Source organism: Hordeum vulgare, chromosome 2H (assembly GCF_904849725.1).
Source record: "Hordeum vulgare subsp. vulgare chromosome 2H, MorexV3_pseudomolecules_assembly, whole genome shotgun sequence".
Lineage (NCBI taxonomy): Eukaryota > Viridiplantae > Streptophyta > Magnoliopsida > Poales > Poaceae > Hordeum > Hordeum vulgare.
This window is the reverse complement of record NC_058519.1, coordinates 537849015-537921103: the sequence shown is the minus strand read 5'-3', so window position 1 is coordinate 537921103 and position 72089 is coordinate 537849015. Positions and strand designations below refer to the sequence as shown.

At 45.4% G+C, this 72089-nt stretch overlaps 2 protein-coding genes and 1 non-coding gene across 3 annotated transcripts; 1 reads left to right on the top strand and 2 right to left on the bottom strand.

Annotated features, from left to right (window-relative positions):
- Nucleotides 1-44498: 44498 nt before the first annotated feature.
- On the top strand, nt 44499-48126 carry LOC123427085 (ribosome-recycling factor). The gene is made up of 8 exons (XM_045111038.1): nt 44499-44823; nt 45038-45181; nt 45273-45388; nt 45908-45999; nt 46350-46371; nt 46445-46513; nt 47587-47655; nt 47790-48126. The coding sequence occupies exons 1-8, from the start codon at nt 44634-44636 to the stop codon at nt 47868-47870; spliced, it is 783 nt and encodes a 260-aa protein (XP_044966973.1). The 5' UTR covers nt 44499-44633; the 3' UTR covers nt 47871-48126.
- Nucleotides 48127-49049: 923 nt separating this feature from the next.
- Nucleotides 49050-56141, bottom strand: LOC123427084 (ankyrin-3). The gene is made up of 4 exons (XM_045111037.1): nt 55714-56141; nt 51582-51857; nt 50893-51030; nt 49050-50809 (listed from the first exon to the last, which is right to left on the bottom strand). Exons 1-4 carry the CDS (start codon nt 56050-56052, stop codon nt 49247-49249), a joined length of 2316 nt encoding a protein of 771 aa, XP_044966972.1. The 5' UTR covers nt 56053-56141; the 3' UTR covers nt 49050-49246.
- Nucleotides 51166-51289, bottom strand: LOC123433822. The gene has a single exon (XR_006625127.1). It is a non-coding gene; the product is annotated as a U6atac minor spliceosomal RNA (small nuclear RNA).
- Nucleotides 56142-72089: the final 15948 nt, after the last annotated feature.

Sequence of the window (72089 nt, the reverse complement as noted above, 5' to 3'; positions counted from 1 at the left end):
AACGTCGCATGGGAAACAAAAAATTTCCTACGCGCTCGAAGACCTGTCATGGTGATGTCCATCTACGAGAGGGGATTTCCGATCTACGTACCCTTGTAGATCGCACAGCAGAAGCATTAAGAAATGCGGTTGATGTAGTGGAACGTCCTCACGTCCCTCGATCCGCCCCGCGAACCGTCCCACGAACCGTCCCGCGATCCGTCCCACGATCCGCTCCGATCTAGTGCCGAACGGACGGCACCTCCGCGTTCAGCACACGTACAGCTCGACGATGATCTCGGCCTTCTTGATCCAGCAAGAGAGATGGAGAGGTAGATGAGTTCTCCGGCAGCGTGATGACGCTCCGGAGGTTGGTGGTGATCCAATCTCAGCAGGGCTCCGCCCTAGCTCCGCAGAAACGCGATCTAGAGGTAAAAGTGTGGAGGTATGTGGTCGGGCTGCCGTGGCAAAACTTTTCTCAAATCAGCCCTAAAACCCCACTATATATAGGAGGGAGGGAGGGGAGGAGGCAGCCTCAAAACCTAAAGGTTTGGCCGAAATTGGAGGTGGAGGAGTCCTACTCCAATCCTACTTGGAGTAGGATTCCACCTTCCCACTTGGAAATTCTTTCCACCTTGTGTTTTTTCCTTCTCAAACCTTATGGGCCTTAGTGGGAACTTATTCCATCCCACTAGGGGCTGGTTTATCTCTTACCATAGCCCATGAGACCCATTGGGGCGTGACACCCCTCCTGATGGTCCCCGGCACCCCTCCCGGCACTCCCAGTACACTACCGATGAGCCCGAAACTTTTCCGGTAATGCACGAAAACCTTCCGGTAACCAAATGAGGCCATCCTATATATCAATCTTCATTTCCGGACCATTCTGGAAACCCTCGTGACGTCCGTGATCTCATCCGGGACTCCGAACAACATTCGGTAACCAACCATATAACTCAAATACGCATAAAACAACGTCGAACCTTAAGTGTGCAGACCCTGCGGGTTCGAGAACTATGTAGACATGACCCGAGAGACTCCTCGGTCAATATCCAATAGGGGGACCTGGATGCCCATATTGGATCCTACATATTCTACGAAGATCTTACCATTTGAACCTCAGTGCCAAGGATTCATATAATCTCGTATGTCATTCCCTTTGTCCTTCGGTATGTTACTTACCTGAGATTCGATCGTCAGTATCCGCATACCTATTTCAATCTCGTTTACCGGCAAGTCTCTTTACTCGTTCCATAATACAAGATCCCGCAACTTACACTAAGTCACATTGCTTGCAAGGCTTGTGTGTGATGTTGTATTACCGAGTGGGCCCCGAGATACCTCTCTGTCACACGGACTGACAAATCCCAGTCTCGATCCATACTAACTCAACGAACACCTTCGGAGATACCTGTAGAGCATGTAGCGACCCGACTCAAGACGAGTCAAGCCTCTGTGTTTCTGTGCCATCCCTGGATCAGTATGCTGGCACACACAGTACATCAATGTATATATCAAAGTGCAATCACATGTAAATAGCGTAAAACTGATATATACCTTAAATATTTCAGCGGAAGCAGTCAAGGGAGTGGAGTCCCAATAAACACCAACGGCAAGTTGAGTGTAGACCGTAACCTTGAATCGTACTCTTACTCGTCGAAGAAGAATATCTGCAACATAAGACGTTGCAGCCGTGTAGGTCAGCATATTGAATATGCCGGCAAGTCACATAAGAGAGGGGTGAAAAGTAATCATCTATACTATATGCATATATGGCAGGTGGGGCTATAAGTTTTTAGCGAAAAGCAAGTTTTCTCCTACATCAAGAGATGGCTAAAAGCAAAATGTTACTACATTGTTGGTTGTTAACAAGATGGTTCCACCAACCAATTCTCGTACCCATGTTGTCAATAATTCCCACATCAATATTATTATTTGTGTTGAGAATTTCAGATAACTTCAGTTCCTTTGGCTCAAGTTGTCCATAACCGTGGACACGGCTAATCGATTAGGTTTGAGTACTCTGCGGAGTTTTGCACACGTTCCCCACAAGATTTGATCGCCTCCGTGTATGTCCTCGCACTTCAGGATGTTTGAAGACCGGATGACCAAAACATGGTCTTTCAACGGGTCCCTCTGAATCCCTGTCGGTGCCCATCCATTCCTACTGTTCTTCTACATCTGCTAGCACCGCCTGTCCAGAGTCGCCGCGTTGTCCAACCATGCCAGAGCGCATAATGACTTGTGGCTGTGCAGGTAAGCCTTGGGTCTTGAAAATATCCGTCCGTCTCTTTGAGCCTGGGTGAAGCTTTCCGCAGGATGTCATGGCCTCTCCAGCATCCCGGGTCATCCACTGGGTTCTCCAGGGAGCCGATCAACCGTCCTTCACCCAGAGTTGCATTGCGTCCGAGGTCTTGAAAATCTTGTCTTAACCGGTCTTGATTATTTAATCAACCTCGCATCACTCGTGTTATGCACTCAACCGAAATCCCGTCTACTCAAGCATAGCAATATGAAATTTGTCATCCCGGGGCCAAGTATCGAGGTTGTTGTGTGCCTACCACATGATACTACAATCTATACTACAATTTCCAAGTACCTAAGCAGCATGCAATTGGGCATAGGATGGTAGAACTACGATGCATAAAACATAGGTGATAGTATGATCAAAGTGACTTGCCTGGTATTACTTGATGAAGATAGTCGCTCTCATAATCCTGATAATTCTACTCACCACACCACGAGCAATCTATCGTAAACAAATATCATTCAATAAACATTCATGCCAAAAAGGAAGAACCAAGAGAACATAAGAACAAAGCATGTCTTGGTACAAAATAACAACGTACTAAGGTTTAACAAAAAGGTCGTAAGTGTGTTGTAAAAGGAACGGTGCATGAATGAGATCAAAAGAGGTAATGGACGATGAACTATTGCTATATAAGCTCGACTTGCATACACTATGGGAGATGATCAAAAATATTGGGAGAACAACATGAATGTTGTTTGACAAATAGTATAAGACATAAGAATTTATTTGTAGAAAGAATTTCTTGAAATGGAGCACTACAACGCAAGTTATAGTGAATTGAAGTATGAATTGAATTTGCATTCAAAAGGTCAAGAGAAGTTGAACTGAAGTACGATGATTACGTACAAAAATATATGACATGAGTGTTTAGGGGTAAAAGGAATCAATTGAAAAGGTGGTACGATTTGCAAGATAAGATCAAATGAATGTTCGAATACAAATTTGAATCGCTCAAATTTGTCAGGTTCAAAGGTCGAAACTAATGATGCTACTGGATATAGGAGATCAATATGAGCGTGTAGAAAAAAGAATTACTAGATTTGAACTAGCGGATCAAAAGATACAAATACGTCAATATAACATTGAATCGGCTTAGAACGATGTGAACACTTTTGGGCACTAATAGATAAATCTGATTTGATCAAAATTATAAGTTGAAAAGTTAAAACTAATGATACAAACGGGAAGATTACTTTGATACGAATCTGACGCAATTGAATTCATCTAAAACGGAGCTACGGATAAAAAGATATGATCAAAAGAAGTTTGAATATGAATATGAACAAATTTCGAAATTTGAAAATTTCAAAAAGTTGATATGATAGGTTCGCACGATAGGTGGGATCAAGACGAAACTCTAGGCGTTGGTTTCATCTAATTCGGATAAACGAGTAAAAAGTTATGGCTATTTGAAAAATCAGGAACAAGCTATTTTACGGAAGAAAAGTGCTATGTCTAAAGGAATTCTAGTACTAATGTGTAAATACGAAGACTAAATAATATATCTAATTACTCTACCGTATACTAGTGTAGGAATACTAGTCTAGAAATAATAAACTACGGGAGTATAAAAAATACGAAGAGAAATACCTTTAGAATGGAGAGTAAGAATTAATTCCAATGAAGAGACGACTTCGAGAAATCCCGCCGAAGAGAAGAAAAAAATATTTTTATTTAATAAATCTAGTTAAATCAAAAGATTGATTTAACCCGAAATAGATGATTTTTGGATGCTCCTATGGATCTATATTTATAGATGGAAGGGAGGTCTAATGGTCCATAGATAGGCAATGTGGGACTAAACATATACGTAAAGAGGAGAAAATAGAAAAAAAAAGAGAAGAAGGGCCGCATGGGCAAAAAAAACTTTGGCCAGCCGCATGAGCAGCCGTGGCCTTTGTTTTTTTTTCCGAACGAACAAATTTTTTTTAAACAAAGAAGAAAAACGTATAAATGAAAAAGAGAGAACATTTTATAAAGACATATTATATATCAAAATTTTCAGAATAAAATTTTCTAAAACATGAACATATTTTCAAAACCAAAAAAATACTTTTAAAAAAAATTTATTTTTTTTGCAATAACTTTAAAATGAAAAGGAATTTGAATTTCAAATAAATTGCAAATACTTAAAATTTGAATCAAGACATTGTCTCTGATTTTGGAGGGTCATTTTCCTCCTCTCGTTTGATTTTTTTAATCAAAGGGTTTTGAAAATATTCAAACTCCAAATTGAAAAGGGATTCAAAATAGAAAATTTTGGGAAAGTCATTTTATTCCCTCTCATTTTTTTGAAAAGTTTCAAATTCCACTCAAGTTTAAATCACTCAAACAAACAAACAATCAATCTAATAATTATATTAACATTCCAAAATTTATAATTTTGGGATGTTACAGAGCATCTTTATAGTCACCCAGTTATGTTGCAACGTTTGATACACACAAAGCATTCCTCCGGTGTCAGTGAGTTATATGATCTCATGGTCATAGGAACAAATACTTGACACGCAGAAAACAGTAGCAACAAAATGACATGATCAACATGCTATGTCTATTAGTTTGGGTCTAGTCCATCACATGATTCCCCTAATGATGTGATCCCGTTATCAAGTGACAACACTTGCCTATGGTCAGGAAACCTTGACCATCTCTGTTCAACGAGCTAGTCAACTAGAGGCTTACTAGGGACAGTGTTTTGTCTATGTATCCACACATGCACTGTGTTTCCAATCAATACAATTATAGCATGGATAATAAACGATTATCATGAACAAAGAAATATAATAATAAATAATTTATTATTGCCTCTAGGGCATATTTCCAACAGTCTCCCACTTGCACTAGAGTCAATAATCTAGTTCACATCACCATGTGATTCCAACGAATCCAACACCCATATAGTTATGGGGTCTGATCACGTCTTGCTCGTGAGAGAGGTTTTAGTCAACGGTTCTGAAACTTTCAGATCCGTGTGTTCTTTACAAATCTTTATGTCATCTTATAGATGCTGCTACTATGTGCTATTCGGAAATACTCCAAATATCTACTCTACTATACGAATTCGTTTCACTACTCATAGTTATTCGGATTAGTGTCAAAGCTTGCATCGACATAACCCTTTACGACGAACTCTTTAACCACCTCCATAATCGAGAAAAATTCCTTAGTCCATCAGTTACTAAGGATAAATTTTGACCGCTACTAGTGACTCAATCATGGATCACTCTCTGTACCTCTCAACAGACTTTGAGTCAAGGCACACATCAGGTGCGGTACCCAGCATGGCATACTTCAGATTCTACGGCCATGGCATAGTAGACGACCTTCGTCTATTCTCTTTATTATGCCGGGGTCGGGTTTTGAGTCTTACTCAAATTCACACCTCACAACGCGACCAAGAACTCCTTCTTTGTTGATCTATTTTGAACTCCTTCAAAAACTTGTCAAGGCATGCATCTTGTTGAAACTTCCATTAAGCGCTTTCGATCTATCTCTATAGATCTTTGATGCTCAACGTTCAAGTAGCGCAATCCAGGTACTCCTTTGAAAACTTCTTTCAAACAACCTTGTATGCTTTACAGAAATTCTACATTACTTCTGATCCACAATATGTCAACCACATATACTTATCAGAAATTCTATAGTGCTCCCACTCACTTCTTTGGAAATACAAGTTTCTCATAAACCTTGTACAAACCCAAAATCTTTGATCATCTCATCAAAGTGTATATTCCAACTCCGAGATGCTTGCACCAGTCCATTGAAGGATCGCTGGAGCTTGCATACTTGCTAGTATCTTTAGGATCGACAAAACCTCCAGGTTGTATCACATACAATGTTTGCTCAAGGAAACCGTCGAGGAAACAATGTTTTGACATCCTATGTGCAATATTTCATAAATAATGCAGCAACTACTAACATAATTCTAACAGACTTTTAGCATCGCTACGAGTGAGAAAGTCTCATCATAGTCAACTGTTTGATCTTGTCGAAAACATCTTTGCGACAAGTCGAGCTTTTCTTAATAGTGACTTATCACCATCATCGTCTGTCTTCCTTTTAAAGATCCATCTTTACTCAATAGTCCTATGACCATCAAGTAGTTCTGCCAAAGTCTACACTTTGTTTTTATACATGGATCCTCTCTCGGATTTCATGGCTTCCAGCCATTTGTCGGAATCCGGGCCCACCATTGCTTTCTCCATAACTCGTAGGTTCACTGTTGCTCAACAACATGACCTCCAAGACACGGTTACCGTACCACTCTGCAGTAGTACGCGACCTTCTCAATCTACGAGGTTTGTAGTAACTTGATCCGCTGCTCGATGATCACCATCATCAGCCTTCACTTCAATTGGTGTAGGCGCCACATGAATAACTTCATGCGCCCTGCTACACACTGGTTGAAGTGATGGTTCAATAACCTCATTAAGTTCTACCACCCTCCCACTCAATTCTTTCGAGAGAAACCTTTCCTCGAGAAAGGATCCGTTTCTAGAAACAAACACTTTGCTTTCGGATCTGAGATAGGAGATGTACCCAACTGTTTTGGATATCCTATGAAGATGCATTTATCCGCTTTGGGTTTGAGCTTATTCGACTGAAACTTTTTCACACAAGTGTCGAAGCCCCAAACTTTCAAGAAACGACAGTTTAGATTTCTCTAAACCTCAGTCTATACTGTGTCATCTCAACGGAAATACGCGGTGCCCTATTTAAAGTGAATGCGGTTGTCTCTAATGCATAACCCATAAACGATAGTGGTAATTCGATAAGAGACATCATAGCATGCACCATACCAAATAGTGCATGGCTATGACGTTCACACACATCATCACACTATGATGTTCCAGGTGGCATGAACTGCGAAACAATTTCCACATTGTCTTAACTCCGTACCAAAACTCGTAACTCAGATATTCATTTCTATGATCATATCGTAGACAGTTTATCCTCTTGTTACAACGAACTTCACTCCTGAAATAGAACTGAACTTTTCAATATTTCAAACTTGTGATTCATTAAATAAATACTCTTGTATCTACTCAAATCGTCATTGAAGTAAGAACATAATGATATCCACTGCGTGCCTCAGCACCCATTGGACTGCATACATCAAAATGTATCACTTCCAACAAGTTACTATCTTGTTTCATCTCAATGAAAACAAGGCCTTGCTCATGTGGTATGATTTGCATGTCACTAGTGATTCAAAGTCAAGTGAGTATAAAGATCCATCAGCACGGATCCTCTTCATGCAATTTATACCAACATGACTCAAGAGGCAGTGCCACAAGCAAGTGGTACTATCATCATTACCTCGTATCTTTTGGCACCAATATCATGAACATGTGTAACACTACGATCGAGATTCAATAAACCATTGAAGGTTATTATTCAAGCAAATAGAGTAACCATTATTCTCTTTAAATGAATAATCGTATTGCAATAAACACGATCCAATCATGTTCATGCTTAACGCAAGCACCAAATAATAATTATTTAGGTTTAACACCAATCCCGATGGTAGAGGGAGTGTGCGACGTTTGATCATATCAACCTTGGAAACACTTCCAACACGTATCGTCACCTCGCCTTTTAGCTAGTCTCTGTTTATGCCGTAGCTTTCATTTCGTGTTACTAATCACTTAGCAACCGAACTGGTATCCAATACCCTCGTGCTACTAGGAGTACTAGTAAAGTACACATCAACATCATCTATATCAAATATACTTCTTTCGACTTTTGCCAGCCTTCTTATCTACCAAGTATCTAGAGTTGCTCCGCCTCAGTGACCATTCCCCTCATAACAGAAGCACTTAGTCCCGGGCTTGGGTTTAATCTGGGGTCTCTTCATTAGTGCAGCAACTGCTTTGCCGTTTCACGAAGTATCCCTTCTAGCCCTTGCCTTTATCGAAACTTAGTGGTTTTACTAACCATCAACTATTGATGCTCCTTCTTGATTTCTACTTTCGCAGTGTCAAACATCGCGAATCGCTCAAGGATCATTGTATCTATCCATGATATGTTATAGTTCATCATGAAGCTCTCACAGCTTGGTGGCAGTGACTTTGGAGAACCATCACTATCTTATCCGGAAGATCAACTCCCACTTGATTCAAGCGATTGTCGTACTTAGATAATCTGAGCACACGCTCAACGATTGAGATTTTCTCCTTTACTTCGTGGACAAAGAATCTTGTCGGAGGTATCATACCTCTTAACAAGGGCACAAGCATGAAATCACAATTTCATCTCTTTAGAACATCTCTTATGTTCCGTGACGTTTCAAAACGTCTTCGGCGCCTTGCTTCTAAGCCATTAAGTATTTTGCACTGAACTATCGTGTAGTCATCAGAAACGTGTATGTTGGATGTTCACAACATCTACAGACGGCGCTCGAGGTGCAGCACACCGAGTGGTGAATTAAGGACATAAGCCTTCTGCGCAGCAACGAGGACAATCCTCGGTTTTACAGACTCAATCTGCAAAGTTTGCTACTATCAACTTTCAACTAAATTTTCTCTAGGAACATATAAAAACAGTAGGGCTATAGCGCAAGCTACATCGTAATTCGCAAAGACCATTAGACTATGTTCATGACAATTAGTTCAATTAATCATATTACTTAAGAACTCCCACTCAAAAAGTACATCTCTCTAGTCATTTGAGTGGTACATGATCCAAATCCACTATCTCAAGTCCGATCATCACGTGGGTTGAGAATAGTTTCAGTGGTAAGCATCTCTATGCTAATCATATCAACTATATGATTCATGCTCGACCTTTCGGTCTCATGTGTTCCGAGGCCATGTCTGCACATGCTAGGCTCGTCAAGCTTAACCCGAGTGTTCCGCGTGTGCAACTGTTTTGCACCCGTTGTATGTGAACGTTGAGTCTATCACACCCGATCATCATGTGGTGTCTCGAAACGAAGAACTGTCGCAACGGTGCACAGTCGGGGAGAACACAATTTCGTCCTGAAATTTTAGTGAGAGATCACCTCATAATGCTACCGTCGTTCTAAGCAAGATAAGGTGCATAAAGGATTAACATCACATGCAATTCATAAGTGACATGATATGGCCATCATCATGCGCTTCTTCATCTCCATCACCAAAGCACCGGCGTCACACCATGATCTCCATCATCATGATCTCCATCAACGTGTCGCCATCGGGGTTGTCGTGCTACTCATGCTATTACTACTAAAGCTACGTCCTAGCAATATACTAAACGCATCTGCAAGCCCAAACGTTAGTTTAAAGACAACCCTATGGCTCCTGCCGGTTGCCGTACCATCGAAGTGCAAGTCGATATTAACAATTACAACATGATCATCTCATACATCCAATATATCACATCACATCGTTGGCCATATCACATCACAAGCATACCCTGCAAAAACAAGTTAGACGTCCTCTAATTGTTGTTGCATGTTTTACGTGGTGACCATGGGTATCTAGTAGGATCGCATCTTACTTACGCAAACACCACAACGGAGATATATGAATTGCTACTTGACCTCATCCAAGGACCTCCTCGGTCAAATCCGATTCAACTAAAGTTGGAGAAACCGACACTCGCCAGTCATCTTTGAGCAACGGAGTTACTCATAGCGATGAAACCAGTCTCTCGTAAGCGTACGAGTAATGTCGGTCCTAGCCGCTTTAATCCAACAATACCGCGGAATCAAGAAAAGACTAAGGAGGGAAGCAAAACGCACATCACCGCCCACAAAAACTTTTGTGTTCTACTCGAGATTACATCTACGCATGAACCTAGCTCATCATGCCACTGTTGGGGAACGTCGCATGGGAAACAAAAAATTTCCTACGCGCACGAAGACCTATCATGGTGATGTCCATCTACGAGAGGGGATTTCTGATCTACGTACCCTTGTAGATCGCACAGCAGAAGCGTTAAGAAACGCGGTTGATGTAGTGGAACGTCCTCACGTCCCTCGATCCGCCCCGCGAACCGTCCTGCGATCCATCCCACGATCCGCTCCGATCTAGTGCCGAGCGGACGGCACCTCCGCGTTCAGCACACGTACAGCTCGACGATGATCTCGGCCTTCTTGATCCAGCAAGAGAGACGAAGAGGTAGATGAGTTCTCCGGCAGCATGACGGCGCTCCGGAGGTTGGTGGTGATCTAATCTCAGCAGGGCTCCGCCCGAGCTCCAAAGAAACGCGATCTAGAGGTAAAACCGTGGAGGTATGTGGTCAGGCTGCCGTGGCAAAAGTTTTCTCAAATCAGCCCTAAAACCCCACTATATATAGGAGGGAGGGAGGGGAGGAGGCAGCCTCAAAACCTAAAGGTTTGGCCGAAATTGGAGGTGGAGGAGTCCTACTCCAATCCTACTTGGAGTAGGATTCCACCTTCCCACTTGGAAACTCTTTCCACCTTGTGTTTTTTCCTTCTCAAACCTTATGGGCCTTAGTGGGAACTTATTCCAGCCCACTAGGGGCTGGTTTATCTCTTCCCATAGCCCATGAGACCCCTTGGGGCGTGACACCACTCCTGATGGTCCCCGGCACCCCTCCCGGCACTCCCAGTACACTACCGATGAGCCCGAAACTTTTCCGGTAATGCACGAAAACCTTCCGGTAACCAAATGAGGCCATCCTATATATCAATCTTCGTTTCCGGACCATTCCGGAAACCCTCGTGACGTCCGTGATCTCATCCGGGACTCCGAACAACATTTGGTAACCAACCATATAACTCAAATACGCATAAAACAATGTCGAACCTTAAGTGTGCAGACCTTGCGGGTTCGAGAACTATGTAGACATGACCCGAGAGACTCCTCGGTCAATATCCAATAGCGGGACCTGGATGCCCATATTGGATCCTACATATTCTACGAAGATCTTATCGTTTGAACCTCGGTGCCAAGGATTCATATAATCCCGTATGTCATTCCCTTTGTCCTTCGGTATGTTACTTGCCTGAGATTCGATCGTCAGTATCCGCATACCCATTTCAATCTCGTTTACCGGCAAGTCTCTTTACTCGTTCTGTAATACAAGATCCCGCAACTTACACTAAGTCACATTGCTTGCAAGGCTTGTGTGTGATGTTGTATTACCGAGTGGGCCCCGAGATACGTCTCCGTCACACGGAGTGACAAATCCCAGTCTCGATCCATACTAACTCAACGAACACCTTCGGAGATACCTGTAGAGCATCTTTATAGTCACCCAGTTACGTTGCGACGTTTGATACACACAAAGCATTCCTCCGGTGTCAGTGAGTTATATGATCTCATGGTCATAGGAACAAATACTTGACACGCAGAAAACAGTAGCAACAAAATGACACGATCAACATGCTACGTCTATTAGTTTGGGTCTAGTCCATCACATGATTCTCCTAATGATGTGATCCCGTTATCAAGTGACAACACTTGCCTATGGTCAGGAAACCTTGACCATCTCTGATCAACGAGCTAGTCAACTAGAGGCTTACTAGGGACAGTGTTTTGTCTATGTATCCACACATGCACTGTGTTTCCAATCAAAACAATTATAGCATGGATAATAAACGATTATCATGAACAAAGAAATATAATAATAACTAATTTATTATTGCCTCTAGGGCATATTTCCAACAAGCTTGTTTTCCATATTACCCTTCCTGCCCCTGCTTTCTTTGACTTTCAGGTAAAACAAAGATACTACATAACCATAGGAGAGGCAGAGGAGTATTAGAGGGAGGCCACGGCTGCTCGACTTTGTGAGGCAGCTATTCAGGCAGTGGCTGCAGCACTCCCGTATAACACCCATTATGACTTTGGGTTTCGCCAGGACCATCCATGGGAGTAGACCAAGCTAGGCCAAAAGCCTAAGCTTGGGGGAGTACGTGTTCTCACCGACTTTACATTTATGCTTATGCTTTCACTTTGTTAGCCGTTGTTTACACTTTGCCACTGTATTATCCATGCTAGTTTATTTTTGTTTTCTTGTTTTCTTGTTTTGTGTCCTTTTGATAAAACCCAAAAAGATTTTTCTTTCTTCTTTTGCTTGTTGGGAGCTTTCCCGTGTAAATAGTTTTCTTTTTCTTTGTGTCAAGGTAGAAGATATTGGTTACAATGTTTATTGGTTCTTGCATGCTTGCCTATTTAGCTTTCAAAAGAGCCATATTACTTTGTCTTCTCCTTTGTGTTTGCCTGCAGATTCAGCTTAGTCCAATGCGCTTATTATTGTTCACATCGTTCGATCGTGCAAATGAAAGGCAACAATGATGATATATGATGAAGTGACTGAGACTGAAAAGCTGGTATGAACTCTATCTATTTTGTTTTTGTAAATATGACTAGCTTGTCGACCCAGATTTAGCTTTGTTGTGAGAGAACCATGTTTGCAATGACAACTTAGAGATCATAGTTTCTGATGCCATGCTTATTTAGCTCAGAGCTTATAATGGTTTGTCTTGAATGCCAACATAGATTTTGAGATGACTATGATGTAGTATGATAGGATGGTATTCTCCTTTGAATGTTTCAAGTGGCTTGACTTGGCGCATGTTCATGCATGTAGTTGAAACAAAATCAACATAGCCTCTATGATGTTCGTGTTCATGGTGATTTATATCATGTTCATGCTTGCATTCAATGTTAGTCAAACTCATTGCATCTTGATGACTGTTGTCGCTCTCTAGTTGGTCGCTTCCCAGTCTTTTGCTAGCCTTCACTTGTACTAAGCGGAATACTGCTTGTGCATCCACTTCCATAAACCCAAAAAAGATTTCCATGAGAGTCCACCATACCTACCTATTTGCGGTATCTACCTGCCATTCCAAGTAACTTTGCATGTGTCATTCTCTAAACCTTCAAGAAATAATCTGTTTTGCATGCCCGAACCGCTCATGTGGTGACAGGGGGCTATTGGTATCTTCCATGCTAGGAGTGTTATCCTCGACATGTGTTTATTCACTGTCATTCACGAGAAAGGGGCCGGTAATTGGAATGCCCAGTTCCACGCTTAAATCGAAAACATAACTGTAAAACAAGACTCCCCCCGGATTGATGTTAGTATGGACGGTACCCGAGGATTCGGCTAGCTGTGGAGTGTGATTGATTGGTGGTGGGGGAGTTAAAACTTTACTTTTCTGTTTGGGAACCGCCTATAGCATGAGTAGCATGGAAGATATTGAGAACTCTTGGTCATTGCGTTGACAATGAAAGCATGCCACCCAAAATTATTATCTCTGTTTTGAAAGCTTGAGCTCTGGCACCTCTGCAAATCAATGCTTCCCTCTGCCAAGGGCCTGTCTATTTATTTTCCTGTTGAGTCATCCTCCTCTTATTTAAGCACCAATTAGAGAGCACCTCTGTCATTTTTATGCTTTGCTTTTGATTGATATTGACTATGACTATGACTGGATCTTCGTTGCTATGAATTACAATGTTTAGTCAGCCCTTGATCTTTGAAAGTGCTCAGCATTTATGTTTTGCGGTCTTAGAAAGAGTTGGCGAGATACCACCTATTCATATTGCTTCATGCTTGTTTTGATTGAAGTGTTGGTATTTGAAACTTATTATTATTTGCTCATTAGCTGATTATGCCATTGATATTAGTTTACCGTGAGACATTTGTGTCACTTGCTTATGTGGTTAACTTGTGATCTTGCTCAAATTCTGGTTATGAGTTAGACATAGTTGCAACAACAACATCAAACAGAGTTTGTCAAAGTTTTTCTTTCTCTCTCAGTTTGTCAACTGAGTTGCTTGAGGACAAGCAAGGTTTTAAGCTTGGGGGAGTTTATACGTCTCCATCGTATCTACTTTTGCAAACTCTTTTGCCCTTGTTTTGGACTCTAATTTGCATGATTTGAATGGAACTAACCTGGACTGACGCTGTTTTCAGCAGAATTGCCTTGGTGTTATTTTTGTGCAGAAATAAAAGTTCTCCAAACGTCCTTAAAATCTACGGGGAGCAGTTTTGGAAAATATAAAACATATCTGCGCCAAGTTCCACCTAAGGGGGTGGGCCATTGGGCCACAAGCCCTCGCTCTGCCACCACCCCCTAGTGGCGGTGGGTAGGCTTGTGGGGCCCACACGGCTCTGCCGCCCCCAACCTGAGGTCTATAAGTCCCCTTTCGTCCCAAAAAAAATAAAAAAGAGAAGTTTTCGTCGTGTTTACGATATGGAGCCGCCGCCACCACCTGTTCTTCATCTCGAGGGCAGATCTGGAGTCCGTCTTGGGCTCCGGAGAGGGGAAATCGTCGCCATCGTCATCATCAACCTTCTTCCCTCTCCAATTCCATGAAGCTCTTCGTCGTTCGTGAGTAATCTATTTGTAGGCTCGCTGGGCGGTGATGAGTAGGATGAGATCTATCATGTAATCGAGTTATTTTTTATGGGGATTGATCCCTAGTATCCACTATGTTCTGAGATTGACGTTGCTACTACTTTGCCATGCTTAATGCTTGTCACTAGCGCCCGAGTACCATGATTTCAGATCTGAAATTACTATGTTGTCACCAATATATGTGTGTTTTAGATCCGATCTTGCAAGTTGTAGTTACCTACTATGTGTTATGATCCGGCAACCCCGGAGTGACAATAACCGGAACCACTCCCGGTGATGACCATAGTTTGAGGAGTTCATGTGTTCACCAAGTGCTAATGCGTTGGTCCGGTTCTTTATTAAAAGGAGAACCTTAATATCCCGTAGTTTCCTTTTGGATCCCGCCGCCACGGGAGGGGTGGACAATAGATGTCATGCAGGTTCTTTTCCCTAAGCACGTATGACGACACACGGAATGCATGCCTACATCACATTGACGAACGGGAGCTAGCCACATATCTCTCGTGTTATAACTGTTGCATGATGAATATCATCCAAACAAATCACCGACCCATTGCCTACGAGTTTGTCCTACTGTTGCTACTGCTACTACTGTTGCTACTGTTGTTACTTGTTTTGCTCTGCTGTTGCTACTATTGTTGCTACTGTTGTTACTTGTCTTGCCCTACTGCTGCTGCTACTACTGTTGCTACTGCTGTTACTTGTCTTGCTCTGCTGCTACTGTTGCTACTATTATCGCTTGCTACTATTGCTACTTGCTACTGCTATCACTACCGTTGTTCCTTGCCACTGCCGTTACTCGCTACTTTGATGTTACTACTTTGTTTGCAGATACTAATCTTTCAGGTGTGGTTGAATCTGATAAATTCAGCTGCTAATACTTGAGAGTATTCTCTCACCTCCCGTTGTGCGAATCAACAAATTTGGGTTGAATACTCTACCCTCGAAAACTGCTACGATCCCACGTGTTGGTGGGCGTCAACAACATTCTTCTAGTTTCGATTGCCGAAGAGTGCTAACAGCATTCTTCTAGTGCCGTTGCAAAGGGGAAGAACAGTTGACATCACTACACAACCCCTAGTGGCATCGGGGATGACACCACTGATGGTGCCGCCGGGGATGCCACCACTGATGATGGCAGCGAACGCACAGATGGCAGCCAACTGAAGAAGCAACGGAAGGACCGGCGCCCGAACGTGCTCGGCACCGTCACGGAGGAATTTATTGAACTGTCCTCCAGTGGGCATCCAACGGCGCCCAAAGAATTAGTCGGTGGGTACGAGGGACAACTCGGGTGCATTCTTCGGAGCACCGTCTCGATCAACACCGAGAAACTAAGGCATCAAGGTCGAGCGAATTTGCGCAACCTCCTCTTCACGAAGCTGCACGAACGATACAAGTTCCCCGGTGACGTTGCAAACACACGCATCTCAGGGAATAAAGTGAACAGTGCCGCCCTCACGAAGATGAGCACGACCCTGGCTACTTGGAGAGCCTCGGTGAAGAGAAGGGTTCTAAGAGGTGATAGTTATGAGAAGATCAAGGAGACAAATCCTTCGATCAGCGAAGCTTACTACCTGGAGTTCAAGATCAAGTGCGAGAGCAACGCATCCGCGGAATCAAGTCAGTGGGGGAAAGATATGCGGGGCTTGAACTTAGGGGTCCACAAACTCGGTCCCGGCGGTTACAGAGTGGCGAAACCTAAATGGGACAAGGAGGACGCGAAGCGTGCCGAGCAAGGCCTACCACCCCTCTTTGATAAATACCATGAAAAGCAAACCAGGAACTATGTCAGGGCCAGGTACAAGGTGGACCCGGTAAAAAAGGAGCTTACCATGGATCTGAAGGTGAAGGAGCTTGAGCGTGTTCTGGTAAGGAATACACCCCCGCATAATTAGCTCCATATGGTTGCATTCTAATTAATGAAGCCAAATTTCTAAATGGTTCATGTTCCTTCCGCAGGAAACTGAAAGCACTAGCGCAGGGTTTCCGAGCTCCCCGTCTGCCCCTTGGGACAGCACTTTAAATGGGGTGTTGAACGTAATGAAACACAAGGATAAGCTCAGTAAGCCGTCATCAGCTGGTCGTGTGGCCAGCGAAGGCTTGTCCACGAAATGGTCGGAATACTATAAGTCTGGGCGAAAGGAGAGAAAGACCATCTCGGAAAGCCAGGAGCGCGAGGTTAAAGAACTCAAGGCACAAGTGGCACGGATTCCGGAGATAGTCCAAGAGAAAGTGCGAGACCAACTGGGAGCGACGATCACCGCCATTATGCCTTCCTTGCTTGAGGGGATGCGGTGGTGGATTGCGGGTGGCCAACAGGGGCCGCCCCCGATTCCCAGCTTCACGGGCAGCAACTCGCACAACGCGCCGGCATCGGTGTCTCCGACGGAGGCGGCATTGCTGGTGCCTCCGGCGTCGGTGCCGTAATTGGAGCTTAATGCACCCGTGTGTGGGAAGAATACGCCGACCGGCACCTCGGCATCAAGCGGCCCCTCCGTCACTTGCACGCCCGCCGTTGGCGGTGCCTCGACATTAGTTGAGCTCGACGCCATGACGGAAATTAAGCCTCGGCCGATGACTTCATCTCCTTGCCTTTGACTGGGCATCCCTGACGCCCTACATGTTTTCGCAGGGCGCCGCCAACGTTCCATGCACTCTCCTGCACTTCGCGGATGGCGAGTTGATCGATGTCGCCAAGGCCAAAATCATTGAACCAGGCAACCGCGTGTTCCACGGTAATGCGATGCCACCCACCGTGTATAGGATTCAACTGGTTCGGGTGCTGCGGGGCTGCGACGACTTGTTACCTCCGTATCGACCCGCTGGGGCCGACGAAGATGATGTTATGACCCTCAGCGCCTCCTTAAATTGGTCCATTCTTTGCACGAAGAGCCAGATTCGTTTGGGGGCGGGGGACACCAACCCACAGACAACACCACCAGTCGTGCCGGCGCCAAGCCATGGCAAGACCGCCGCAACGCTACCGCCGTCAGCAGATCCGAACATGCATATGGCACAGAATCCGGACGACAACGAGATACAATTTCCAACATTGATAAGTACATCAACGAACATGGGTACGGTGACGAATTGTTCGGGCCTCCTTCTCAAGAACCCAACCCTCCAAAAGACGATGGCGATCTAGCTGGTACCGCGCAGAAACCCAATTTCAACAGACGTCGTTTGTTCAGTTCTCAGGAGACGCCTCCAGCTGCCGCCTTCACCGAGACTCAAATAGTCGAGGTGCGAAATATTATCAGCCCCAACACACTCAAGAAGGTGGTCTCTGAGAAGAACTCAATCCCATTACAGCTGAAGAAGCAGAAGGGACGGAAAAGAAAAAACAACAAGGGTGCGAGCCAGCCGGCACCGAGTATGATCTGTGCTCAGGACGGGCCACCAATATCTAAGGATATTGAGAGGAGGCTGCATGTGGCGGGTAGGCCGATGCTACCGACTAATCTACTCAATGCTCCAACCGGTGCTATGCGGAGTCTGCATGACGTTGTTCTTTATATGGAGAAGTGGTGTCTCTCCGAGAATGATGTGACATACCCGGTTTTCGTGGACAAGGTGCCAGAGGGCAAGGGCTTTGTCGATAGCACCACCGGGCGTATGATCGTCATGCGGTTTGATGTCATCTTCGGTATGCTTAACCTTTATCCGCTGCACTACAACTTCATTCGGCTATTTTCGCTCAGTATGGAGATGCGGATCATTAGAGACAAGACCCCGGACATCGTGATAGTCGACCCCTTTTACATGCGTGCCAAGCTCTTGGGCGGAGCTGGGGACCGGCAAGTCGCGAGTTCATACCGGATACGTCTCCGTCGTATCTACTTCTCCAAACTCTTTTGCCCTTGTTTTGGACTCTAATTTGCATGATTTGAATGGAACTAACCCGGACTAACGATGTTTTCAGCAGAATTGCCATGGTGTTGTTTTTGCGCAGAAATAAAAGTTCTCAGAATGACCTGGAAATTTACGGGGATTTTTTGTGGAATATATTACAAATATTGGCGCAAGAATCAACCGGAGGGGTGGAGCTGTGAGCCCACAAGCACACCAGGCGCCCCCCCCCCCCCCCCCGGCCGTGCCTGGCAGGCTTGTGGGTCCACGTTGCTCCACCGCCTCCAATCTTAGCTCTATTTAGTCCCTTTCGTCCGGAAAAAATAAAGGAGAAGAGTTCATCGCGTTTTACGATACGGAGGCGCTTCCACCTCCTATTCTTCCTCTAGAGGGCATATCTGGAGTCCGTTCTGGGCTCCGAAGAGGGGAGATCGTCGCCATCGTCATCATCAACCTTCCTTCATCGCCAATTCCATGATGCTCTTCACCGTTCGTGAGTAATCTCATCGTAGTCTTGCTGGACGGTGATGGGTTGGATGAGATCTATCATCTAATCGAGTTAGTTTTGACGGGGATTGATCCCTAGTATCCACTATGTTCTGAGATTGATGTTGCTACTACTTTGCCATGCTTAATGCTTGTCACTAGGGCCCGAGTGCCATGATTTCAGATCTAAACCTATTATGTTGTCGCCAATATATGTGTGTTCTTCATCCTATCTTGCAAGTTGTAGTCACCTACTATGTGTTATGACCCGGCAACCCCGGAGTGACGATAGTCGGAACCACACCCGGAGATGACCCTAGTATGAGGAGTTCATGTATTCACTAAGTGTTAATGCGTTGGTCCGGTTCTTTATTAAAAGGAGAACCTTAATATCCCGTAGTTTCCATTAGGACCCCGCTGCCACGGGAGGGATGGACAATAGATTTCATGCAAGTTCTTTTCCCTAAGAACGTATGACTACATACGAAATACATGCCTACATTACATTGACGAACTGGAGCTAGTTACGTATCTCTCCGTGTTATAACTGTTGCATGATGAATAACATCCGGCATAATCATCCATCACCGATCCAATGCCTATGAGTCTTTCCTACTGGTCCTTGCTACGTTACTTTGTCGCTACTGTTGTCACTGATGCTACTGTTGTTACTTTGCTGCTACTGCTGTCACTTTGCTGCTATTGGTTACTGTTGCTACTGCTGCTATCACACTACTCTGCTACTGATACTTTGCTGCAGACACTAAATCTTTCAGGTGTGGTTGAATTGACAACTCAACTGATAATACTTGAGAATATTCTTTGGCTTCCCCTTGTGTCAAATCAACAAATTTGGGTTGAATACTCTACCCTCGAAAACTGTTGCGATCCCCTATACTTGTGGGTTATCAAGACCTTTTTCTAGCGTTGTTGCCACGGAAGCACAACTATATTCTCTGAGTCACTTGGAATTTACGTCTTCTGATCACTATGAGGAATCCGAAAGATCCAAGAACTAAAGTCTTGCCCTCAACTACGAGGACAGGTAAGGAACTGCCATCTAGCTCTGCACTTGATTCACCTTCAGTTATGAGTAAGTTTGTGACACCACCTCCTGCTAGAAATCTTGGTATGTTGCATGTGCTTGATGATGCTACTTCTGCTATCCATGATGCTTGTGATGATGCTATTCTTGATACTGCTTTGCCACTAGGTGCATTCCTTGATGCACAAATTGCTAGAGTTGTTGCTAGATGTGATGATACTTCTGAAACTACTGATACTATTGAAGTAGAACCTACTATTTCGCCTGTTAGAACTAGCTCTCCTAGAGATGAATTGCCTGATATGCCTGAGGGTTATGTTATGGAGGGAGAGATAGTTGAGGACTTTCTTGCGTGTAAGGATAGCTATGATGTTGAGAAATTACTGCGCGAGTGGAAACAAAAATCTTTGAACGCTAGGATGAAATACGACCCAAAGTTTGCTACTTTGCCTATCTTTGTGACCAATAAGGATTATGAATTCTCTGTCGACCCTGAGTTAATCACTCTGGTTGAATCTGATCCTTTTCACGATTATGAGTCTGAATGGTTGTAGCCCATATTACCAAACTGCACGATATATCCACCCTATTCACGAGTAGATCTGCCACTACTATATCCTTAAGTTATTTCCTTTCTCGCGACTTGGTTCACTTCTCTTGCTCCTGGTTGTGTGCGTAGCCCCCAGGATATGATCTACTACTTCTCTGAGAAATATTTCTCTGCGCATAAGAAGCAAGCTGCCTTGCAGGAAATATACATCTTTGCACAAGTTGAAGAAGAAAGTCTCCCACAAGCTTGGGGGAGGCTCCTCCAGCTACTGAATGCTTTGCCTGATCACCCTCTTGAGAAGAATGAAATACTTGATATCTTCTATAATGGACTTACCGATGCATGTAGAGACCACCTAGATAGTTGTGCTGGTTGTGTTTTTAGGGAACTAACTGTAGAACAAGCTGAGATCCTATTGAATAATATCTTGTGCAATGAGAATGCTTGAACTATTCCCGAACCACCTCCGAAGCCAACTCCGAAGAAAAGAGGCATTCTATTCCTCAGTCCTGAAGATATGCAAGAAGCTAAGAAATCTATGAAAGAGAAAGGCATTAAATCTGAAGATGTCAAAAATCTACCACCTATCAAAGAGATCTATGGTCTCGATAACCCGATACAGGTAGTAGAAGTAAATTCTCTTCGTAGATTCAATGATAGTGATATTCCTTTTGATAAACCTCCTAGCTTATGCCTGGATGAATTTGATAACTTTGTTGCCAAACAACAATGTTTCAATGATTATGTTAGCAGACAATTGGAACAGAATGCTCGTATGCTTAGTCATTTAAGTGCTTGTGTGGACAGAAACGTCAACGATCTTAAGCTCTTGAATAAACATGCCTCTATTGTTACTACTCAAGTAGAACAAGTACTTAAGGCTCAAAATGACTTGCTCAATGAGTTGAATGAAAATTCTGTTAGAGTCGTCACTAGAGGCGGTAGAATGACTCAGGAACCTTTGTATCCTGAGGGTCATCCTAAGAGAATTGAACAAGATTCTCAAGGAGTTAGAACTAATGCACCTAGTCATCCTAGAAAGAAGAAGAAAGATGATAGGAACTTGCATGCTAGCAGCCCAGATACTGTTAGTCACTAGATGAACCATTTATCCAGTAGTACTTAGGAATTTACTTTTAGTTTGTTTCAAATTAGGATTTTAGCAAAAATAGTACTAGTTTCATTAGTTTTAAGTAAATTCCTTTCCTTTAGTTTTTAATTTCTTTTAATTATTTTCGTTTGTTACTTCTCATATGTTTTGTTTAGTTTCTATTAGTCAAGATTAGGTATTCTATTTGTTGTTGAAAAATATTTTTTAGTATTTTGTTTCTTTTGTTTGAAAGAAACCTTGTTTTGATCATATGTAGAGTTTAATAAAACCTTCTCAATTACTTGTTTTTTCTAATAATTTTTTTTGAAAAATACTTTTTGTTACCTTAGTTGTTTTATGTGTTGTTTTCTGTTATTTTATTATTCTAGTGTTTTCTTTGTTGTTATGTTTTATTAGGGCAAAAACTTGTATTGCTTAGCGTGTTACTTTAGTTGTTCTTCAAAAGTAATTCTTTTTCTGCTAGTAAAAGATTTACTAAAATAATTTATGTTAAGTCTTTGTTTTTGTTGTTTGTTGTTGATAATAGGTTATTTATAGAGAAAAACAATTCTTGCTTGCTTTGACAAAGTTTTTATTGTTTTAACTTTTGCCTTAAGTATTTCCTTCATCTCAACACTAGAGTGTTTAGTACTTGTTTTTGCTTCTTGAATTGTTAGGTTGATTGCTAGTATGATTGCTTATATGAGTGCAATTTTACTATATAAATTTCATCGGAGAGTGATGAATATTTTTATCAAGTTTTATGAGAGCGATATTATCTTCATACCAGGCAAGTTACTTTGACCATGTTGTTCATACCTATGCTTTTATTGCATTTGGTGTCACCATTTCACCATCTCCTCCACTAGTGATATTGAATCGTGTAGTTGAGTAGAATGCCTGAGTTAGGAACCCACCACCCGGTTATCAAGCCCCATGACGTTATTTATTTTAATGCTATGCTATAGTAGACGGGGTTGGTATGAGTGTTCGAGATTGGTGTGAGAAGAAGGACACTACGTCAAAGATGACTCCTCCATGATGGCATCTTCAAGGCCTACATCTTCAAGACCTCATGACTTCGAGACTCAAGACAAGATTTTCAATACACGCTACTAGGTGAAGGATGGTTTTGATGGACACCCTAGAGAAGCCAATGGATGACCCGGGATGCATGGAGAAGCACCATGACATCTTGTAGAAAGCTTCACCTAGACTCAAAGAGAAGGAAGAATACTTCAAGCCCGGAAGCTTACCTATGCAACCACAAGTTAATATGGGCTCTTGCTTGGTTGACCTTAGTCGCGACTCTGACTTGGACGGTGCTAGCAGATGTAGACGAACGGTAGGGTTGGATGGGCACCGAACAGTGGTCAGAAGAACTCTTTGAAAGACCATGTTTCGTTCGTCGTGTTCTCATTCACGTGGCAGCGCGAGGACTTACAAGGAGGGAACGATTCTTGTGGGTAAAGTGCACAACACTATCCAGAGTTAAAACCTAATCGATTAATCATGTCCCGTGTTACGGATAATTTGAGCATATGGACTTGGATCTATCTCTGAACTCTCAACACCAGACTGATAACTAATTGTGGGCTAGTTGTGATGATTTTTTGGGCTACGGGACATCGGTTGGCGGAACCATGTCATGGTAGATAACTCTGTAGTGAAGATTCCTGATATTCCTTTTTTATAGTAAAAATAAATAAACCAGCTTTTACGCAAAAACTCTGACACAAAGCCAGAAAGCCATATTACATATAGAATAGTTTCATCAGTTGCCTTCATATTGTGATCTTGCCGATACATCCAATGTACTGCCTACACGGTTGCAACGTCTCATGTTGCAGATGTTGGGGAACGTAGCATAAATTCAAAAATTTCCTACGCCATATTCAGATCTTCCTATGGAGAGACCAACAACAAGAGAGGGGTGAGTGCATCTTCATACCTTTGAAGATCGCTAAGCGGAAGCGTTGCTAGAACGCGGTTGATGGAGTCGTACTCGCAGCGATTCAGATCACGGTGTGATTCCGATCTAGTGCCGAACCACGGCACCTCCGCGTTCAACACACGTGCAACCCGGTGACGTCTCCCACACCTTGATACAGCAAGGAGGAGGAAGAGGTTGGGGAAGATCTCCGGCAGCACGATGGCATGGTGTCGATGGAGAGACGAGGTCTCCCAGCAGGGCTTCGCAAGCACCGTGGGAGAGGAGGAAGAAGAAGAACAGGGTTGCGCCGAGAGAGAGATGGAAAACCGTATCTCCAAAGGCCAAAACCCCCACTATATATAGGGGCAAGGGAGGGGTGGCGCCCCCTTTAGGGTTTCCCCCTTGAGGGGGGCGGCAGCCCTAGATGGGAGAGAGGGGGCGGCGGCCAGGGAGGAGAGGGGGTGGCGCACCCCTAGGTGGGCCTTAGGCCCACCAGTGCCTAGGGTTTCCCCTCCCTCCCTCTCTGGTGCGCCTGGGCTGAGTGTGGGGGGGCACCAGCCCACCTAGGGGCTGGTTCCCTCCCGCACTTGGCCCATGTAGCCTTCCGGGGCTTGTGGCCCTCCCGGTGGGCCTCCGGAACCCTTCCGGTGGTCCTAGCACTTTGCCGGTGGTGCCCGAAAAATTTCCGGCATCCAAACCCATCCATCCTATATATTAATCTTTACCTCCGGACCATTCCGGAGCTCCTCGTGACGTCCGGGATCTCATCCGGGACTCCGAACAACCTTCGGTAACCTCGTATAACAATTCCCTATAACCTTAGAGTCATCGAACCTTAAGTGTGTAGACCCTACGAGTTCGGGAATCATGCAGACATGACCGAGACACTCTCCGGCCAATAACCATCAGCGGGATCTGGATACCCATGGTGGCTCCCAAATGTTTCACGATGATCTCATCGGATGAACCACGATGTCAAGGATTCAATCAATCCCCTATACAATTCCGTTTGCGTGTCGGTATAGAACTTGCCCGAGATTCGATCGTCGGTATACCTATACCTTGTTCAATCTCGTTACCGGTAAGTCTCTTTACTCGTTCCGTAGCACATCATCCCGTGACTAACTCCTTAGTCACACTGAGCTCATTATGATGATGTACTACCAAGTGGGCCCAGAGATACCTCTCCGTCACACGGAGTGACAAATCCCGATCTCGATTCGTACCAACCCAACAGACACTTTCGGAGATACCCGTGGTGCACCTTTATAGTCACCCAGATACGTTGTGACGTTTGATACACCCAAAGCACTCCTACGGTATCCGGGAGTTGCACAATCTCACGGCCAAAGTAAAAGACACTTGACATTAGAAAAAGCTTTAGCATACGAACAATGCGATCTAGTGCTATGCTTAGGAATGGTCTTGTCCATCACATCATTCTCCCAATGATGTGATCCCATTATCAATGACATCCAATGTCCATGATCAGGAAACCATGATCATTTGTTGATCAACGAGCTAGCCAACTAGAGGCTTGCTAGGGACACATTGTGATATATTTATTCACACATGTATTACTGTTTCCTGTTAATACAATTATAGCATGAACAATAGACGATTATCATGAACAAGGAAATATGATAATAACCATTTTAGTATTGCCTCTAGGGCATATTTCCAACAGTCTCCCACTTGCACTAGAGTCAATAATCTAGTTACATTGTGATGTATCGAACACCCATAGTATTGTGGTGTTCATCATGTTTTGCTCGAGGAAGAGGTTTAGTCAACGGGTCTGCAATATTCAGATCCGTGTGCACTTTACAAATATCTATTACTCCACTCTGGACATGGTCCTAGATGGAGTTGTAGCGGCGTTTGATGTGCTTAGTCTTCCGGTGAAACTTGGGCTCCTTGGCTATGGCAATGGCCCCAGTGTTATCACAGAAGAGTGTCATCGGACCCGACGCGCTTGGGACCAATCCAAGGTCGGTGATGAGCTCCTTCATCCAAATCCCTTTATGAGCCGCTTCTGAAGCAGCTATGTACTCCGCTTCACATGTAGATGCTGCCATGACTTCTTGCTTGCTGCTGCACCAGCTCACTGCCCCGACATTCAAAACATACACGTATCCGGTCTGTGACTTAGAGTCATCCGGATCTGTGTCGAAGCTAGCATCGGCGTAACCCTTTACGACGAGCTCTTCATCGCCTCCATAAACGAGAAACATCTCCTTAGTCCTTTTCAGGTACTTAAGGATATTCTTGACTATTGTCTAGTGTTCCGTACCGGGATCACTTTGGTACCGCCCTACCAAACTTATGGCAAGGTTTATATCAGGTCTGGTACGCAGCATGACATACATTAGAGAGCCTACGGCTGACGCGTATGGGACATGACTCATCTTCTCTCTATCTGCTGTCGTGGTCGGTGACTGAGTCTTACTCAACCTCATACCTTGTAAAACTGGCAAGAACCCCTTCTTTGAGTTTTCCATATTGAACTTCTTCAATATCTTGTCAAGGTATGTACTTTGTGAAAGACCTATGAGGCGTGTCGATCTATCTCTATGGATCCTGATGCCTAATATGTATGCAGCTTCTCCAAGGTCCTTCATTGAAAAACTCTTGTTCAAGTAGGCCTTTATGCTCTCCAATAACTCTATATTATTCCCAATCAATAATATGTCATCCACATATAGTATGAGGAAAGCTACAGAGCTCCCACTCACTTTCTTGTATAGACAGGCTTCTCCATAAACCTGTATGAACCCAAACGCTTTAATCACCTCATTAAAGCGAATGTTCCAACTCCGAGATGCTTGCACCAGCCCATAGATGGAGCGCTGGAGATTTCATACCTTGTTAGCACTCTTAGGATCGACAAAACCTTCTGGTTGCATCATATACAACTCTTCCTTAAGATACCCGTTAATGAACATTGTTTTGACGTCCATTTGCCAAATTTCATAATCATGAAAAGCGGCAATTGCTAACATGATTCGGACTGACTTCAGCTTCGCTACGGGATAGAAAGTCTCATCGTAGTAAACTCCTTGAGTTTGTCGAAAACCCTTTGCGACAAGTCGAGCTTTGTAAACGATCACATTACCGTTTGCGTCAGTCTTCTTCTTGAAGATCCATTTATTGTCTATCGCTCGCCGATCATCGGGCAAGTCCACCAAAGCCCATACTTTGCTCTCATACATGGATCCTATCTCGGATTTCATAGCCTCAAGCCATTTGTTGGAATCCGGGCCCGCCATTGCTTCTTCATAGTTCGAAGGTTCACCGTTGTCTAACAACATGATTTCCATCACAGGGTTGTCGTACCACTCCGGTGCGGATCGTACCCTTGTGGACCTTCGTGGTTCAGTAGCAACTTGATCTAAGGCTTCATGATCATCATCATTAACTTCCTCTCCAGTTGGCGCAGGCGCCACAGGAACAATTTCCCGCGTTGCGCTACTCTCCGGTTCGAGAGGGGGTGTAATTACCTCATCAAGTTCTACTTTCCCCCCACTTACTTCTTTCGAGAGAAACTCTTTCTCTAGAAAGGATCCGTTCTTGGCAATAAATGTTTTACCTTTGGATCTAAGATAGAAGGTATACCCAATAGTTTCCTTAGGGTATCCTATGAATACACATTTCTCCGCTTTGGGTTCGAGATTTTCTGGTTGAAGTTTCTTCACATAAGCATCGCAGCCCCAAACTATAAGAAATTACAGGTTAGGTTTTTTGCCAAACCATAGTTCATACGGTGTCGTCTCAACGGATTTAGACGGTGCCCTATTTAAAGTGAATGCTGCAGTTTCCAATGCGTATCCCCCAAATGATAACGGTAAGTCGGTAAGAGACATCATAGATCGTACCATATCTAATAAAGTGCGATTACGACGTTCAGACACTCCGTTACGTTGCGGTGTGCCAGGCAGCGTCAGTTGTGAAACAATTCCACGCTTCTTTGGTGTGTGCCAAAATCGTGACTCAAATATTCTCCTCCACGATCAAATTGTAGACACTTAATTTTTCTGTCACGTTGATTCTCAACCTCACTCTGAAATTCCTTGAACTTTTCAAACGTCTCAGATTTGTGCTTCATCAAGTAGATATACCCATACCTACTCAAATCATCGGTAAGAGTGAGAACATAACGGTAGCCACCGCGAGCTTCAACGTTCATTGGACCACACACATCAGTATGTATTATTTCCAATAAGTCGGTCGCTCTCTCCATTATTCCTGAGAATGGAGTCTTAGTCATCTTGCCCATGAGGCATGGTTCGCATGTGTCAAATGACACAAAGTCAAGAGACTCTAATAGTCCATCAGTATGGAGCTTCTTCATGCGCTTAACACCGATATGACCAAGGCGGCAGTGCCACAAGTATGTGGCACTATCATTATCAACTTTACATCTTTTGGTACTCACACTATGAATATGTGTAACATCACGATCGAGATTCATCAAGAATAAACCATTCACCAACGGAGCGTGACCATAAAACATATCACTCATATAAATAGAACAACCATTATTCTCTGACTTAAATGAGTAGCCGTCTCGCATTAAGCAAGACCCTGGTACAATATTCATGCTCAAAGCTGGTACTAAATAACAATTATTAAGGTTTAGAACTAATCCCGACGGTAGATGTAGAGGCAGCGTGCCGACGTCGATCACATCGACCTTGGAGCCATTCTCGACGCGCATCGTCACCTCGTCCTTGGCCAGTCTCCGCTTATTCCGCAGTTCCTGCTTTGAGTTGCAAATGTGAGCAACAACACCGGTATCAAATAACCAGGAGCTACTATGAGCGCTGGTAAGGTACACATCAATAACATGTATATCATATATACCTTTAACGTTGTCGGCCTTCTTGTCCGCTAAGTACATGGGGCAGTTCCGCTTCTACTGACCTTTTCCCTTGCAATAGAAGCACTCAGTCTCAGGCTTGGGTCCATTGTTTTCTCCTTCCCAGTATCTGGCTTACCGGGAGTAGCAACGGCTTTGCCGTCTTTCTTGAAGTTCTTCTTACCCTTGCCCTTCTTAAAACTGGTGGTCTTATTGACCATCAACACTTGATGCTCTTTCTTGATTTCTACTTCTGCAGATTTCAGCATCGAGTACAACTCGGGAATGGTCTTTTCCATCCCTTGCATGTTGTAGTTCAGCACAAAACCCTTGTAGCTTGGTGGGAGAGACTGGAGGATTATGTCAATTACAGCGTCATCCGCAAGTTCGACTCCAAGCAAAGTCAGACGACCGTGTAACCCAGACATTCTGAGTATATGCTCACTAACAGAACTGTTCTCCTCCATCTTACATCTAAAGAACTTGTTGGAGACTTCATATCTCTCGACACAGGCATGAGCTTGAAAAACTAGTTTCAGCTCCTGGAACATCTCATATGCTCCGTGTTGCTCAAAACGCCTTTGGAGCCCCGTTTCCAAATTGTATAACATGTCACACCTAACCAGAGAGTAGTCATCACTCCGCATGTGCCAGACGTTCTGAATGTCATGGGCCGCTGCGGGAGCAGGAGGGTCACCTAGTGGTGCATTAAGGACATAAGCCTTTTTAGCTGCTTCGAGGATGAGCTTCAAGTTGTGGACCCAGTCCGCATAGTTGCTACCATCATCTTTTAGCTTGTTTTTCTCTAGAAATGCGTTGAAATTGAGGTTGACAGGTGCGTTGGCCATTGGATCTACAATATTTGTAAAGACAACTTTTAGACTAAGTTCATGACAATTAAGTTCATTTAATCAAATTAAGTATGAACTCCCACTTAAACCGACATCCCTCTAGTCATCTAAGTGATACATGATCCATGTTGACTAACCCGTGTCCAATCATCACGTGAGACGGACTAGTCGTCATGGTGAGCAACTTCATGTTGATCGTATTCAACCATACGACTCATGTTCGACCTTTTGGTCTCTTGTATTCGAGGTCATGTATGTACATGCTAAGCTCGTCGAGTCAACCTAAGTGTTTCACGTGTGTAAATCTCGCTTACACCCATTGTATGCGAACGTTAGAATCTATCACACCCGATCATCGCGCGGTGCTTCGAGACAACGATCCTTCGCAACGGTGCACACTTAGGGGAATACGTTCTCGAAATTTTATGAGGGATCATCTTATTATGCCACCGTCATTCTAAGCAATAAGATGAAAAACATGATAAACATCACATGCAATCATATAGTGACATGATATGGCCATTATCATCTTTGCTCCTCCGATCTCCATCTTCAGGCATCGCATGATCATCATTGTCACCGGACTGACACCATGATCTCCATCATCGTGTCTCCGTGAAGTCATCACGCCAACTACTACTACCACTACTACTATAGCTAACCATTAGCAATGAAGTAAAAGTAGTAAACACATGGCGTTGCATCTCATACAATAAATTAAGACAACTCCTATGGCTCCTGCCGGTTGTCATACTCATCGACATGCAAGTCGTGAATCCTATTACAATAACATGATCGTCTCATACATCACACATGTAACATCACAACTTTGTCCATATCACATCACATGTCTAACCCTGCAAAAACAAGTTAGACGTCTTTTAATTGTTGTTGCAAGTTTTACGTGGCTGATTTGGGTTTCTAGCAAGAATGCCTTCTTACCTACGTGACAGCCACAACGATGATATGCCAAAGCTATTTACCCTTCATAAGGACCGTTTTCATAAAATCCAATCCGACTAGAGTGGGAGAGACAGACACCCGCTATCCACCTTTATGCACGGTGTGCATGTTGGCCGGTGGAACCTGTCTCGCGTAAGCGTACGTATAAGGTCGGTCTCGGCCGCTTCATCCCACAATACCACCGGAAAAGAATAAGACTAGTAGAGGCAAGCAATTGACAAATCGGCGCCCACAAGCTTTTGTGTTCTACTCTGCATAGAATCTACACATAGAAAACCTCGCTCGGATGCCACTGTTGGGTAATGGGGCATAAATTCATAATTTTCCTACGCCATATTCAGATCTTCCTATGGAGAGATCAGCGACGAGAGAGGGGTGAGTGCATCTTAATACCTTTGAAGATCGCTAAGCGGAAGCGTTGCTAGAACGCGGTTGATGGAGTCGTACTCGCGGCGATTCAGATCGCGGTGTGATTCCGATCTAGTGTCGAACCACGACACCTCCGCGTTCAACACACATGTAGCCCGGTGACGTCTCCTGCACCTCGATCCAGCAAGGAGGAGGGAGAGGTTGGGGAAGATCTCCGGCAGCACGACGGTGTGGTGTCGATGGAGAGACGAGGTCTCCCGGCACGGCTTCGCCAAGCACCGTGGGAGAGGAGGAAGAAGAAGAACAGGGTTGCGTCGAGAGAGAGATGGAAAACCGTATCTCCAAAGGCCAAACCCCCCACTATATATAGGGGGAAGGGAGGGGTGGCACCCCCTTTAGGGTTTCCCCCTTGAGGGGGCGGCAGCCCTAGATGGGAGAGCAGGGGCGGCCAGGGAGGAGAGGGGGTGGCGCACCCCTAGGTGGGCCTTAGGCCCACTAGCGCCTACGGTTTCCCCTCCCTCCCTCTCTGGTGCGCGTGGGCTGAGTGTGGGGGGCGTGCACCAGCCAACCTAGGGGCTGGTTCCCTCCCGCACTTGGCCCATGTAGCCTTCCGGGGCTTGTGGCCCCTCCCGGTGGGCCTCCGGAACCCTTCCGGTGGTCCTGACACTTTGTCGGTGGTGCCCGAAACATTTCCGGAGTCCAAACCCATCCATCCTATATATCAATCTTCACCTCCGGACCATTCCGGAGCTCCTCATGACATCCGGGATCTCATCCGGGACTTCAAACAACCTTCGATAACCTCATATAACAATTCCCTATAACCCTAGCGTCATCGAACCTTAAGTGTGTAAACCCTACGGGTTCGGGAATCATGCAGACATGACCGAGACACTCTCCGGCCAATAACCATCAGCGGGATCTGGATACCCATGCTAGCTCCCACATGTTCCACGATGATCTCATCGGATGAACCACGATGTCAAGGATTCAATCAATCCCGTATACAATTCCTTTGCCTGTCGGTATAGAACTTGCCCGAGATTCGATCATCGGTATACCTATACCTTGTTCAATCTCGTTACCGGTAAGTCTCTTTACTCGTTCTGTAGCACATCATCCCATGACTAACTCCTTAGTCACACTGAGCTCATTATGATGATGTTCTGCCGAGTGGGCTAGAGATACCTCTCCGTCACACGGAGTGACAAATCCCGATCTCGATTCGTACCAACCCAACAGACACTTTCGGAGATACCCGTAGTGCACCTTTATAGTCACCCAGTTACGTTGTGACGTTTGATACACCCAAAGCACTCCTACGGTATCCGGGAGTTGCACAATCTCATGGTCGGAGGAAAAGACACTTGACATTAGAAAAGCTTTAGCATACGAACAATACGATCTAGTGCTATGCTTAGGAATGGGTCTTGTCCATCACATCATTTTCCCACTGATATGATCTCGTTATCAATGACATCCAATGTCCATGATCAGGAAACCATGATCATCTGTTGATCAACGAGCTAGCCAACTAGAGGCTTGCTAGGGACACATTGTGATATATTTATTCACACATGTATTACTGTTCCTGTTAATACAATTATAGCATGAACAATAGACGATTATCATGAACAAGGAAATATGATAATAACCATTCTATTATTGCCTATAGGGCATATTTCCAACAGCGGATACTTCTACGACGAGTAAGAGTAAAATATAGGGTTACGATCTACACTCAACTTGCCATTGGCATTGATGGGACTCCACACCCCTATTGATTTGTTTCTCATGTGATAAATAAAGTCTACTCTGGATCGACGGTATTTATTTTACATGTGATGCTATGGTATTTTATCAAAATATTGTGTGTGCCAGCAAACTGATCAAGGCATGGCACAGAAAGAACACACGCATCGATCCATTTTGGTCGGGTCGCTATAGAGATGGTATCAGAGCACATGTTGACTGTAATACGTGACCCTAGAAACTGGAAAGCACTTATGAAAGGATTTCTCAAAAACTTTGTTTTCAAAATATATTTTACTTCTAATCTTATTTGAGCTATGTCAAAAAATTATCTCTTACCTCAAATAGTTAGACACTACCTTTTCACCTTCGACAACATGGAGGATCAATTGAAACAACTCCGAGAAGGACAAGATATCGGACAACTTATGGCCACTTCAGGATTTCACCATGTATTAGAAAAGTTCAACCTATAACGATTGAAGACTCTGAGGACTTGAAGAATATGAAGACCCTGAAGAATTCCATGATTTTCCATGACACTTATAAGACCAAATCCCCTATTGTATACTCACGTTAGATACGATGATTTGTGAGTTGTCATTATGTGAAAAAAAATCTAACAACAGCAAAAAAATGAAACCTATTTTCAAAACTATTGTTTGTATTGTGTGTATCTCCCTCTATCCCTCTCTCGTATCTCACCCCAAAACCCTTGGACCCAATAGATGATGAATGAAGATGAACTTCTATTTTCTGGACCAATGACACGGTTGGAGGCAGAACGATGGATTCAGAACACGGAGAATCACTTCAGGAACAATTTAATTGCAAGTAAGTATGAGGTTCAATACGCCCTTCAGTGATGCAACCTGGTGGAAAATGCACCAAGACATACAAGGATGTAATGGATTAAGAAGAATCTGTTAAGATCTCGCCTCATCCGGAAGCACTGTGATAACCCAATGAAGAAGACTTGTGCATGCAAGATCTATGGATAAATAGGACACACGCATGAAGAATACAAGGATGGATGCCCTCATTGTGATGAAAATCACTGAGCTGAGGAATGCCCAACTAGTCAGGTGACTTATTTCTTGTGTGAAGGAACCACCCACTACCTAGCTCAATTACGCATTTACCCCAAGGTGCAACAAATCATCAAGCAGCAGAAAGAAGAAGTGAAGTAAACCGGATTTTAGAAGAACCTCTGATGAAGGAAGATGTTGAAGACCCTGATGAACAAGGCCTAACCAAGTTTTTCTCCAACGATTGCTACTCATGTGGAGAAGAAGGACATTTTTCACAGGTTTGCATGAAGGAGAGCCAAGAGTATTTGGGAGACTTCCCGACAAAAAAATGGAGCTTGATACACATGAAATAGAAGAATTGATCGAAACAAGGAAGCCCACAAAAAGAAATCAAAGGCATCCCAGAACAACCCAAAATATCGATGTGTTTGCCTGGCAACCATCTAACATCGCCAGCGTTCCTAGGAAGGTGATTGAGCACCACCTTGTTGTTTGTCCCCATGCACGCCTCGTCAAGCAGAAGCTTAGGAAGCAATCTTTAGAGCGGTAAGAGTTTATTACCAAGGAAATCGAGAAGCTAGAAGTGGCAGGGATGATTAGAGGTGTGATCCACCCCACGTGCTTAGCAAATCTAGTGGTAGTGTGAAAGGCAAACGGTAAGTGGAGGCTCTATATTGACTTTACTCACATCAATAAAGCTTGTCCAGAAGATCTCTTTCCCTTATCGCACATTGATCAAATAGTGGGTTCTATTGTCGACTGTGATCTGTTGTCATTCCTTCATGCCTACTCTGGTTATCATCAAATCTTCATGGTCAAGGAAGACGAGGGAAAGACCGCATTCATCACCTAATGTGGCACATACTACTTGAAGCGTATGCCTTTCGGGTTGAAGAGTGCCGGTTCAACATTTGCAAGAGCCGTCCAGATTGGTTTTGAGCTCGAGCTGCATAGAAATGTGGAAGCTTGTATGGATGATATAGTGGTCAAGACCAAGGACAAAGCAACACTTATTCAAGACTTAGAAGAAACATTTGCAAACTTGCGCAAGATCAACTTGAAGCTTAACCCCAAGAAGTGTGTATGGAGTCTCATCTGGCAAGCTTCTCGGGTTCTTGGTGTCATAGCATGGGATTGAAGCTAACCCCGACAAGATAAAAGAAATCGAGCACTTGGAGGCACCAAAACACTTCAAGAATGTGCGCCACTTGGTGGGCTGCATCGCTACCGTCAATAGGTTCATTTCCAAATCTGCAGAACGGGCCCTGTCATTTTTTAAAAATCATGGAAAAGGCAAGTCCAATGAAGTGGGCTCCGGAAGCGGAGGCAGCACTGCAAGATTTGAATAAATACATGTCCTCGATGCCAGTACTAGTCACGCCCAAACCACAAGAACCGTTGCTACTATATTTGGCAGCAACGAATCAACTGGTTAGTGATGCACTGGTGGCGGAGAGAGAAGCTCAAGATGAGGAGGCGACAGCCCTCGAGCCGGTAATCTTCAAGCCAGATTCAACTCCGGCAAGCCAAGGATACGCAAACGCAAGTACATTGCAAGAAACAGACCAGCAAACTGTGCAAAAGAAGAAGATGGTGGAACGTCCAATCTACTTTGTTAGCTCTCTCTTGCACGGGGCTAGATCAAGGTACTCTCGAGTGCAAAAACTGCTTTTCAGCCTTCTCTTGGCCTCCCAAAAGCCACTACTTCCAAGCACATCATATTACTTTCGTTGCCCGCTTTCCGTTGCAACACATTTTGAGAAATCCAGAAGCAACTTGCAGGATTGTTGAGTGGGTGCTGGATCTGGCTAGCTTTGATGTGAGCCTTGAAAGCATGACAACTATTCAGAGAAAAGCCTTGGCGGAGTTCATTAGGGAATGGACGCCAATGCAAGACTAAGAAATCCCATAAACATCCCTCCACGGTAAGGAAGAGCCGCAATAATAGATTATGTACTTTGATGAGGCCTTCTCGCTGCAAGGCGCCGGTGCCGGAGTGCTGCTTGTCGCACCCACCGGAGAGCATCTCAAGTATGTGGTTCAGATACATTATCCTCGAGAGGCATCGACAAATAACACAACTAAATATGAATGACTGCTTGCTGACCTATGGATAGCAGGACCTTGGCATCAGAAAATTGATAGTTCAGGGGGATTCACTACTGGTTGTACGTCAGGTGAACAAGGATTACCAAAGCCCTCTAATGGAAGCATATGTAGATGAACTAAGAAAATTGGAAGAGCATTTTAATGGTCTACAAAGAGAGTGCAATCCTCGTGCGAAAAAAAACATCACTGCTGACTTGTCAAAACAAGCTGCATAGAAGCTACCTGTGCAATGTGGCACTTTTGTACTCCAATTGACTCAACCATTTGTCACACCATCAGTTCGGCAAGCAAAGAAGAGAAAGATCAGTCATGGCGACTACTTTCGATAGAGCTACCGCCACCGCCAAGAAGGTTGTCGGGAATAACAAGACACTTGCTAGGGAGCAACATACTCTGGCAGGGCTAGTGGCCCTTGCCATAGAAGCTAGAGCTCCCGCGGTGGAAGAAATGCCTTTAGTCCTTGTCGTCGAGCCACATGAGATCTTCTCGAAGAGCAAGAGAAATCTGAAAGAGTAGCCTGGCATTCAAGCATGTACCAATTCATGGACAACACTCTATGCAAGGGAAGACAAAATGGGGTGAAATTGAAGTGCATTTCCCGGGAGGATGGACATAAGTTTTTGGCAGAGATACATGAAGGGATATGCAGATCCCCACATTAGGTCCCGCACGCTTGTCATCAAGTCATTCCGGCAAGGATTTTATTGGCTCACATCCCTTCAAGATGCCTTGGTGGTGGTAACCACATCAATTCCACACCAAGAAAATACATCAACCTGCACAAACCCTTCATACCATACCACTCTCCTGGCCATTTGCAGTCTGGGGGCTCGACATCGTCATCCCTTACTCTCGTGCTACCGGGGGCTTTGAGTTCTTGTTCATTGCAATTGAGAAGTTTACAAAGTGGACTAAAGTGGAGCCAGTGAGAAAGGAAATGATACAAGCAACAGTCAAGTTCATCAGAGGAATAGTCTGCTTGTCCGGAGTGCCAAACAAGATCATTACCGACAATGGCACGTAGTTCACCAACAACACTTTCATGCAGTATTGTCAAGATATTGGCACCAAGATCTGCTTTGCCTTAGTTGCCCACCCAGGAGCAACAACCAAGTAGAAAGGGAAAATGCTGAAGTGTTGTGGGGCCTCAAGATAAGGATGTTCAACAAGTTGTGCAAGCACGAAAGGCGCTGGATTGATGAGCTGCCGACGATTCTTTCGTCAATCAGGTCGACACCAAATCGAGCAACCAGCAAGCCTTTTCTACCTAGTCTATGATGTAGAAGCGGTACTCCCCACAAAACTCACATATGGGTCACCCCGAGTGCATGCCTTTGATGGGGACCAACAAGAGCAATTGCGGCAAGACGATGCCACACTCCTCGAGGAAGATTGTCCTCATGTTGCCCTGCGTGTTGCTCACTACCAACAAGTCTTGCACCGCTATCATAGTCGCAAGGTGCACGCCAAAAGACTTGAGGAAGGCAACCTTGTCATTCACTACATCTAGTCTGTGAAGGAGGCAAACAAGTTGACGCCAAAGTGGGAAGGCCCTTACTGGGTGGTACGAGTCATTAGGCCTGGTGCAGTCTGTCTGGAGACCGAAGATGGTACTCTCATGGAAAACTCATGGAATATTGAGATTCTTTGCAAGTTCTACCTGTGAGGAGTGGTTGTTGGGCACCACGATAGCCTCTTTTGTACAAGTCATCCGGACAAGGCATGTAATCTTTTTTACAAAGCCAGGCGAACAAGCAGTGCATAATCAATAAAGCTAAGTGTTCTACAACTTTTTGTCAAAGTACATATTAATTTTTATGTTAAATGAAAATGTTGTGAACACTATAGACTGCCTGAGACGACTGCTGAACTGACCAGGTTCCTAGCCTCCTCTCTTTCTCTTCTTTCTTTTTCTTAAAGGACCGAAGGGCTTCCCGCATGCAAGTCTTCCCGGGGGGAGTGATCGTATGGATACCCAAATGCATTCAAGGACAATCGTTTCACGGTAAGAAGTACATCAAAGAAAAGGTAAGTCACCAAAAGCTTCATAAAAATCTTTATTGTAAGCTATTTCCCCTTGAACAGTTCCAATATTTGTATGGGAAAACCTGCATGCAAATGACCCTTGTCAAAATCATTCACGCTCTTGAGTTGTTTTGAGTCCGCTCGACAACCAAAGTAGTTGCGGTAAGAACGACAAGGTGGACCCGTCGACAGTGACATTGCGAGCAAGATGCTAAGGACCCATTCCTAAAGCGCTCGCGGCAAGAATATGCGCATCGTCGGGTGTTTCCGGCAAGTGTAGCTATTGAAAACATACAAGTATAGGATCAAATATAAGGGAAATCAGCCATACATTTCAGCAAACAAATATAATACATTCAAAAGCAAAGTTGTGGTGATAGTTCAAGAGAAAAAAATTAATACACGCACCATGGAAACAACAGAGGAATCACTTGTTCAAGGTCACATAGACATCCTTGTCCAAGATGGGAGTGACAATAGTGTCGAGGGTGCTGGTGTCGAAGCCTTTCAACAGCTTGGAGAGGACCCTTATCAGGTCCAGGCAAGGGTTATGATATGCGATCTTCACCAAGACTTTGTGAAGAACCTCGCGACAGAGCTCGCGAGGACCTTGGAGCAAGTTGTCAGCCCGACCTACCTCATACTTTGCCAACACCTCGACGAGCTTCTTCAAGAAGGTGGTTAGCTTGATGCTCGCCACCTCCCTCGTGTCGTTGGAGAAGGTGCACTCCTCCAAGCCCATATCTACAAGCTAGGCAGAAAGCTTGCTGGCAATGTCGATGAGCTGCTCCATCCATAGCCTGACATTCTTGTGTAGTTCGTTGGATGCACGGGCGACAGAGGCAATCAACTCTTTCTTCTTCCAGAGCTCTTCAAGCAGACCACGCTCCTTGGTCTTGGTGGCCATGACATTGTCCTCGTAGGTGCAAACTTTCACCTGTAGATGAGCATTGACCTCCGCGGCAGCGTTTAGTGCCTTGATCTTGTTGGAAAGCCCTACTTGCAGGGCCGCCAAGGTCCCGATCATCTTATGAATATCATATTTTAGCTTCAAGACCTCCTTGCCAGAAGCGACAAGGTCCAACTCCAACCATCGCACTCTGCCTTCGAGGTCGTCCTTAGTGGATTAGGAATCCTCGACGACACTAACGACTTCTTGGAGCTTGCCGACATGCTCTGTCTCCTGCTTCTCAAGGTCATCCTTGTGCTTTGATTCCAGCTATTGGACCTATTTTTCGAAATCAGTTCTGAGCCTCACGGTAAGAGCCCTTCCCCGAGCGGCGAGCTCTTCTTCTTGAGTGTTCAACTGAATATTGCAAGCAACAAGATATGCGTCAGTGGTGGCAATGCTCCTATAGGCCTCCCTCCAAATCTTCTCCGCTTCAGCCTTTTGGTTGATGAATTCAGCTATGGCCTTGGTGAGATCGGCTTGCCACTCGGTAAGATCCTTGCGGTAGTCGGCAAACCAGCTCTGGGCTTTGGTGAGGCGTTCTTGGAACCTGGACTCCACCTCGGCAAGGAGAGCTTCCCGACGGTCAAACTTCTCCGCGTGGTTAACGTAGTGCACCAGTAGCTGCCCGAAGATTTTGCTCATGAAAGACAAGATGGCATGCTCCTTGGCTTCATCATTCTTGCCAAAGGGATCGACTGACACTTCCCCTCTGATGATGGTGACTACATAGTCGACGGCTCCTTCAAAGAAGGCTTGGAGGATCGTGTCACCACGGAAGCTGACAAATTGCAGGTCACCAACCTTAAGGTACCGGCTCGGAGATGGCACCTCTGATGTCGACGGGCCGACATCAGGTCTGCTAGCAGACCTCGTCATGACGAGCATGCATGTTCCTGGCGCTCCTGAGGCAGAAGTGCTCTCAGTATATGCCACCACCAGCACAGACGGCTTCTCGATGGGTTTCTTGTCGGCTTCCTTGACGACCTTGCGGGCGGCCTCATCCTCTGTTGCTTCCCAACTTGCCTCTTCCACCGCGTCCTTGGTGATTTCCCCAGCGTTGGCATCAACATTCAAATCTTCGGGCGGGGGTAGATCTACAACACAGGGGAAAGAAATAACATTGGACTTAGAAGAAGTTCAAGAAAACAAAATAATAATTTTGGTAACGAGGGACTTACCTGTGGGTTCCCGTTGAGGAGGAATGACCTCTCCTCTGACAACATTTATTGTTGTCGCATGACCACCGACAGCGCTTCTTGCCGGCGTGTCTTCGATGTAGACGGGCTCATCGGTGGAATCCCTTGCACGGGAGCTCCTCTTCAGGTTTGAGCGTCTGTGAGCTGCTTCCGGGCGCTCCATCTCCACTTGTAGAAGAATGGAGGTAGTAGTGCCAACGTCCGCACCCGTACTTGCCATTGGGTACTGGGGTAGGACCTCTTGCTAGGGGGTTGGTCGAAGGGTTGATGTCCATAACTTCCCGCTCCGATGCGGAGCTAGTCGTGCCCTTTGTGGTGTGCATGAGATTCGTCCTCTTGGATAAATGTTGCACCAAGGTCTCATCGTCCCTACAAGATCAACAATAAGAGGTCTCAATAAGAGCGGTACAAGAATCAAGAAAAATTATAGGGACAAGTGCTTACTCATCTTCCTCCTCCGACAAGCAGAAGGTGGACAGGTTCCACATCCCCTCCTTGCAAATGGCAGGAGAAGGGGTGGAGTGGGCGTCCTCGAGTGCGTAGTTGGCGTGGTGGAGCTCGTAGGTCTTGCCGACTGTGCAGAAGCGCTTGTCGCATGCTTTGTGATGGTTTGCCTCGTCTGCATGGGCGACCAACATTGGCGGTGGGGTCCTCGTCCTCCTCCTATTTTACTCCTGGTGGTGGGGAAGGACGAACAATGGTGGCCCCATGAAGGACACATGACCTCTTCTTTAGGATGGCGTGGACGTGGAACTCTTCAAATTCCTGTTCCACAATAGCTTTAGCCCACTCGACGCCAACAACCTTTGGTTCCTCGACCCCGACAGGCTCCTGCGGCAGGTCGGGTGCCGACGCTTCTTCATCGCCCTCCTCCTTGTCGTCGTTCTCCTTCTCGTCCTCATCAAGCGCGACAGCACTAGAACTGTCGTCGCCCACATCAAAACCTACCTGGCGACTCTCCTACCAAATGAATTATATCTCCTCCTCGGTGGTGTCCCAGATCAGTAACCCTTTGTCCCTGACACGCACTTTCGTCGGGTTGTCGAACCACGCCCGTGCCATTTCCCTTGTTGGCGGCTACCATGTGGGATCGACCCCATGCGCATTGCACGTCGGCATCATCGTCGGGATTGAGTCCTTGGTGGAGTTGTTGCCGAGCGGGATGATAGTCCCTGGGAGCTTGAACTTCCCGTCGGGACGAAAGTGATGGTGTCTTAATGTGGAGAGCTAAAACGACATCACGTTACCGTCGAGCACTCGACGCAACTGCATAATATCGGTAGCATTGTCATATTTCGAGGCGAAGCACCCCCGGTCGTGCAGGGGGGCGATGCGCCCGGCAAGGAAATCCGCGCCCACCATCTCTATGGTGAACCCGACAACCTTCAGCCGGAACATGCGCGTGTTGGCAAGATCCAACTTCTTATCGTTGGGGGCGAGACCACTCCATTGCTTGTCGTGGATGGGCTTGGACTTCCGGGTTTTGCAGAAGATTGGGGGTTCCATGTCGACTATATAACACCACTCGACCCGCCATTCCTCCCACTTCTTGTGCAGGTTGCCAGGAGGGTACACCTCCTTGTGGGTGCTATGGGAGATCCATGTGATGTTGCCGGAGCAAGTGCCGCCTTCTATGATGGATACTATAAATGGCAGAAGAGATAGACATTGGGAACGATTCCATCAATTTTTTGCACAAATGCGCGAAGACCGACAAGGTGCTCATCGTATTGGGCGTGAAATCTAACAACTTGAAGCCATAGGTCAACTTTAAATCTACGAAGAAGGTGAAGAAAGGGGGAACCCGTCCGCGGTAGTAGTACGCCGTGAAGAAAGGGTACTTCTGTGCAATGGGCTAGGAGTCGCCAGGAATCACCACCGGCACATGATGCGCCTTGGTCTCCTTCCCCCACATCAAGGCGTACCTCGAGATGAGGTCGTTCCCCGTCAACACGAAGGGATAGAATATGGCATCGTTCCTTCACGTTGCCGCCAGTCCTTCATTCCTCGCTTTCGCGTTGGGGTCAGCCACTTTCTTAGCCCTCTTCGCCTGGCCAGAGGCGGTGGTGGATGACGCTCGCTTAGGCACCATAGTGTGTTCGGAGATGGATGGTAACGAAGACGAGAAGTAGCGTGGGGGCTCTGCTCTGCGCGAAGAAGAAGGCAGAAGAGGGAAACAATGGCTGGGATGAGCAGCAAATCTATGAATCCCCCTCTTATAAGGGCGGGATACGAAGAGACCGCCTCTCTCTGCCAGATGTGGCTGCGCCTTTTTAGGCGCGCCCCTCAGGCGCCGTTTCGCTCCACCTCTCCCACACCCCGCATTTAATGCACGTCGTAGGTGAGCGGTAATACCATCACCATAACCGAAGTAAAGATCGGCCACGTGTGTCTTTGCACTCTTTTAGGCCTAACCCAACCACGTCATGGACTCAAGTGTGGCCCATGCCTAGGGGCTCTTGTCGGCGTACTAAAGAATGGGTCATTTAGCACCATGACTTGTGCACAGACGGTAGTGGCCTCCGTCCTGACAAGCCTTTACGGGGAGTTACTACACTCACGACAGCGTCAAGCGAAGACCAAGCTACCGGCAAGCCTTCTTGCCGATGTAGAAGACCCGACAACGTGTGCACCCGGCAAGATCCCATTACCACGCCACCGCTCCACCTCATCAGGCTGGTTATCGCCATCAATGAGGTGTCAAGTGGGAAGGCTGTCAGGTAGGCCTTCTCGAGGCATGTGGCGGCTCAAGGGATTTATAGTAAATTTAATGACACCCATCCTAACGGTATGACATGATAATAAGAGGTACTTGGGCCAACGCCATAGAAGGGGAGATGATTCTTGCCGGGGAGCGACGTCGGCGTGACACCCCATGGCACATTTAATACGCAAGTCCTAATCCGTCACGGTTAGGTATTTCCCACTATACCGTGTTAGTAGTTTGACCACTGTTACATCCACTATTTACCCTTGTGTAATTACCTTTTTAGCCATTGTCGTAACCCCTTTAGACTGTAAAAGGAGGTCCATGGCTACCTTTGCAAGGGCCGAAACTTTGTCTATTTGCGCGTAGAGCAACACTCTCTAGCATTCTTATCGGGTTGTTGCGCTCCGTGTACTCCGCACATAAATCATACAAAACCACCACACAGGACGTACGGTATTATGCCTCCGGGTGGCCCGAACCTGTCTAAACCCGCATGTGCGCTTTGGTTGGTGATGCTCTTTGTGCTCGTGAATCCCCACAACTGAACTGTAAAAGGGGCCTTGCTAGTCCCATATATTATTGTACCTCGACGCAGATACTTGACATGAAGAAATCAGTAGCAACAATCTAAGTGATAGATCAAATGTTATGCTTACGGTTGGGTCTTGTCCTTAACGTCATTCTCCTAATGATGTGATTCCGTTATCAGATGACAACTCATGTCTATGGTTAGAAAACGTTAACCATCTTTGATCAACTAGCTAGTCTAGTAGAGGCTCACTAGGAACATGGTGTTCTTTATATATCCATTTATGCATTTAAGTTTTCGGTCAATACAATTCTAGCATGAATAATAAACGATTATCATAAACAAGAATATGGTAATAACCACTTTATTGTTGCTTCTAGGGCACATTTTCAACAACTAATAGTATAGTTGGTTAAATCAAAATCACACAAAACAAGGAAGTACCTTGCTTCTGATACCAATTAAAAATGCATTATATCGACCAGAGGGAAGGTGATTGGGCAATTCTTACAAATTTTTCACTGAGGAATTACTTAGTCAAGAATTTCAGAGTGACAAAATACTATGCAACAGATAAAATACTCAACTGCATGCGAAACATGGTAACAACAAAGTCGTCACAATGAAACAGGGCATACACAATGAATAAGTAGTAAGCGGCCAAGATAAGCAAGCGGAAGGTAAATTGACTGAAGAATTTTGGATTGATGAAATTTAGAAAGCCTTCGGCCAAAGTCTTCAAACAACAGGAAACAATTCCATCAACATATCAAATACTCTTTGTTAATCTTATCGAATTCAAATGGACATGTCATCATGATCGTGTATTTTTTTCTTCTTTTTCGAGGGAAATGTATTTTCCCTTCCTTTTATGGGTGGGGGAGGGGGGAGGGGGTATCTTTCATTCTTTTAGGAATCCTAGAAATCATGCCCTGTTTAGTTAAAAAGTTCTACGACTTCTTTTAGTCCCAACTAAAAAGTTCCTAGTCCTTACCTGTTTGATTCCAGTGATTAAACATGGATTAGAAGTTATTAAATGATATGCTAAAAGATCATGTTACCCCTAGTAATGGACTAGAGATTATTAAATGACATGCTAAAAGCCGGGACATTGTTGGAAAAAGTCCCAAAAGACTCTCACTCGGGGTCTTTTTTCTTTAGTCCCAAATTTATAGTCCCTAAAAGTCCCTCATGTTTGGTTTAGATGGGATTAAAAGAAACTTTTTTTTAGTCCCTACACTAAAAAGCCCCTGTAAACAAACACCCTCTCAAAGAGGCCATGTAGGGATACTCTGATTTAAAGGAATTGCATAGGACTTATGAAGGATTCAGACCCTTAGGAATTTTTCGTGTGATGGTAGTTTGATTCGTAGACTTGACATTTTTAGAGATTTTTTATAGGATACATTTGTATTATTTGTGGGAGTATTTTTTTATCCATTGAAACCTCTATGTAGATTTTTTTTGAGGGGTCTATGTAGAATTTTTTTGTTTCTTCTGGACTGTCAAACATTTTTTTTGCTATAGGACATTTGTACTTCCGAACCAAAGACGCTCTACACGAGTGGGCTGGTGGTCGAAGCCTATGTTTCTCCCCCAAAAGCAGTAAACCCATCGGAAGTTACAAAACCCTTCTCGCCGCCACCGCCGCCGCCGCCGCCGCTTGCCGGCGGAGCCCGTTGAACCCCGAGACCTCTATAGACCCCTAGTCGTCAGAAGCCTCATGGCGCTCCTCCTGCGGCGAGGTGCCGCAGTCGCCGCCCGCACGCTGCGCGCCGCCGCCGCCTCCTCAGCTTCCACCTCCGTCCACCGCCTACCGACCGCCGGATCCCTTGCCGCCGCAAGAAACCTGCCCACCACGCAGTTTTTCCTCCTCGAGATCCGGAGAGGCTTCGCGAAAGGGAAGAAATCGAGTAAGTCGCCGCACCCGCCCTCCTCGACTCACCTTGCCCTTTAAATGCTGTTCGGTAGAAGACCACTCTGTTTGTTTGTTTGTTCCTTGTTACTAGGTCTTCTCTATTTGATTCCGTAATTCTTAAATCAGTGCACTGCAATTACTTTGTGGGATAGGTCATTATAGAGATGTAATCAGAGACTTGATATTTTTGCTTCTTGGTCATTGCCTAGAGAATGATAGTCGAGGTGATACCGTTGAAGCCGCTCCTGATATCGGGCCGACTGTCAAATCGGCCGCGACTGCACAAATGGATACTGCTGTTGTTGCACTGTCGCGAGAGCTGAGTAAACTTCGGACAGGGAGAGCTTCTCCTGGTATAATTATGATTTGCATCTTCATTGTGTCATTGTTTCTGCTGGCCAATGCTGATTCCCGTACGGATGATGTAACCGATGTATTCTGCAGGCATGCTTGACCACATCATGGTGGAAACTGGGGATGTTAAAGTTGGATTGGGCCGTATTGCTGTTGTTTCTGTTCTAGATTCGCATACCCTATCAGTGATGCCATATGATCCTAATGTAAGAGCCTTTCTTCATTATATAGATAGTAAATCTGACAAATTAATACATTTTGATACCACTTTGGTGCTTCACCTGTAGGAGCCATCAATGCCATAATTTCATGTACATGTGTATGCTTTCGTGTTCAGGGAAAAATGTGTATGCTATGTTTGGTCCTAACCTTAATGCCATAATCACTAAACAGCGGATAGTAGGGTTGTAATGGATTTAATCACTGCAGTAGATAGCAGATGATATTCTCAGGGTACTAAAAGCACCAGCAACTTTGTATAATCATGTTATTTACTTGTATCATTAGTTATTGGCATGACAAGATAGTCATTGTGACATGTGAGACAAAAATAGACATATGCTCTAGTGATGTAGCGGCCTGGCAAGCGATATACTATTACTATGAATGCTGCATCGAAGAAATGGTGCCTGCTAATGCTACTGCAGGCCCTACAGATGTTATTTCGTACAATAATTTTAACTTCTTAAACTTCCTGTGGCTGATTCTAACCAATTGTTGTACAGACAATGAAATCTATAGAGAATGCAATCGCTTCATCTCCATTGGGCATCAATCCAACACCTGACGGCAGTAGGATTATTGCAGCTGTCCCTCCGTAAGTATAAAGTGTAATGTTACTATTTATCATAGCTATGTGCTTACCTGTAAGTAATTTAAGAGTTACTCCTTCCCTTCACAAATATAAGATGTTCTAACTTTTTTGTGAATCGGATGTATATAGACACGTTTGAGTGTGTTTATTTGCTCATTTCAATCTGTATGTAGTCCATATTGAAACATTCAGACATCTTATATTTGTGAACGGCGGGAGTACTTTCTAGGTCCACTACTGTCCACAAACTTGTGATAAATTTGTTTGCACTCAGATTTATCATCTTTTTTACTACATGCACTTTGTTGTCTTAAATTTGTTTGCACCTTCTAATTTAATTTGTACATGTGCAGATTGACAAAAGAGACTATGCAGGTAAGATTAACTAAGCTTAAATCTCACTTTTATTCTTGAAACTACTAATGAATTTTCTGCTGCTTGGATATAGGCAATGTGTAAGGTTGTTACTAAATCTGCTGAGGATTTCAAGCAAAGTATTAGAAGAGCACGCCAAAAGGTAATTTTGCTTTACCTTTGTTTCTTCAATTTATGATGATCGATGTTTTGAAGGCTTAGTTGGATATTTGTAGTGTCACTGTATGGTTCATTCAGGCAATTGTCACCGGGCATATGTTTTCTTTTCGGACTTGCATTTAGCAGACAGCTAGGAATTTTACTCCCTCCGTTTCTAAATATTTTTCTTTTTAGAGATTTCACTACGGACTACATACGGATGTATATAGACATAATTTAGAGTGTAAGTTCATTCATTTTGCTCCGTGTGTAGTCCGTAGTTGAATCTTTAAAAAGACAAATATTTAGGAACGGAGGGAGTATGATGTAGCATTTCTCTTATGATATCTGTTGAAAGAGGGGGCACTTACATCAACTCCATTTATTATTCTCTGGCCTATTATTTGAGTTAGAATTAGAAAACCATGCGACAGTACTATGACCTCATGAAGGTAACAGTGCTGAAGACTACTCCCTCCGTTCCTAAATATAAGACCTTCTAGAGATTACACTATGGACTATATACAGATGTATATAGACATATTTTAGAGTATAGATTCACTCATTTTGCTCCGTATGTAGTCTATAGTGTAATCTCTAGAAGGTCTTATATTTAGGAACGGAGGGAGTACTAAATTGATCTATGTAATACTCCCTCCCATCCATATTACTGGTCTTAGATTTGTCTAGGTACGGGTATCTAGACCCCCGATCCATATTACTTGTCTTAGATTTGTCTAGATACGGGTATCTAGACCCCCGATCCATATTACTTGTCTTAGATTTGTCTAGATACGGATGTATCTATCACTAAAATGTGTCTAGATACATCCGTATCTAGACAAATCTAAGACAAGTAGTATGGATTGGAGGGAGCAGTATTCTTACTCTACAGTATTCCTTGTGTGTAATGTTCACTGTTGTGCCGTAATATTTTCTGAATATATGGCTTGTCCTAGCGTTTGATCCTCACGACTACTCATGTTTCTCTGAAATACTAGGATCCAATTTTGATTTTCTTATGCCCTTTCCTATTATTACATAATAAATCTCAATGCATTTCCCTTGTGTTTCTAGGCACTTGATACGATAAAGAAATCTTCATCTAGCATGCCAAAGGATGATATAAAGCGACTCGAGAAGGAAGTGAGTAACTGAACAATGTTCTGAAAGGAAATATGTTGTGTGATACTCCGTCCGTAAAGAAGTAGTGATATAAACACTCTTATATTTCTTTACAGAGGGAGTAGTAAATATCTTACACATTATGTTTCCTCCAGGTCGAAGAATTGACCAAGAAGTTCATCAAGTCGGCAGATGATATGTGCAAGGCTAAGGAGAAGGAAATCTCTGGAAGCTGAACCTGTCCATCTAGCTGATGTTCTTTCCTTCGTTTACCTTCCACAACTTCGATGCCATTGATGTTGAGCCACTGAGGTGCTGCAGCATATCGATGATAAAAGTTTTTTCTTGTGGCATTGTAGCTATATTGTTAGCAATTCAAAACAATGTGATAGCCAGGACAAGCTGGCAGGTGTTGGTGATGGAACTTCGATTATGCTGTAGGAGTCACAAATTGATACTTTGAGAATGATGAAAGCTGGTTTACTGTGTCCAGTATGGTTTCTCCTGTTCAGCTGGTTTGCTATGTCCATGATGGCTGAATTCTTTCCTAGCCCTCTGTCCGAGTCTACTGTTGACTGTGGTTACCCTCTTATAACAATAGGTCACTTTTTTTTAGGGAAACAGCAGGACTTTGCTGGGTTTATTTATTTATTTTCAAATAAATATACAGATGTTTGAAGAAGAGAAAACAGAAGAGCTATACAGGCTAGACTAGAAATAAAAAATACAACAACAGCAACCGCTGCAAGACAGCGTTAAATATACAGGCTAGACTAGCCATTTGATTTCTTCTTTGAACTTTCTCCTGCAAGCATAAAGACTCGGTCTGATATGTTCGAATATGAACTCATTTCTTGTGTTCCATAGAGCCCAAGTCACTATAATGATGATTTCCAAAGAGAAAGGCTGGTTGATTAGTCGTTTCAGCTGATCAATCTCTTCGTGAAGGCCTTGTCCATTGGATGTCCAAGAGGGACATAGGTAGTTCCAGCAAATTTTTGTCAATGGACAGTGAAAGAAAAGCTGACCTCTTGCTTCAAGAGTCTGCATACTGCTTTTATTCCCTTTGTTTCTAGTATAAGATGTTTTTTGTTTATTCTATTTTCTCAGATTCTTATACATCTGGACGTGTTTTAATGTGTATATTTACTCATTTTAATCCCTGGGTAGTCCATATTGCAATATCTAAAACATCTTATAATTAGAAACAGAGCGAGTAGTATGTTTTGGTGGACTAAAATGCTAGTTATGGTTGGGAAATATATATATTTTAAACAAAGTACAGATGCGAGCGTTCATACCCCTAGAATACCTTCGAGAGACTGAACCGGCATATCATCCTAAGATTTTAGGATAAGTTTTAACATAGTAAGAGCTTCAAAGTGAAAGCCAACTAGAAGCATAGCCAAAGCAACTTGGGCAAAAACATACACCAAATTAAAGCTGTACAAACTACAGGCCCTGAACCAAAAACATCATGGCAACTCGGCAAAGCCTTCGAGCAGAAGACCAGCACACCCAACTCCACGCATCAACTCGCTCTAATGTCCCCTACTCTTTACAGGCACGCTTGCTGCAAACTACCAAAGCCAAAGCCTACACGGAGCACTACCTAGTTCCCCCGCTTGCCGAACACCGCCCTGGTGAGCGCCCTGATGCCCCGCACCCACAGCTCCGCCGCCTCCTCCCCGCCCTGGCACACGAAGTGCACCTCCTTCCCCGTCGCCGTCACCACGCGGAACAGCCCCGGCGCGTACGCGTCGTCGCCTCGGCGGCCCTTCCTCTGCCGGTGCCGCTGGAACGCCGAGCTGCCCCCGACCTCGGCCTCCACGCACATGACGTTGCGGCGGCTCGACCCGCCCCACCGGAGCACGCCGGCCGCGGCGACCATCCGCAGCGACTTGCCGTGCGGCCTCCCGCGCCCGCCCTTGGTGTGCTTCACGACGTGCGCGCCCGCCAGCACCAGCTGCCGGCCCAGCTCGTCCATGATCACGTCCTCGGCCTTGTTGAAGGCCGCAGTGGCAAGCGCCGACCGTGCGAGGGAGAGCGCCGTCTCACCCCGCGGGGTCTGGATGTCGCACCGGGCGCCGTGGGAGATCAGTAGCTCGCACACGGTCGCGTGGCCTTCTCTTGCGGCCAGCATGAGCGGGGTGTATCCATCGCCGTCCGGGATGTTAACGTCGTAGCCCGTGCTCGCCAGGTGATGCACGGCCGCGCTGTCGCCGCGCCGGGACGCGCAGTGCAGAGCGTAGAACCCGCCGGCCGGCATGCCCTTCTCCAGCGCGAAGTCGAGCATGACCTGCTCGAAGAGGTCCCTCTTCTTGCTCTGCTGCGCGAGCCCAATGGCCGTCTCGCCACGCTTGTTGCACAGCTTCACGTTGGCGCCGGCGAAGACGAGGGCGCGGAAGGCGTCAACATTGCCTTCCTTGGCGGCGGCCATTATGGGCGAGCACCCGTCGGCGTCCTGCTCGTCCACGTCCACGCCCGGCTGGGCGAGCAGCACCTCCAGCGCAGCGGCATCACCGCATCGCGCCGTGAACAGCATGGGCGAGAACACGTGCCGATCGCTGGACAGAGGGATGGTCCCGGACCGAATCGCGCCAAGAACGGCGCGTTCAAAGCCCGCCTTCCAGCCACCGGAAGAGGCGACGGATGCCGCCGACTCGCCTGCCAAGTTCAACAGCGCAACGTCTGCTCCGGCTGACACGAGAACCCTGACGCAGTCCTCTTCCTTGTGGCGCGCGGCCAGGATGACGGCGACATCGCCAGCCTCCGCCCTCGCGTTGACGTCGCAGCCCTTGTCCATGAGCGTCTGCAGGATCTCCGGCTGGCCGAGGCGCGCGGCCAAGTGAACAGGCCTGGACCTGCCGCTCCGGGAGGTCCTCACGGCAGCTTCGCATTCCGCACCACAACCCAGCAGCGTCTCGACGGCGCCGACGCTCCCGCAGAGGATGGCGTGGTGGAGCAGCGTCCGGCCATGGTGCGTGGCGCCCAACGAGTACCCGTTCTGCAGGAGCATGCGCAGGACGGAGCCGGTGGACTCGTAGTACTCCACGGCGCACCAGGCCGCATCGTATGGCTCCGCTAGCCCGGCGCCGACGCGCAGCTCTTCACCGGTGGCCGCGTCCCAGGACCACGCTCCTAGCCTCGCCTTGGTGTCCCTCTTCACACCAGCCTGCACAAGAGGAGCAAAATGAGCGTCAAAAAGACTCAAATGCGTCGATCGCGAAAAGAGGTTGGCGATGCGATGGTGCACACCTGAAGTAGCTGACGAACCACGGCGACTTGCCGGCTCACGATCGCGGCGAAGAGCGCTGTGCAGTCGACATTGAGATGCAGTGATGGCTTGAGAGAACGCAGAAGCACCCGGGAGGTCGCGTTTGGATCAGCCCCGCACTGCAAAGGAGAGAATCAGATGATATTAGATGCCGCGTAGGATATAACACATAAAGAATCCATGCGTGCAAATTTTGAGAAATTATTTTAATGTCGAACAACTTATTTAAATTTGTTTTGTAAAACAAAATCGGCAAAAAAATTTGGGTAAGATCCGCCGAAGCGGGTAGCCTTAACCGCAGTGTGCTAGAGGAAAGTCCGAAGACCGTTCCCGTCCCTGTCAGGGGAGATGCCAACCGTCTCTCCTTTTTACGAACACAGTGGTGTGAAGTACACCTCGCCTTATAAACCGGTCACAGCTTCCCTCAGCCAGCGAGGTGGGACTAAAGACTAGGACACTCTCTGCTGCGGCACACCACGCGTACCCCTTTGCGCCCTAGGACACAAAACTCGAGCCCATGAGAAGTTAACCTCGCCAGCAGTTCACGCCCAAGCCCATATGTTGGTGCTAAACCGTTTCGCCCGAAGCCCATGTAATACTAGGGCCTAAGTACTCAAAGCTGCAGCTAAAAGCCCAGAAGAATAGGAGGAGAAATGTAACATGGGCATACCTTGACGAGCGTGTCGACCACGTCGACGAAGCCGCGGGTGGCCGCAGACACGAGCGCGTGCACGGCGACGCGCGGGCGGACGAGGTCGGAGCGCATGAAGATGGCCGCCAGGGCAGCCTGCCCCTGCAGCGCAGCCTCCACGATGGCCTCCTCGCAGGCCGGCTGCGACGCACCGGCGCGCACCAGCAGCTCCGCCACCTCCGCGCGCCCTTCCCGCGCCGCTGCCGTCGCCGGGTACCCCCGGAACACCTTCCCGTTCACGTCCGCTCCCTTTGCCTGCACGCCACACGTGAACCAACCATCAGAAGCGTGTAAAGTAATTACAGTAGAACGCAGACCTGCAACTCCTAACAATGATGAGGATGTTTACGTTCACGGATTGAGCAGCTAAACAATTCCCTCAAGGCAGGTTGAATTCCTGAAACAAAATGTGCATGAGGCCTACTTCTAATTTCGCTTTCACTGCACGGAAGGTAAAGATAAAGATGGTCCATCCCACCCCAGCGTACTACTAGAACAGGGGCGAGGCCAATGACCATCGGGACTCGGAACCATAGCTGGCCGGGTAGCAAATGTCGCTGTTGCTGGTACTATGTCCGGTCAGGTCGGTGATGTGGTGACCAATACATCGACTGCTTGCTGGCCGGTGAGCCTGTGCTGTGCTGTGCAGTGCAGGTACTGTTGCATTGGCACTATGCCAGGATTCATTTACGCAGGAGAGAACAGAAGGGGCCTCCTACTGGAAGAGGGAATCTGGTCAAAATTCTGCAGGTGATGGCATCCCTATCCATCCATCGAGATTCGAGATATTGCCTCAAATCTTTATGTTCCTGCCTTCATTACCTCTGTGTCAGCTCAACGTCGCTGCATATAGCAGCCGTAGCTTTCAAGATGGCAACACCTACCGAAAATATATCCAAGCTTGCACATTTGCCCTTGTCAAATGTTGTTCAATTACAGAAAAACAGTCGTGTTTCTCATTTCCTACTGCAAATCGGACTGAATGAATGCATGAACAACGGTTCCGTTGAGCAATAAAAGATGCTGCGGCCATCGATGTTAAGCATCTAGTAATAGTCACATCAGATCCCCAGTTTAACCATCCACTCACACTGTAACAGGACCTCCCTGTATCAACCTCAAGGAGACCTAGCCTATATTCCAGCGCTGTACAATAAATACATAGCACTGGTGCACTGAGCCGAGGTGATGTTGTTAACAGTGCATGGTCTCCCCATGTCACCATCAATGGCGCGCAGGCCACCACCGGATACACGAGGAGCGGCAGGCGCTGAGGGCAGGACAGGGAAGGACGGACGTGCCCGCGGCTGTGCATGGGCGCCAAGTGCGCGTAGCTGGCCAGCCATGAGTGATGAGGGGGGAGGAGCAGCAGGGGGTACAGCTGGCCGGTGGCAGAGGGGGCAGGCCATGGCTACGAGACAAGGAACGCGACAGGGTACGTGGGTGAGCTCTCCGTACCCAATACCTCCTCTCCCCCGTCGTGCCGGCTCAGGGGTGCCATGCAGAGGCCGAGCGAGCGATGCGATGCGATCGGGCATGTGATTGTGATGCATCGCACTGGGACGGACATGCGTCGGTGTCTTTGATGGCGCTTCCACGGAGGACGGAGAAGGTTGGCCGTCCTTGGCCTACTTGCCGGCTTGGGGCTCAGCATCTCAATCTCAAGGGGCTAGGTTTCATGGCGTGATCAAATACAGCTGGGGCGGTTTGGACGTATTGGATCAGCTAGCGTCCGGCATGTGCGGACGGCAGATGCGGACCGTGTGGTTCCGCTGAGCGAGCAGTGCCGGCCCGGATGAGCTCTAGCAGGTTTTGGGATCGGCTTCACGCTTACAAAACGCACGAGGTTCAGCCCTAAATTGTCTTGATCCGGAAGACCCAGCAGAGCAGAGTTGAGATGTGTTGCCTGCTCGGCCGCATCCCTTTTCCATGCTAGCGAGCCAAACGAAGAGCTCCAAACAAGCAAGATGCTGCAGCAAAGCATGCGCCTCTGGGACGAGGGCCACGCCGGCCATGGGACTCCTGTCCCTGGCGAATGGCGATGGCATTTATTGGCCTTGGAAGGGATCAGGGGAGAGTGCCGGTACCCATGCGCCGTGCGCTTTGCCTGCAAGGCAAAGACTACTGGTAGTAGGAGTACATGGCATGGCCGGCCGGGTGCGTGCTCCTGCTCGTGCTCGGCCCCGTCCATTGCAACCTACTCCCCTGTCAATCCCATTCAATGGAGTTGGCATAGCGCATCGGGGCCGCCCCATGACACCGGCGGATCAACCGGCCGGACACTGCAAGCCACGTAGATAGATCATGGATCTCACCTCGCCTCCACCTCCACCACCTGTTGCGAGACACACACGCCCTTAACCTCGTAGAGCAGAACGATCTTGCATGATTACGCGTGACAGGCACGTGAGGCCGTGATCAGTGATCAGGCCCAGGTGGCAACTACCAAAGGCCAAGGCATAGTACCATGGGATCCAACAAATCTGAGGATTACTGGAGTGTGCACTACACAAGACAAAGACACGGACGTAGGATGAACTGTGCTGGGACTCTGGGGGTCGAGGGGGACGGGACCCTGACCCTGAGTGAGGGGGTCACGTGATACCAACCCCGACCGCGCTCACGAGGGGGGAATATATTGGTTTCGGCCAAAGCGTTGAGGTTCAGAGGTTGAGCTCTTCCCTTTGCCTGTTTTGTAGAGTGGTAAACTTGATTAGCAGCACCACTGGACTGGAGTACCATCAACCGCTGGGCACCTGTGCTTTCGACTACTACTTACCTGATTCGTTATATTATCGGCAGCAGTAAACAAAGCACGGATGGGTCAGGGTTAAAGTCAAACCCATCTACCGTTGTCCCCCCAATTCGTCGCTAAAATACTCCATTACATCTCTCCCCAACGCAGCAGCGTGCGTAGCCTTGTGGACCAACCTCAGTTTTACTACTACAAAAAATGTACGTAGGAAATAATTTGTTTTGTAGGCAATGTACTGTACAGTAACATGTCAGGACGTATGTATGTATGTATATACGGTATGTCTAGACCTCGATCGATGCACATATATACTGTACACACACACACACGTATATCTAGGGCATGCTCCTACTAGAAGGCGTGTCCAGGAAGCTTCTCTGCGTAAGCTCCATGGCCGGCTCCATGCCCCCATCCGTTTCACGACTTGTATCATGGCAAGACAACAAAATGTGTCCGTACACGCATTAAAGAGGAACTGCAAACGCAAAGCACAGCATGGTCCCCATCGCAGCCATGCGGGTTGGTACTACTACTTGGTAGCCCCTCTTCGAGAAACTAATTGCAGAGAAATGGGTTGGAGCTCCTCAAGTGAAGACTGGCGAGGGAACACATGATTGGGGTCTGCAAAATATCTCGTAATGAATGTTCTTTATGTCTAATATAACTCCATTTTGGAGGGTAGGAAGTGATTAGTAGGAGGGGCCAGGCCGAGCGCGTAAATGAGATTTGAGAGGGGGGGCTGGCATGCGTGTCTAAACCTACACGAAAATGGGATTTGTCCTGGCGCGTGCATTTATATAGTAGACTGAACTATGATGAGCTCAAAGCTTTTTCATTTGGAATGGAACGGAAGTAGATGGCCAACCTTCTACTCCTATCTATCCATCAGGTACACTGAACTATGCGGGAGTACTACATGGATGAGATACAGACAGTGTGTTGTACTTGTAGTACATCCGTGAGTTGCCAGCGCCCGCTGAGACCATTCGAAAATGTTTTTTGAAAGTCTTCGCCGACTCGGTAAAGATAAAAGCGCAGCTAAGCTAGTCCGGCCTACGCCCTATGGCACTTCAAATTTTGAGCGGCGCACGCTCTCCATGTTTCCTTTCCTAGACTTATTTCTTCCAAGGTGAAAAATGTGTGTTTGGGTGTTCGATTGTACTAGTACTCTACAAATTATGGATGAAACGCCGGTCATAATAAGCCAAAACGGAGCTCGCATTCCTGGCTAAACGCATCAAAACCGACGGAAAAGCAGCATGGCCGTGCTCTCCAAACCGAAAAGCAGACGGGAAACGGCAGCAGAGCAAGTCCCAAAAACGACGAGAGCAGGGGAGGGAGGAGCCAAGCACTCACGAGCAGCGCGCGGACGAGCGCGACGTCCCCGTTGCCGGCGGCGAGGAAGAGCGGCGAGACGTCGGCGCGGATCTCCTCCCGCGACGCGCGCAGCTCGGCGGCGGCGCCCTCCCGCAGCGCCGCCTCCGCCACCCGGCGCGCGTCGAGCCACACCACCCCGGCGTAGTTCACGTCCGCGCGCCCGGACGCGAGCAGCTCGCCCGCCTCCCTGGAGTCGCCGCGCGCCACCGCCTCCACGAGCCGCTGGGAGGCCGCCGCCGCCGCGTCGGCCTGGTCCTCCGCCACCGGCCAGACCTGCCGGCCGCCGGCGATCGCCGCCGGGCGCAGCAGCACCGCCATTCTAGAAGCTTGCTCCTGTTGACGGACGGCGTACGGAGCTCCACTCTGCTTCGATCTCTTCCGTGTCTGTCTCTCGGCAGGGTGGGGAAGACTTGAAAGGGGGAGGGCGCGACGGGAGCTCGCCGAGGCGTCATATATAGTGGGCTCTTGATGGGGGTAAAGTAACTGCGCGGTGAATTGGGTGTGGGGGTCCACGAGTAAGTGTGATGCGCGGCTGATACGGGTGGGGTAGAGCGTGAATGAATATCACACGACCCTCGCGCGGCTTGGTTCCGGCTCAGGCTCAGGCTCCGGCTCAGGCTCGGCCCTGGATGAGAGAGAGAGAGTGTGTGACAAGTGGATCTGGTATATGTAAGATTTGGTGGTAATACGCTGTATAAGTTTTTTGGACTACGGCGTATAAGTTTTTTTAGTCTACGGACTTTAGAATATAGACATACTTTAGAGTATAAGTTTACTTATTTTTTTTATGTAATTTATAATAAAATCTTTAAAAAAATACTTATATTTCAAAATAGAGGGAGTATAAAGTTGAAGGTTTGGATGCCGTGTCGAGAGATTAGAACAAAACATGTGCTTTTCTTTGGACAAAATGGCAGCGCCAAAAGCGCCTTCATTGATATCAAGCATACATTACATGTGTGATAATACAATGTCTAATATTCATCTAAGTATTTTTGCAGGGTTAAGGGAATTTCATTGCTCAACAAGGAGGGAGGTTGCCGTGGTTTGTCACGGCAGATGTCCTTCTGAGAGGACTTAGTGATGGGGGCATCGCAACCATGTGGCGACTCAAAGGGGTTATAGGGAGCAAGAGACGATTTTAACGAGGTTCGGCCTCTCTCATCGAGGTAAAATCTTACGTCCTGCTTTGTGTATAATTATGTGCAAATCGATTACAAGGGTGCGGATTCGTCTGGCCTAGCTCTCAATTAGTGATAACTTAACCCTATCAGACCTAGAGATCCGTCTTTATATACAGGTCGAGGCCCTAGGATTACAAGAGTTCGGGTCACGTATAATTCGTGACTTGACATATCTTTAACTCGCCTTACTTTTATCGCAAGGAAACTTCTCGAGGCCCTTCTTCTATATGGGCCATAAGTCGTCATCTTTATGTCTTGGGCTACAACCGGCTCTTCTGGCTTCACCTTGTGCCTTGTGCTTGATAAGTCATGGCCCGTCTTGAACATGAATGTTTGAGCCGCCATCATCTTGACCCGGCCTCTTAGGAGGGTCTCATGGCGGGATAATATCTCCAACATTAGGCCTTAGATTGACTTGAACTCGTTCACGTTTATAAACCTTTCTCGTATTCTTGGCGGCTCACACATAATCCAAACTTGTCTTCCAATGGAAGAAACATCGGCTTGTAATATCCTTTTGGTCTCCTCTTCCATTTGTTGATGATGTCAGCTATCCCGAGATGTTAGGGATCTTTATGGCATCACTCCAACGGCTCCTTTAGCTTATTCGTTTGGCCCGACAATCGAGGCGCCATCAACTCTGAAATTTACTACGACTCCTAGATTCCCACGCCTGCCTTTTCCATTTCCGCTCCGGCCTTTAAATACCAACAAGGATATCTATTTTACTTTTACCCTGCTCCTCTTCTTCGTCTTCTACCTCGAGCTCGAGCCCGCATCGCATCGTCGCCGCACATCCCATCGTCAAGCTCTCCGGTACGAGGGCTCCGCCGTCGCGCGTCTTCTACTTCGAACCGCGAACCTTTTCCACCTCCGTCAATGCCATCAGGTAAGCCTTTTGTTTCTTGTACTGGATCTGCTTAGGTCGCTCACTGTAGTTTAACAGAGTTCATAGGGTTCATCCTATATTCATCGCCATTACAGATCTATTTGATTCCTTGATGAAAATCTTCCCCAACGATAGGTTGCGGGAAAAGTAGAGATCTAAATCTCGCATAAACTTCCTGGATATTTTACGTAAACCTCATGAATACTATCTGTTGCTACCCCATATTTTACTGTCGTCTAGGACTACTAGATTCCTTTTTGCGTACCATTGGTAGATCCGTCTTTCTGTACACTTTGGTAGAAAACTATTTGTCTAGTACTTAGTGGAATCTGATATCACATTTCCTTCATAAGTCATTTTCACCCTCACGACGACTTGTTAAATATTTTGCAACTCGCCATCTCTATGAACCACCTTTTCATTAAGGCGACTCAAGTATTGTGAACTTCCTCATTGTTTGTATCTCGAACTCCTCGCTTCCTCAAACAATTTTTGTTCGTTAGAATAACCCGCCAATCATACTTATGCAGCCTGTTTCCTTCCTGAACCTGTCGGCATGTTGGAACCATCAAAAAGTGAATGGTTGCCCTCAGAAATTGGTGATGCCGCCCTGCAGCGATGCGTGTCAGTAGGAACTTTGTCTTCTAAGGAGATGATCGGATGGAGAGCCGCCGCTGGAGAGGTACGGCCTCAACCCGCCGAAGGAGAGGTTGTGGTTTTCACTGATCATCTAGAACAAGGCTTCTCTCCCCCTGGTTCAAAATTCTTTCGGGACGCTCTCAACTTCTACAACCTCCACCCCCAAGAACTAGGTCCCAACTCAATCAGTAATTTATTTCAGTTTCAAGTCTTCTGCGAGGCGTACCTAGGGATAGAACCCACCGTTACCTTATTTAGGGAGTTCTTCTATTTGAATCGCCAGACAGAATGGGCTGATGGCCCCAGCTTAGAACTCGGTGGAGTCACAATCCAGATGCAGCGTGAGTGCGATTTTCCTGCTGTCACCTTGCCCAGTCACCCCAAGGGCTAGGGGAAAGCTTGGTTTTATTGCAATAATACCGCACCTGCTCAGCAAAATCCTCTCTCGGGTTACTGAGAAGAGCGTCTTCCAATGGATTTCTAGCTCCCCGGTGCACTGACCCTGGAAGAACAAGCCGCCCACACTTTTGTCTGGGAAAAACTTAGAGCTTTGAACGCCAATGGCTTGATCGGTGTTGACTTGATCCGATGGTGGGTGGAATGGCGTATTATGCCCTTAAGCCGCCGAGATGGACTGATGTGCTATTATAACGGCGACTTAAACAATTCTCAACACTTCACCAATGTAATGCTTGACTCTTAAGAAGTTAATAGCCTTGTGAAGAAGCTATGTGGTGAGCCCGAAGAAGTATGTTCAAAAATTGGTTTGAAACCATTCTGCATCCAGAATCCGGCTCGTGAGGTAAATATATTCAACCATCACCCGCCTTATTTGGTATTTTCTTTGATCTTTGGAGAATTAACTTCCCCTCTTTTATACTGCTACAGGACAACGCGCCCTTCTAGAAACGTAGACCAACCAAGCCACCCGTTAAAAAGGTCAAGACTGCCGCAAAGAAGAAGAAGAAAACCAAAACAGGTGCAGGCGAGTCATCCGTTGTGGGCGAGTCACAGAACATTGAAGAACTTTCTGAGCTAAATGTCTAGATTGTCCCCTTAGTGCGTCACATGTTGTTCTAATCATTTAATTTATTCACAGGGGGATGACGTTGAAAGTGATGCTGAAGATGCTAAGGTAATTTCAATATCTTGTGACTCAAATATTTCCTTGGAAAGACCTCCAAGACAGGTTTCTAGGAAAGTTCCTATGAATCATCCATATGCTCATTTGGATCCTTAACTTCCTTTTGAAGAAGGCTTTATATACTCCAAAACGCCACACCCATAGCTCCTCAGGTGATCTTATGGAGGGTCTTCCTGAGAAAACCTCTAGTCGTAAACGCTACACTCTCGTGCTTTCTCTTTCTTTATCAACTGTACCCTGTTTGTCAATTGCTCAAACTCACAAGATTTCCCACTGTAATAGGTGTCTCCTCGTTCATCTGGCGATTCAGCGTCTTCAAAATTGCCACCCCTTGTTCGTCTCCCAGGGTACATCACTACTTGTTTTATTAGCAGTTGCTTCAATACTTTACATGTCATTATAAATACCTCAACTTTTCTTTTTAGGGCTCAAGCGAAGAAAAAGGAAAACCGACAGGTCAGTCCAAAATAATGAAGCACCCGAAGTGGAGGAAACAGATGCCTCTATCTGTGATGCTCCGGTTGAACTAGTTGAAACTTATGTTGAACCTCCTGAGAGTAGTGCTATGGATAATATCCCTCACATTCAAGTCGACCGAGCAGAAACTGACAATGCGACCGTGGACCCGAGTCAGAGAGAAAACCTCAAACCACCAAGCCCACTGAGGTCATCCAAAGATGCCATGGTTAAAGAAGAAGTTGTCGTCATTACTGGGACATGTCACATGACGCCCGTCTTTAATGTGTTGGCTAAACATACTGCCAAGGATGTCTTAACCAAAATAGAAAAAGGGAAAGCTAAACTTGAGCTTCCCAATATTGAGAAACTGGACTTTGAAGAACTGCATGCGGGATATCTAAACTACCTCTCCATAAGCCGCGACATGGAAGTTGGCCTCGTAAATATGATGAAGAAAAGATACGAGGTATGGTGTTGTGTAATAAATTACTCCATATATCCCCGTGTAGCCCCCAAGGGTCGGGTCATCTTCTTGAAGATGAGCCGGGTCTTGGTTTATTAACCTTGACAATTTCAACATGTAGCCCCCAAGGGCCGGGTCATCTTCTTGAAGATGAGCGGGGTCTTGTTTAATAACCTTGAAAACTTCAATCTGTAGCCTCCAGGGGCCAGATCATCTTCTTGAAGATGAGCCGGGTCTTGTTTAAAAACCTTGAAAACTTCAACTTGTAGCCCCCAAGGGTCGGGTCATCTTCTTGAAGATGAGCCGGGTCTTGTTTAATAACCTTAAAAACTTCAACCTGTAGGGGCCCGGGTCATCTTCTTGAAGATGATCCGGGTCTTGTTTAATAACCTTCAAAACTTCAACCTGTAGCCCCCAACGGCCAGGTCATCTTCTTGAAGATGAGCCGGGTCTTGTTTAATAACTTTGAAAACTTCAACCTGTAGCCCCCAAGGGCCAGGTCATCTTCTTGAAGATGAGTCGGGTCTTGTTTAATAACCTTGAAAACTTCAACATGTAGCCCCAAGGGCCGGGTCATCTTCTTGAATATGAGCCGGGTCTTGTTTAATAATCTTGAAAAGCTAGTGCGTTAGCCCCCTCTATTGATTGAAAACTCAGATACATGTGTGGATACATAAACAATACAGAGTCCCTAGTAAGCCTCTACTAGATTAGCTCGTTGTTCAAAGATGGTTACGGTTTCCTAACCATAGAAATGAGTTGTCATTTGATAATGGGATCACATCATTAGGAGAATGATGTGATGGACAAGACCCAAACCTTAAGCATAACATTTGATTGTATCACTAAGTTTATTGCTATTGCTTTGTGCATGTCAAGTACGTGTTCCTAAGACCATGAGATCATGCAACTATGTGATACCTGAGTCATGTCTTGTGTGCATCAAACGTCACAATGTAACTAGGTGATTATAAAGATGCTCTATAGGTATCTTCGAGGGTGTCTGTTGAGTTGGCATGGATCGACACTCGGATTTGTCACTTCGTATGACAGAGAGGTATCTGTGGGCCCACATGGTAATACAATATCACAAGTAGCTTCCAAGCAATGTGACTAAGGAGTTAGTAATAGGATTTGGTATTACGGGAACGAGTAAAGAGACTCGCGGGTAACGAGATTGAACTAGGTATGGAGATACCGATGATCGAATGTCGGGCAAGTAACATACCGCTGGACAAAGGGAACAACATACGGGATTAATTGAATCCTTGGCATCGTGGTTTGACCTATGAAGATCTTCGTGGAATATGTATGTATCAATATGGGAACCCATGTCCCGCTATTAGTTATTGACCGCAGAGGTGTGTCGGCCATGTCTACATCATTCTCGAACCCATAGGGTCCGCACGCTTAACGTTCGGTGAGGCTAGAGTAGTTTTGGGATATGTACATTAGTGACCGAATGTTGTTTGGAGTCCTGGCTGAGATCACGAACCTAACGAGGATCTTCGGAATGGTCTGAAGGTAAAGATTTATATATGGGAAGTCGTATTTTGGCTATCGGAAAAGTTTTGGGTTTTATCACTATTGTATCACGAAGCTTTCGAAATGTTCCACAGGGTTTCAGAGGAGCCTGGAAGGATCCCTCCCGCACCTAGGGCATACATGGTGTGTAAGGGGCGTCCTAGCCTTATAGGGCCAGGCACACCAGCCCCCTAAGGCCCATGCTCCCAGGGGAAGGTAAACCCACAGGCGGAGGACCCTCCAGTTGGCTTGTAGGGCACTCCTCCCCCTTTGGCCGACTCCCCTCCTTGGAGAAGTGGCTATCGCTGCACCCCGAGCCCTACAACACCCCTATATACAATGGGGAGGAGGCACAAGGGCTGGACACAAGAATTTACATGCCCTATGACCTCCCCTCTCTCATGTTCTCCCTCGTTCGTAGTTCTGGAGGTGCTTGGCGAAGCCATGCTAGGATTTCTCCACCACCATCACCACGAGGCCATCGTGCTAGTTGTGATCCGTCTACTTCTCCTCCCTCTCTTGCTGGATCAATAAGGAGGGGACTGATACATCTCAAACATATCTATAATTTTTGATGGTTTCACGCTGTTATCTTGCCTTCTTTGTATGTTTTTTGTACCTTTTTATATCTTTTTGGGACGAACTTATAAATTCAGTGCCAAGTGCCAGTTCCTGTTTTTTCCGTGTTTTTGACTCTTTTCAGATCTGATTTTGGAACGGAGTCCAAACGGAAGAAAAACTCCGAAATGATTTTTTCCCGAATGGAAGAAGTCCAGGGGGCTTTTGGGCCAAGCCAGGTGGGCTCCAGGGAGCCCACAAGCCCCCACTCCGCCACCAGGGGGGAGGCGGCGGTGGGCAGGCTTGTGGCCTCCCTGGCCGCCCCCTAACCTAGACCTTGCGCCTATATATTCCCAAATATTCCGCAAAAAATCAAGGGAGCCTCAGAAATACTTTTCTGCCGCCGCAAGCTTCCGTTTCCGCGAGATCTCATCTAGAGACCCTTCCCGGCGCCGTGCCGGAGGGGACTTTGGAGTTGGAGGGCTTCTTCATCATCATCATCGCCCCTCCAATGACTCGTGAGTAGTTCACTTCAGACCTACGGGTCCGTAGTTAGTAGCTAGATGGCTTCTTCTCTCTCTTGGATCTTCAATACAAAGTTCTCCTTGATCTTCATGGATATCTATCCGATGTAATCTTCTTTGGTGGTGTGTTTGTCGAGATCCGATGAATTGTGGACTTGTGATCACATTTTCTATGATATATATTTGAGTCTTTGCTGATTTCTTATATGCATGATTTGATATCCTTGCAAGTATCTCCGAGTCTTGGGTTTTGTTTGGCCAACTAGATCTATGATTCTTGCAATGGGAGAAGTGCTTGGTTTTGGGTTCTGCCATGTGGTGACCTTTCCCAGTGACAGTAGGGGCAGCAAGGCACACATCAAGCAGTTGCCATCAAAGGTAAAAAGATGGGGGTTTTATCATTGGTTTGAGATTATCCCTCTACATCATGTCATCTTGCTTAAGGCATTACTCTGTTCTTATGGACTTAATGCACTAGATGCATGCTGGATAGCGGTCGACGTATGGAGTAATAGTAGTAGATGCAGAAAGTATCGGTCTACTTGTTTCAGACGTGATGCCTATAGAAATAATCATTGGATAGATATCGTCACGACTCTGCACAGTTCTATCAATTGCTCGACAGTAATTTGTTCACCCACCGTCTACTTGCTTTTATGAGAGAAGCCACTAGTAAACACTACGGCCCCCGGGTCTATTCACATCCATCGTTTACAACTACGCTTTTATTTTGCTTTGTTACTTTGTTGCTTTCAGTTCTCACTTGGCAAACAATCTATAAGGGATTGAAAACCCCTTCACAGTGTTGGGTGCAAGCTTTTGTGTTTGTGCAGGATCTTGAGATACTCTTCCGCCGGATTGATACCTTGGTTCTAAAACTGAGGGAAATACTTACCATCGCTGTGCTACATCACCCTTTCTGCTTCGAGGGAACACCAACACAAGGCTCCAAGGCCACGGGGGAAATCCTTTGCATACTTGCCTAGGAAGTCCCTTAAGGCGTAGCCGCAGCTGAAGGATTCCTGGTGCCGTCGACACAACTATTTCTGGCGCCGTTGCAAGGGATACACAACAGCCATCAGAAGTATTTCCGGCGCCGTTGCCGGGGATCTTTTTGAGATAGCAGAAGTATTTCTGGCGCCGTTCCCGGGGACGAGAAATCAAGATCTATCCAAGTAGGTCTCACAAACTCTTCTCTTGCATTTACTTTTGTTGGCAGTTGCCTCTCGTTCTCCTCTCCCCCACTTCACATTTGCCGTTTTCATTCGCCTTTATCCTTCGCTGTTTTCTCTTGCCCTTGCCGTTTTCCTTTGCCGGTTTCTTGCTTGCTTGTGTGCTTGTTTGTTTGTTGAAGACATCATGTTTGAAAACACCAAACTTTGCGACTTCTCGAGCACTAATAATAATGATTTTATTAGTACTCCGATTGCTCCCGCCACTAGTGCGGAATCATATGAAATCAACGCAGCTTTGTTGAATCTTGTTATGAAAGAGCAATTCTCTGGCCTTCCTAGTGAAGATGTCGCATCCCATCTCACTACCTTCATTGAGCTTTGTGATATGCAAAAGAAAAGAGATGTGGATAATGATGTGATTAAGTTGAAACTTTTTCCTTTCTCGTTGCGAGATCGCGCAAAAACTTGGTTTTCTTCTTTGCCTAAAAATAGTATCGATTCTTGGGATAGGTGCAAAGATGCTTACATATCCAAGTATTTTCCGCCGGCTAAGATCATCTCCTTCCGTAACGATATCATGAATTTCAAGCAACTTAATCATGAACAAGTTGCACAATCTTGGGAGAGGATGAAGCTTATGATTAGAAATTGTCCCGCTCGTGGCTTGAGTTTGTGGATAATTATACAAATCTTTTACGCTCGCTTGAATTTCGCTTCTCGCAATATCTTGGACTCCGCCTCAGGTGGAACGTTCATGGAAATCACGTTAGGAGATGCTACAAAACTCCTAGACAATATCATGACCAACTACTCTCAGTGGCACACTGAACGGTCGCCTACTAGCAAAAAGGTGCACGTTATAGAAGAGATTAACTCGCTTAGTGCTAAGATGGACGAGTTGATGAATTTGGTTGCTAGTAGAAATGCTACCCTAGATCCTAATGACATGCCATTATCTTCTTTGATTGAGAGTAGCAACGCTAGTTTGGACGTGAATTTTGTTGGTAGGAACAATTTTGGCAACAACAATGCTTTTAGAGGAAACTATGTTCCTAAGCCTTTTCCTAGTAACTCCTCTAACAATTATGGCAATTCCTACGGCAACACTTATGGAAATCACAACAAATTACCCTCTAATCTAGAGAGTAATATCAAAGAGTTCATCAAATCTCAAAAGATTTTCAATGCGTCCATAGAGGAAAAACTACTCAAAATAGACGATTTGGCTAAGAGCGTTGATAGGATGTCTTGTGATATTGATGCTTTGAAAGTTAGATGCGCTCCTCCCAAGATCAACTTGGATGAAACTTTGAAAGCTATGCGTATCTCCATGAATGAGAGCAAAGAAAGAACCGCCCAAATTCGCGCTAGACATGAATGGTTTAAAAGGGTGCGTTCTAGTGATGCAAATCACGAAGATCTTAAAGTGTTTGGTGTGTCTCCTCTTGAATCTTTGTTTTCACGTGTCAAACCTACTTATGGAGGGGCTGTATATGAATCCACTTTGGTTGAAAAACGCCCCAATGATTCAGAGTCCACCTATCTTGATGATAAAGGTGTGGAGAGTGGAGTAGAAGAAGTCAAAATTTTGGGTAGTAATGAAACTCCCACTTTGGATTTCAAGGAATTCAATTATGATAATTGCTCCTTGTTTGAATGCATTTCTTTGATGCAATCCATTGCAAACTCTCCACATGCTTATAGCCAAAGCAAAGCCTTTACCGCGCATATCGTAGATGCTATGATGAAATCTCTTGAAGAGAAGCTCGAACTAGAAGTCTCGATACCTAGAAAACTTCATGATGAGTGGGAAACTACTATCAAAATCAAGATAAAAAACTATGAGTGCAATGCTTTGTGTGATTTGGGTGCTAGTGTTTCCACGATTCCAAAGTCTTTATGTGATATTCTTGGTTTCCATGAGATTGAAGAGTGTTCTCTTAATTTGCATCTTGCGGATTCTACTGTCAAGAAACCCATGGGGAGGATCGATGATGTTCTTATTGTTGCAAATATGAACTATGTACCCGTGGATTTCATTATACTTGACATAGATTGCAATCCTTCATGTCCCATTATTCTTGGTAGACCTTTCCTAAGGACTATTGGTGCTATCATCGATATGAAGGAAGGGAATATTAGATTTCAATTTCCCTTAAAGAAGGGCATGGAGCACTTTCCTAGAAAGAAAATAAGATTGCCTTATGAATCTATGATGAGGGCTACCTATGGTTTGAGCACCAAAGATGACTATACGTGATTCCATCACTTTCGCCTAGCTAAGGGTGTTAAACAAAAGCGCTTTTTGGGAGGCAACCCAACGAATCTATCATTTTTCTTTCTGTTTTGTGTTTTTCACACTTTCATAATTCTGTTATGATTGTGTTTTTTGTGTTTCTTTTTGCGTTTGTGCCAAGCAAAACCGTTATGATTAGTCTTGAGGATGATCGTTTGGTCATGCTGGGAAAGACAGAAACTTTCTGCTCACAAAACAATTTTTTTTTCTGTAAGAGCTTTTGAGTTGATTCTTTTTGCTGCTGATTGCTACGCAAATTCTTCAGACTGTCGTAATTTTCAGAATTTTTAAGTACCAGAGGTATATGAAACATACAGATTGCTACAGACTGGTCTGCTGTTAACAGATTCTGTTTTTGTTGTGTTGGTTGCTTATTTTGATGAAACTATGGATAGTATCGGGGGGTATTAGCCATGGAAGATTGAAAGTACAGTAACCCAACATCAACACAAGTAGAATTTATGTTTGCTACAGTACCTAAGGAAGTGGTGGTTTGCTTTCTTGTACTAATGTTATCACGAGTTTCTGTTTAAGTTTCGTGTTGTGAAGTTTTCAAGTTTTGGGTGAAGTTCTTATGGACAAAAAGATAAAGAGTGGCAAGAGATCAAGCTTGGGGATGCCCAAGGCACCCCAAGAGATTCAAGGATGTCGTAAAAGCCTAAGCTTGGGGATGCCCCGAGAAGGCATCTCCTCTCTCGTCTTCAATCCATTGGTAACGTTACTTGGGGCTATATTTTTATTCACCACATGTTATGTGTTTTTGCTTGGAGCGTCTTGTATCATAGGAGTCTTTTATTTTGTTGTGTCACAATCATCCTTGCTGCAAACCTAGAGAGAGACATGCACACACCGTGATTTCGTCGAGCTTCACTTATATCTTCCGGTAGACAATTCAGCTCACATGTGCTTCACTTATATCTTTTGAGCTAGATACTTTTGCTCTATGTGCTTCACTTATATCTTTTAGATCGCAGAGGTGCGTGGCTTGGTAGTTGATCTATGCTTTGAAAGTAGTCTCAAAAGGGGTAGTTATCCAAAGGGATACGAAAACTTCCACCTTCATGTGCATTGAATAGTTAGAGAAGTTTGATTCATCTCAATAAGTTTTGAGTTGTGGTTATGGTAATATTGAAGTCATGCTAGTAAGGTGTTGTGGATCTAGAAATACTTATGTTGAAGTTAGTGATTCCCGTAGCATGCACATATGGTGAACCGCTATGTGATGAAATCTGAGCATGATTAGTATATTGATTGTCATCCTTTGCGTGGCGGTCAGGATCGTGCGATGGTTTATACCTACCAACCCTTCCCCTAGGAGTATGCGTTGAATGCTTTGTTTCGATTACTAATAAAACTTTTGCGACAAGTCTATGAGTTCTTCATGACTAATGTTGAGTCCATGGTTTAGATGCACTTTCACCTTCCACCATCACTATCTTCTTAGTGTCGTGCAACTTTCGCCGGTGCACAAAACCCACCATTAGCCTCCTTCAAAACAGCCACCATACCTACCTACTACGGCTTTTCAAAGTCATTCCGAGATATATTGCCATGCAAATACCACCATGATATGTGCCACCACATCTACATTGCCTTTGCATGATCGTAAGATAGCTAGCATGGTGTTTCCATTGATGTCTATGCCATGTAGATCATTGCCACGGTACACTACCGAAGGCATTCCATACAGAGTCATAATTGCTCTAAGTTTTGAGTTGAAAGTGTGATGATCATCATTATTGGAGCATTGTCCCATGTGAGGAAATAAAAGAGGCCAAAGAAGCCCATAAAAAAGAGGCCAAAGAGCCCACCAAAATTAAAAAAAATGAGAGAAAAAGAGAGAAGGGACAATGCTACCACTTTTTCCACACTTGTGCGTTTTGAGCACCATGATCTTCATGATTGAGAGCCTCTCATTTTTTCACCACCATATAGCTAGTGGGAAATTCTCATTATATAACTTGGCTTGTATATTCCAATGATAGTCTTCCTCAAAATTGCCTTAGGTCTTCGTGTGCAAGCAAGTTGGATGCACACCCACTAGTTTTCTTTAAGAGCTTTCGCATACTTGTAGCTCTAGTGCATAATTTGTATGGCAATCCCTACTCATTCACATTGATATCTATTGATGAGCATCTCCACAGCTCATTGATATGCCTAGTTAATGTGACTATCTTTTTTTTGTCTTGCAACCCCCACCACATTCCACACCATCTATAGTGCTATAACCATGGCTCACGCTCATGTATTGCGTGAGAGTTGAAAATGTTTGAGAAAGTAAAGGTGTGAAACAATTACTTGGCCATTACCGGGGTTGTGCATGATTTAAATTCGTTGTGCAATGATGATAGAGCATAGCCAGACTATATGCTTTTGTAGGGATAACTTTCTTTTGGCCTTGTTATTTTGAAAGTTCATGATTACTTTGCTGGTTTGCTTGAATTATTATTGTTTCCACGTCAATAGCAAACTATTGTTTTGAATCTAATGGATCTGAACATTCACTTCACATAAGAGGAATTACAAAGGACACCTATGCTAGGTAGCATGAAAGCATCAAAAATTCATTCTTATCACTTCCCTACTCGAGGACGAGCAGGAGTTAAGCTTGGGGATGCTTGATACGTCTCAAACGAATCTATAATTTTTGATGGTTTCACGCTGTTATCTTGCCTTATTTGTATGTTTTATGTACCTTTTTATATCTTTTTGGGACTAACTTATTAATTCAGTGCCAAGTGCCAGTTCCTGTTTTTTCCGTGTTTTTGACTCTTTTCAGATCTGATTTTGGAACGGAGTCCAAACGGAAGAAAACCCCGAAATGATTTTTTTTCGAACGAAAGAAGTCCAGGGGGCTTTTGGGCCAACCCAGGTGGGCTCCAGGGAGCCCATAAGCCCCCACTCCGCCACCAGGGGGAGGCGGCGGTGGGCAGGCTTGTGGCCTCCCTGGCCGCCCCTGACCTAGATCTTGCGCCTATATATTCCCAAATATTCCGCAAAAAATCAAGGGAGCCTCGAAAATACTTTTCCGCCGCCTCAAGCTTCCGTTTCCGCAAGATCTCATCTAGAGACCCTTCCCGGCGCCGTGCCGGAGGGGACTTTGGAGTTGGAGGGCTTCTTCATCATCATCATCGCCCCTCCAATGACTCGTGAGTAGTTCACTTCAGACCTACGGGTCCGTAGTTAGTAGCTAGATGGCTTCTTCTCTCTCTTGGATCTTCAATACAAAGTTCTCCTTGATCTTCATGGATATCTATCCGATGTAATCTTCTTTGGTGGTGTGTTTGTCGAGATCCGATGAATTGTGGACTTGTGATCACATTTTCTATGATATATATTTGAGTCTTTGCTGATTTCTTATATGCATGATTTGATATCCTTGCAAGTATCTCCGAGTCTTGGGTTTTGTTTGGCCAACTAGATCTATGATTCTTGCAATGGGAGAAGTGCTTGGTTTTGGGTTCTGCCATGTGGTGACCTTTCCCAGTGACAGTAGGGGCAGCAAGGCACACATCAAGCAGTTGCCATCAAGGGTAAAAAGATGGGGTTTTTATCATTGGTTTGAGATTATCCCTCTACATCATGTCATCTTGCTTAAGGCGTTACTCTGTTCTTATGGACTTAATACACTAGATGCATGCTGGATAGCGGTCGACGTGTGGAGTAATAGTAGTAGATGCAGAAAGTATCGGTCTACTTGTTTCGGACGTGATGCCTATAGAAATAATCATTGGATAGACATCGTCACAACTCTGCACAATTCTATCAATTTCTCGACAGTAATTTGTTCACCCACCGTCTACTTGCTTTTATGAGAGAAGCCACTAGTGAAAACTACGCCCCCCGGGTCTATTCACATCCATCGTTTACAACTCCGCTTTTACTTTGCTTTGTTACTTTGTTGCTTTCAGTTCTCACTTGGCAAACAATCTATAAGGGATTGACAACCCCTTCATAGCGTTGGGTGCAAGCTTTTGTGTTTGTGCAGGGTCTTGAGATACTCTTCCGCCGGATTGATACCTTGGTTCTCAAACAGAGGGAAATACTTACCATCGCTGTGCTACATCACCCTTTCCGCTTCGAGGGAACACCAACGCAAGGCTCCAAGGCCATGGGAGAAATCCTTTGCATACTTGCCTAGGAAGTCCCTTAAGGCGTAGCCGCAGCTGAAGGATTCCTGGTGCCGTCGACACAACTATTTCTGGCACCGTTGCAAGGGATACACAGCAGCCATCAGAAGTATTTCTGGCGCCGTTGCCGGGGATCTTTTTGAGATAGCAGGGACGTCATTGAGCCGCACGTGTTCTGAACTCGGAGGTGTCGTCCGTTTGGCGCTAGGTCGGGACGGATCGTGATTGGATCGCGAAGGCGTACAACTACATCAACTACGTTTCTTAACACTTCCGCTTAGCGATCTACAAGGGTATGTAGATGAACTCCTCCTCTCGTAGCTATACATATCCATAGATAGATCTTGGGTGCGCGTAGGTTTTTTTTTTGTTTCCCATGCAACTTCCCGAACATATTTAATTTACTTCACAAAAATATTTACCTTTTCTACTTTACTTGTTTGCTTGCAATAATAATGTTCACACACAAACAGAAAATAAAGACTTATGGATCCACGTAAAGCTTTCTACTTGGATCAGCTTAGTTGAGGGGAAATCATTAGATGAGTATGCTCATTTTGTGCGTCGTCGATTGTCTCAAAAGGGAAGATGCTTATGCCATCAAATAAAGTGTTTGATGTGCTATGCTTGGAATCTGTGTGAAATTTATGACTTTACTTGTTGCTCCGAGAACCCTAAAAAACACCGCCCCTACCTATGTGAGTTTAATGATAATGAAATCTTATCTTCCTATGCCAAGGGTGTTTATAGTTACTATGCTATCGAACAAACTGAAGAAGTTGTTGCTTCTAAGGATGCTTATGAAATTGCTTCTTTGATTGTAAAGTATGATGCTAGTTTCTACAAATCCTAAATTTTTGCCATACTTAAATATTGATATGAAAACTATGCTTCTAATGCCTATATTAAATAATTTATTGAGAGGATGTCTGCTGTGTTGGAACAAAATTATGATTCCATTGATTCGATTGAAATATCCCCTCTTGATGAATGTGATGCTTGCTATTCTTATGGCCATGATGCCAATATTGATGATGCTTATGGAAATGAACTTGCTATAGTTCCTTATGTTGAATATGAAATTATTGCTATTGCACCCAAAAAGCATGATTGCAATGATATTAGTATAGATTCTAATAATGTCAAATGTGCTAGTAATATGCAAAGCTACAAGTTCGGGGGTGATAATTTTGTTATGACCACTACTTATTGCAATGATCATGATTGGGATGATGATATTTCTTTTGATCTTGAGAACTTATTTGAGTGTCATGATGAATATGTTATGGATAATAATATTTTCAATAATATCGAAAGTGGATTTGGAAGAGTGTCAACTTTAGATAAGAATCCCACATATTAGGAGAGTG

Bases quoted from the DNA above. Each gene is read 5' to 3' on its own strand.
- LOC123427084 (XM_045111037.1), bottom strand. From the start codon at position 56,052: ATGGCGGTGCTGCTGCGCCCGGCGGCGATCGCCGGCGGCCGGCAGGTC. The intron at 51,858-55,713 runs GTGAGTGCTTGG...TGTGGCGTGCAG, and splicing joins CGCTCGTCCGCGCGCTGCTC to GCAAAGGGAGCGGACGTGAA. The intron at 50,810-50,892 runs GTGTGCACCATC...CCTCTTGTGCAG, and splicing joins TGGTTCGTCAGCTACTTCAG to GCTGGTGTGAAGAGGGACAC.
- LOC123427085 (XM_045111038.1), top strand. From the start codon at position 44,634: ATGGCGCTCCTCCTGCGGCGAGGTGCCGCAGTCGCCGCCCGCACGCTG. The intron at 45,182-45,272 runs GTATAATTATGA...TGTATTCTGCAG, and splicing joins GACAGGGAGAGCTTCTCCTG to GCATGCTTGACCACATCATG. The intron at 46,514-47,586 runs GTAATTTTGCTT...TTGTGTTTCTAG, and splicing joins TTAGAAGAGCACGCCAAAAG to GCACTTGATACGATAAAGAA.